At 52.1% G+C, this 69,620-nt stretch overlaps 4 long non-coding RNA genes across 9 annotated transcripts; all 4 read left to right on the top strand.

Annotated features, from left to right (window-relative positions):
- The first annotated feature begins 18,224 nt into the window (after positions 1–18,224).
- On the top strand, positions 18,225–18,684 carry LOC136006155 (uncharacterized). Its single transcript, XR_010608994.1, has 3 exons — positions 18,225–18,312; positions 18,399–18,452; positions 18,564–18,684. It is a non-coding gene; the product is annotated as an uncharacterized LOC136006155 (long non-coding RNA).
- Positions 18,685–19,921: 1,237 nt separating this feature from the next.
- Positions 19,922–21,537, top strand: LOC136006154 (uncharacterized). Of its 2 annotated transcripts, none has more exons than XR_010608992.1 (5): positions 19,922–20,003; positions 20,129–20,316; positions 20,388–20,484; positions 20,572–20,695; positions 21,475–21,537. It is a non-coding gene; the product is annotated as an uncharacterized LOC136006154 (long non-coding RNA). The 2 variants fall into 2 exon arrangements; XR_010608993.1 differs by having other exon boundaries at positions 20,129–20,303.
- A 1,599-nt stretch (positions 21,538–23,136) lies between these two features.
- On the top strand, positions 23,137–32,217 carry LOC136006152 (uncharacterized). Its single transcript, XR_010608986.1, has 7 exons — positions 23,137–23,319; positions 29,149–29,249; positions 29,358–29,489; positions 30,281–30,378; positions 30,483–30,590; positions 31,263–31,323; positions 31,451–32,217. It is a non-coding gene; the product is annotated as an uncharacterized LOC136006152 (long non-coding RNA).
- A 4,857-nt stretch (positions 32,218–37,074) lies between these two features.
- LOC136006153 (uncharacterized) lies at positions 37,075–50,244 on the top strand. Of its 5 annotated transcripts, none has more exons than XR_010608991.1 (7): positions 37,075–37,106; positions 44,749–45,925; positions 48,099–48,199; positions 48,308–48,440; positions 49,210–49,307; positions 49,412–49,519; positions 50,192–50,244. It is a non-coding gene; the product is annotated as an uncharacterized LOC136006153 (long non-coding RNA). The 5 variants fall into 5 exon arrangements; XR_010608989.1 differs by lacking the exon at positions 37,075–37,106 and adding an exon at positions 42,410–43,081; XR_010608990.1 differs by lacking the exon at positions 37,075–37,106 and adding an exon at positions 42,410–43,070.
- Positions 50,245–69,620: the final 19,376 nt, after the last annotated feature.

Consider the following 69,620-nt stretch of genomic DNA (forward strand, 5'->3'; position numbering starts at 1 on the left):
TTAGACCACTTGGGCCCACTTCAGACCAGTCCAGCCCAGTTTAGCCCACTTCAGCACAGTTTAGCCTTGTCCAGCCCAGCAGAGCCCAGCCCACCCTCGCTTGCTACAGGCAAAACGGCTCGTTTGCTACACAGCATGGCTTGGCACTACTTTGGCCCAATTCAGACCAGTCCAGCCCACTTTAGCTCAGTCCAGTGCAATTAAGCCCACCCAAGAACAGTTTAGCCCAGTCCAGCACATTTTGGCCACTTCAGACCTCTCCAGACCACTTTAGCCCAGCACAGCCCAGTTTAGCCCAGTGCACACCAGTCCAGCCCAGCTTATCTCACTTCAGACACTTTACCCCACTTCAGTCCAGGCCACATTAGCCCTGTCCAGCCCATTCCAGCTCACCCCAGCCCCTTCAGCCCACTTCAGCCCAGCGCAGCCAGCTTTAGCAAAGTCCGTTCCACTTTAGCCCAGCCCAGCCCACTTTAGCCCACTTCAGACCAGTTTTGCCCTGGCCAGACCAACTTAGCTCAGCCCAGCCCAGTTCAGACCTGTCCCAACCAATTTAGCACAGTTCAGCAGGGTTTAGCCCAATTCAGACCATCCAGCACACCTTAGCCCTCTTGAGCCCACTTCAGACCAGCCCAGCACACTTTAGACCACTTCAGCCTAGTTTATCCCAATTCACATCTATCCAGAACACTTTGTCACAGTTAAGCCCAATTCAGACCAGTCCAGCCCACTTTAGCCCAACGCAGCCCAGCCCACTACAGTTTAGCCCACTTTAGCCCTTCCCAGACCAACGTAGCGTACTTTAGGCCAGCTCAGTCCAGCCCACTTTAGCCCAGTCCATCTTATCCCTGCCCAATTTAACCCAGTTCAGCCCACTTTACGGCCCAGCCCACTGCAGCTCAGCGCAGACAAGCTGAGCCCAATTAGGCCCACTTTAGCACAATTCAGCCCGGTTTAGCACAGCCCAGCCCAGCCAAGACATGATCAGCCACTTCAAGCCACTTTACCTCAGTTCAGCCCAGCCCAGCAAAATTTACTCCAATTCGGCCCAGTCCAGTCACTTTCACACAAGCTCAGATCTGTCTAACCCAGTGAAGCCCCCTTCAGCCCACTTCAGCCACTCCAGCACAGTTCAGCCCAGCTTGGCCCACTTCAGGAGAGTTTAGACCACTTGGGCCCACTTCAGACCAGTCCAGCCCAGTTTAGCCCACTTCAGCACAGTTTAGCCTTGTCCAGCCCAGCAGAGCCCAGCCCACCCTCGCTTGCTACAGGCAAAACGGCTCGTTTGCTACACAGCATGGCTTGGCACTACTTTGGCCCAATTCAGAGCAGTCCAGCCCACTTTAGCTCAGTCCAGTGCAATTAAGCCCACCCAAGAACAATTTAGCCCAGTCCAGCACATTTTGGCCACTTCAGACCTCTCCAGACCACTTTAGCCCAGCACAGCCCAGTTTAGCCCAGTGCACACCAGTCCAGCCCAGCTTATCTCACTTCAGACACTTTACCCCACTTCAGTCCAGGCCACATTAGCCCTGTCCAGCCCATTCCAGCTCACCCCAGCCCCTTCAGCCCACTTCAGCCCAGCGCAGCCAGCTTTAGCAAAGTCCGTTCCACTTTAGCCCAGCCCAGCCCACTTTAGCCCACTTCAGACCAGTTTTGCCCTGGCCAGACCAACTTAGCTCAGCCCAGCCCAGTTCAGACCTGTCCCAGCCAATTTAGCACAGTTCAGCAGGGTTTAGCCCAATTCAGACCATCCAGCACACCTTAGATCTCTTGAGCCCACTTCAGACCAGCCCAGCACACTTTAGACCACTTCAGCCTAGTTTATCCCAATTCACATCTATCCAGAACACTTTGTCACAGTTAAGCCCAATTCAGACCAGTCCAGCCCACTTTAGCCCAACGCAGCCCAGCCCACTACAGTTTAGCCCACTTTAGCCCTTCCCAGACCAACGTAGCGTACTTTAGGCCAGCTCAGTCCAGCCCACTTTAGCCCAGTCCATCTTATCCCTGCCCAATTTAACCCAGTTCAGCCCACTTTACAGCCCAGCCCACTGCAGCTCAGCGCAGACAAGCTGAGCCCAATTAGGCCCACTTTAGCACAATTCAGCCCGGTTTAGCACAGCCCAGCCCAGCCAAGACATGATCAGCCACTTCAAGCCACTTTACCTCAGTTCAGCCCAGCCCAGCAAAATTGACTCCAATTCGGCCCATTCCAGTCACTTTCACACAAGCTCAGATCTGTCTAACCCAGTGAAGCCCCCTTCAGCCCACTTCAGCCACTCCAGCACAGTTCAGCCCAGCTTGGCCCACTTCAGGAGAGTTTAGACCACTTGGGCCCACTTCAGACCAGTCCAGCCCAGTTTAGCCCACTTCAGCACAGTTTAGCCTTGTCCAGCCCAGCAGAGCCCAGCCCACCCTCGCTTGCTACAGGCAAAACGGCTCGTTTGCTACACAGCATGGCTTGGCACTACTTTGGCCCAATTCAGACCAGTCCAGCCCACTTTAGCTCAGTCCAGTGCAATTAAGCCCACCCAAGAACAGTTTAGCCCAGTCCAGCACATTTTGGCCACTTCAGACCTCTCCAGACCACTTTAGCCCAGCACAGCCCAGTTTAGCCCAGTGCACACCAGTCCAGCCCAGCTTATCTCACTTCAGACACTTTACCCCACTTCAGTCCAGGCCACATTAGCCCTGTCCAGCCCATTCCAGCTCACCCCAGCCCCTTCAGCCCACTTCAGCCCAGCGCAGCCAGCTTTAGCAAAGTCCGTTCCACTTTAGCCCAGCCCAGCCCACTTTAGCCCACTTCAGACCAGTTTTGCCCTGGCCAGACCAACTTAGCTCAGCCCAGCCCAGTTCAGACCTGTCCCAACCAATTTAGCATAGTTCAGCAGGGTTTAGCCCAATTCAGACCATCCAGCACACCTTAGCCCTCTTGAGCCCACTTCAGACCAGCCCAGCACACTTTAGACCACTTCAGCCTAGTTTATCCCAATTCACATCTATCCAGAACACTTCGTCACAGTTAAGCCCAATTCAGACCAGTCCAGCCCACTTTAGCCCAACGCAGCCCAGCCCACTACAGTTTAGCCCACTTTAGCCCTTCCCAGACCAACGTAGCGTACTTTAGGCCAGCTCAGTCCAGCCCACTTTAGCCCAGTCCATCTTATCCCTGCCCAATTTAACCCAGTTCAGCCCACTTTACGGCCCAGCCCACTGCAGCTCAGCGCAGACAAGCTGAGCCCAATTAGGCCCACTTTAGCACAATTCAGCCCGGTTTAGCACAGCCCAGCCCAGCCAAGACATGATCAGCCACTTCAAGCCACTTTACCTCAGTTCAGCCCAGTTCAGCCCAGCCCAGCAAAATTTACTCCAATTCGGCCCAGTCCAGTCACTTTCACACAAGCTCAGATCTGTCTAACCCAGTGAAGCCCCCTTCAGCCCACTTCAGCCACTCCAGCACAGTTCAGCCCAGCTTGGCCCACTTCAGGAGAGTTTAGACCACTTGGGCCCACTTCAGACCAGTCCAGCCCAGTTTAGCCCACTTCAGCACAGTTTAGCCTTGTCCAGCCCAGCAGAGCCCAGCCCACCCTCGCTTGCTACAGGCAAAACGGCTCGTTTGCTACACAGCATGGCTTGGCACTACTTTGGCCCAATTCAGACCAGTCCAGCCCACTTTAGCTCAGTCCAGTGCAATTAAGCCCACCCAAGAACAGTTTAGCCCAGTCCAGCACATTTTGGCCACTTCAGACCTCTCCAGACCACTTTAGCCCAGCACAGCCCAGTTTAGCCCAGTGCACACCAGTCCAGCCCAGCTTATCTCACTTCAGACACTTTACCCCACTTCAGTCCAGGCCACATTAGCCCTGTCCAGCCCATTCCAGCTCACCCCAGCCCCTTCAGCCCACTTCAGCCCAGCGCAGCCAGCTTTAGCAAAGTCCGTTCCACTTTAGCCCAGCCCAGCCCACTTTAGCCCACTTCAGACCAGTTTTGCCCTGGCCAGACCAACTTAGCTCAGCCCAGCCCAGTTCAGACCTGTCCCAACCAATTTAGCACAGTTCAGCAGGGTTTAGCCCAATTCAGACCATCCAGCACACCTTAGCCCTCTTGAGCCCACTTCAGACCAGCCCAGCACACTTTAGACCACTTCAGCCTAGTTTATCCCAATTCACATCTATCCAGAACACTTTGTCACAGTTAAGCCCAATTCAGACCAGTCCAGCCCACTTTAGCCCAACGCAGCCCAGCCCACTACAGTTTAGCCCACTTTAGCCCTTCCCAGACCAACGTAGCGTACTTTAGGCCAGCTCAGTCCAGCCCACTTTAGCCCAGTCCATCTTATCCCTGCCCAATTTAACCCAGTTCAGCCCACTTTACAGCCCAGCCCACTGCAGCTCAGCGCAGACAAGCTGAGCCCAATTAGGCCCACTTTAGCACAATTCAGCCCGGTTTAGCACAGCCCAGCCCAGCCAAGACATGATCAGCCACTTCAAGCCACTTTACCTCAGTTCAGCCCAGCCCAGCAAAATTGACTCCAATTCGGCCCAGTCCAGTCACTTTCACACAAGCTCAGATCTGTCTAACCCAGTGAAGCCCCCTTCAGCCCACTTCAGCCACTCCAGCACAGTTCAGCCCAGCTTGGCCCACTTCAGGAGAGTTTAGACCACTTGGGCCCACTTCAGACCAGTCCAGCCCAGTTTAGCCCACTTCAGCACAGTTTAGCCTTGTCCAGCCCAGCAGAGCCCAGCCCACCCTCGCTTGCTACAGGCAAAACGGCTCGTTTGCTACACAGCATGGCTTGGCACTACTTTGGCCCAATTCAGACCAGTCCAGCCCACTTTAGCTCAGTCCAGTGCAATTAAGCCCACCCAAGAACAGTTTAGCCCAGTCCAGCACATTTTGGCCACTTCAGACCTCTCCAGACCACTTTAGCCCAGCACAGCCCAGTTTAGCCCAGTGCACACCAGTCCAGCCCAGCTTATCTCACTTCAGACACTTTACCCCACTTCAGTCCAGGCCACATTAGCCCTGTCCAGCCCATTCCAGCTCACCCCAGCCCCTTCAGCCCACTTCAGCCCAGCGCAGCCAGCTTTAGCAAAGTCCGTTCCACTTTAGCCCAGCCCAGCCCACTTTAGCCCACTTCAGACCAGTTTTGCCCTGGCCAGACCAACTTAGCTCAGCCCAGCCCAGTTCAGACCTGTCCCAGCCAATTTAGCACAGTTCAGCAGGGTTTAGCCCAATTCAGACCATCCAGCACACCTTAGACCTCTTGAGCCCACTTCAGACCAGCCCAGCACACTTTAGACCACTTCAGCCTAGTTTATCCCAATTCACATCTATCCAGAACACTTTGTCACAGTTAAGCCCAATTCAGACCAGTCCAGCCCACTTTAGCCCAACGCAGCCCAGCCCACTACAGTTTAGCCCACTTTAGCCCTTCCCAGACCAACGTAGCGTACTTTAGGCCAGCTCAGTCCAGCCCACTTTAGCCCAGTCCATCTTATCCCTGCCCAATTTAACCCAGTTCAGCCCACTTTACAGCCCAGCCCACTGCAGCTCAGCGCAGACAAGCTGAGCCCAATTAGGCCCACTTTAGCACAATTCAGCCCGGTTTAGCACAGCCCAGCCCAGCCAAGACATGATCAGCCACTTCAAGCCACTTTACCTCAGTTCAGCCCAGCCCAGCAAAATTGACTCCAATTCGGCCCATTCCAGTCACTTTCACACAAGCTCAGATCTGTCTAACCCAGTGAAGCCCCCTTCAGCCCACTTCAGCCACTCCAGCACAGTTCAGCCCAGCTTGGCCCACTTCAGGAGAGTTTAGACCACTTGGGCCCACTTCAGACCAGTCCAGCCCAGTTTAGCCCACTTCAGCACAGTTTAGCCTTGTCCAGCCCAGCAGAGCCCAGCCCACCCTCGCTTGCTACAGGCAAAACGGCTCGTTTGCTACACAGCATGGCTTGGCACTACTTTGGCCCAATTCAGACCAGTCCAGCCCACTTTAGCTCAGTCCAGTGCAATTAAGCCCACCCAAGAACAGTTTAGCCCAGTCCAGCACATTTTGGCCACATCAGACCTCTCCAGACCACTTTAGCCCAGCACAGCCCAGTTTAGCCCAGTGCACACCAGTCCAGCCCAGCTTATCTCACTTCAGACACTTTACCCCACTTCAGTCCAGGCCACATTAGCCCTGTCCAGCCCATTCCAGCTCACCCCAGCCCCTTCAGCCCACTTCAGCCCAGCGCAGCCAGCTTTAGCAAAGTCCGTTCCACTTTAGCCCAGCCCAGCCCACTTTAGAACACTTCAGACCAGTTTTGCCCTGGCCAGACCAACTTAGCTCAGCCCAGCCCAGTTCAGACCTGTCCCAACCAATTTAGCACAGTTCAGCAGGGTTTAGCCCAATTCAGACCATCCAGCACACCTTAGCCCTCTTGAGCCCACTTCAGACCAGCCCAGCACACTTTAGACCACTTCAGCCTAGTTTATCCCAATTCACATCTATCCAGAACACTTTGTCACAGTTAAGCCCAATTCAGACCAGTCCAGCCCACTTTAGCCCAACGCAGCCCAGCCCACTACAGTTTAGCCCACTTTAGCCCTTCCCAGACCAACGTAGCGTACTTTAGGCCAGCTCAGTCCAGCCCACTTTAGCCCAGTCCATCTTATCCCTGCCCAATTTAACCCAGTTCAGCCCACTTTACAGCCCAGCCCACTGCAGCTCAGCGCAGACAAGCTGAGCCCAATTAGGCCCACTTTAGCACAATTCAGCCCGGTTTAGCACAGCCCAGCCTAGCCAAGACATGATCAGCCACTTCAAGCCACTTTACCTCAGTTCAGCCCAGCCCAGCAAAATTGACTCCAATTCGGCCCAGTCCAGTCACTTTCACACAAGCTCAGATCTGTCTAACCCAGTGAAGCCCCCTTCAGCCCACTTCAGCCACTCCAGCACAGTTCAGCCCAGCTTGGCCCACTTCAGGAGAGTTTAGACCACTTTGGCCCACTTCAGACCAGTCCAGCCCAGTTTAGCCCACTTCAGCACAGTTTAGCCTTGTCCAGCCCAGCAGAGCCCAGCCCACCCTCGCTTGCTACAGGCAAAACGGCTCGTTTGCTACACAGCATGGCTTGGCACTACTTTGGCCCAATTCAGACCAGTCCAGCCCACTTTAGCTCAGTCCAGTGCAATTAAGCCCACCCAAGAACAGTTTAGCCCAGTCCAGCACATTTTGGCCACTTCAGACCTCTCCAGACCACTTTAGCCCAGCACAGCCCAGTTTAGCCCAGTGCACACCAGTCCAGCCCAGCTTATCTCACTTCAGACACTTTACCCCACTTCAGTCCAGGCCACATTAGCCCTGTCCAGCCCATTCCAGCTCACCCCAGCCCCTTCAGCCCACTTCAGCCCAGCGCAGCCAGCTTTAGCAAAGTCCGTTCCACTTTAGCCCAGCCCAGCCCACTTTAGCCCACTTCAGACCAGTTTTGCCCTGGCCAGACCAACTTAGCTCAGCCCAGCCCAGTTCAGACCTGTCCCAACCAATTTAGCACAGTTCAGCAGGGTTTAGCCCAATTCAGACCATCCAGCACACCTTAGCCCTCTTGAGCCCACTTCAGACCAGCCCAGCACACTTTAGACCACTTCAGCCTAGTTTATCCCAATTCACATCTATCCAGAACACTTTGTCACAGTTAAGCCCAATTCAGACCAGCCCAGCACACTTTAGACCACTTCAGCCTAGTTTATCCCAATTCATATCTATCCAGAACACTTCGTCACAGTTAAGCCCAATTCAGACCAGTCCAGCCCACTTTAGCCCAACGCAGCCCAGCCCACTACAGTTTAGCCCATTTTAGCCCTTCCCAGACCAACGTAGCGTACTTTAGGCCAGCTCAGTCCAGCCCACTTTAGCCCAGTCCATCTTATCCCTGCCCAATTTAACCCAGTTCAGCCCACTTTACGGCCCAGCCCACTGCAGCTCAGCGCAGACAAGCTGAGCCCAATTAGGCCCACTTTAGCACAATTCAGCCCGGTTTAGCACAGCCCAGCCCAGCCAAGACATGATCAGCCACTTCAAGCCACTTTACCTCAGTTCAGCCCAGTTCAGCCCAGCCCAGCAAAATTTACTCCAATTCGGCCCAGTCCAGTCACTTTCACACAAGCTCAGATCTGTCTAACCCAGTGAAGCCCCCTTCAGCCCACTTCAGCCACTCCAGCACAGTTCAGCCCAGCTTGGCCCACTTCAGGAGAGTTTAGACCACTTGGGCCCACTTCAGACCAGTCCAGCCCAGTTTAGCCCACTTCAGCACAGTTTAGCCTTGTCCAGCCCAGCAGAGCCCAGCCCACCCTCGCTTGCTACAGGCAAAACGGCTCGTTTGCTACACAGCATGGCTTGGCACTACTTTGGCCCAATTCAGAGCAGTCCAGCCCACTTTAGCTCAGTCCAGTGCAATTAAGCCCACCCAAGAACAATTTAGCCCAGTCCAGCACATTTTGGCCACTTCAGACCTCTCCAGACCACTTTAGCCCAGCACAGCCCAGTTTAGCCCAGTGCACACCAGTCCAGCCCAGCTTATCTCACTTCAGACACTTTACCCCACTTCAGTCCAGGCCACATTAGCCCTGTCCAGCCCATTCCAGCTCACCCCAGCCCCTTCAGCCCACTTCAGCCCAGCGCAGCCAGCTTTAGCAAAGTCCGTTCCACTTTAGCCCAGCCCAGCCCACTTTAGCCCACTTCAGACCAGTTTTGCCCTGGCCAGACCAACTTAGCTCAGCCCAGCCCAGTTCAGACCTGTCCCAGCCAATTTAGCACAGTTCAGCAGGGTTTAGCCCAATTCAGACCATCCAGCACACCTTAGATCTCTTGAGCCCACTTCAGACCAGCCCAGCACACTTTAGACCACTTCAGCCTAGTTTATCCCAATTCACATCTATCCAGAACACTTTGTCACAGTTAAGCCCAATTCAGACCAGTCCAGCCCACTTTAGCCCAACGCAGCCCAGCCCACTACAGTTTAGCCCACTTTAGCCCTTCCCAGACCAACGTAGCGTACTTTAGGCCAGCTCAGTCCAGCCCACTTTAGCCCAGTCCATCTTATCCCTGCCCAATTTAACCCAGTTCAGCCCACTTTACAGCCCAGCCCACTGCAGCTCAGCGCAGACAAGCTGAGCCCAATTAGGCCCACTTTAGCACAATTCAGCCCGGTTTAGCACAGCCCAGCCCAGCCAAGACATGATCAGCCACTTCAAGCCACTTTACCTCAGTTCAGCCCAGCCCAGCAAAATTGACTCCAATTCGGCCCATTCCAGTCACTTTCACACAAGCTCAGATCTGTCTAACCCAGTGAAGCCCCCTTCAGCCCACTTCAGCCACTCCAGCACAGTTCAGCCCAGCTTGGCCCACTTCAGGAGAGTTTAGACCACTTGGGCCCACTTCAGACCAGTCCAGCCCAGTTTAGCCCACTTCAGCACAGTTTAGCCTTGTCCAGCCCAGCAGAGCCCAGCCCACCCTCGCTTGCTACAGGCAAAACGGCTCGTTTGCTACACAGCATGGCTTGGCACTACTTTGGCCCAATTCAGACCAGTCCAGCCCACTTTAGCTCAGTCCAGTGCAATTAAGCCCACCCAAGAACAGTTTAGCCCAGTCCAGCACATTTTGGCCACTTCAGACCTCTCCAGACCACTTTAGCCCAGCACAGCCCAGTTTAGCCCAGTGCACACCAGTCCAGCCCAGCTTATCTCACTTCAGACACTTTACCCCACTTCAGTCCAGGCCACATTAGCCCTGTCCAGCCCATTCCAGCTCACCCCAGCCCCTTCAGCCCACTTCAGCCCAGCGCAGCCAGCTTTAGCAAAGTCCGTTCCACTTTAGCCCAGCCCAGCCCACTTTAGCCCACTTCAGACCAGTTTTGCCCTGGCCAGACCAACTTAGCTCAGCCCAGCCCAGTTCAGACCTGTCCCAGCCAATTTAGCACAGTTCAGCAGGGTTTAGCCCAATTCAGACCATCCAGCACACCTTAGACCTCTTGAGCCCACTTCAGACCAGCCCAGCACACTTTAGACCACTTCAGCCTAGTTTATCCCAATTCACATCTATCCAGAACACTTTGTCACAGTTAAGCCCAATTCAGACCACTCCAGCCCACTTTAGCCCAACGCAGCCCAGCCCACTACAGTTTAGCCCACTTTAGCCCTTCCCAGACCAACGTAGCGTACTTTAGGCCAGCTCAGTCCAGCCCACTTTAGCCCAGTCCATCTTATCCCTGCCCAATTTAACCCAGTTCAGCCCACTTTACAGCCCAGCCCACTGCAGCTCAGCGCAGACAAGCTGAGCCCAATTAGGCCCACTTTAGCACAATTCAGCCCGGTTTAGCACAGCCCAGCCCAGCCAAGACATGATCAGCCACTTCAAGCCACTTTACCTCAGTTCAGCCCAGTTCAGCCCAGCCCAGCAAAATTTACTCCAATTCGGCCCAGTCCAGTCACTTTCACACAAGCTCAGATCTGTCTAACCCAGTGAAGCCCCCTTCAGCCCACTTCAGCCACTCCAGCACAGTTCAGCCCAGCTTGGCCCACTTCAGGAGAGTTTAGACCACTTGGGCCCACTTCAGACCAGTCCAGCCCAGTTTAGCCCACTTCAGCACAGTTTAGCCTTGTCCAGCCCAGCAGAGCCCAGCCCACCCTCGCTTGCTACAGGCAAAACGGCTCGTTTGCTACACAGCATGGCTTGGCACTACTTTGGCCCAATTCAGAGCAGTCCAGCCCACTTTAGCTCAGTCCAGTGCAATTAAGCCCACCCAAGAACAATTTAGCCCAGTCCAGCACATTTTGGCCACTTCAGACCTCTCCAGACCACTTTAGCCCAGCACAGCCCAGTTTAGCCCAGTGCACACCAGTCCAGCCCAGCTTATCTCACTTCAGACACTTTACCCCACTTCAGTCCAGGCCACATTAGCCCTGTCCAGCCCATTCCAGCTCACCCCAGCCCCTTCAGCCCACTTCAGCCCAGCGCAGCCAGCTTTAGCAAAGTCCGTTCCACTTTAGCCCAGCCCAGCCCACTTTAGCCCACTTCAGACCAGTTTTGCCCTGGCCAGACCAACTTAGCTCAGCCCAGCCCAGTTCAGACCTGTCCCAACCAATTTAGCACAGTTCAGCAGGGTTTAGCCCAATTCAGACCATCCAGCACACCTTAGACCTCTTGAGCCCACTTCAGACCAGCCCAGCACACTTTAGACCACTTCAGCCTAGTTTATCCCAATTCACATCTATCCAGAACACTTTGTCACAGTTAAGCCCAATTCAGACCAGTCCAGCCCACTTTAGCCCAACGCAGCCCAGCCCACTACAGTTTAGCCCACTTTAGCCCTTCCCAGACCAACGTAGCGTACTTTAGGCCAGCTCAGTCCAGCCCACTTTAGCCCAGTCCATCTTATCCCTGCCCAATTTAACCCAGTTCAGCCCACTTTACAGCCCAGCCCACTGCAGCTCAGCGCAGACAAGCTGAGCCCAATTAGGCCCACTTTAGCACAATTCAGCCCGGTTTAGCACAGCCCAGACCAGCCAAGACATGATCAGCCACTTCAAGCCACTTTACCTCAGTTCAGCCCAGCCCAGCAAAATTGACTCCAATTCGGCCCATTCCAGTCACTTTCACACAAGCTCAGATCTGTCTAACCCAGTGAAGCCCCCTTCAGCCCACTTCAGCCACTCCAGCACAGTTCAGCCCAGCTTGGCCCACTTCAGGAGAGTTTAGACCACTTGGGCCCACTTCAGACCAGTCCAGCCCAGTTTAGCCCACTTCAGCACAGTTTAGCCTTGTCCAGCCCAGCAGAGCCCAGCCCACCCTTGCTTGCTACAGGCAAAACGGCTCGTTTGCTACACAGCATGGCTTGGCACTACTTTGGCCCAATTCAGACCAGTCCAGCCCACTTTAGCTCAGTCCAGTGCAATTAAGCCCACCCAAGAACAGTTTAGCCCAGTCCAGCACATTTTGGCCACTTCAGACCTCTCCAGACCACTTTAGCCCAGCACAGCCCAGTTTAGCCCAGTGCACACCAGTCCAGCCCAGCTTATCTCACTTCAGACACTTTACCCCACTTCAGTCCAGGCCACATTAGCCCTGTCCAGCCCATTCCAGCTCACCCCAGCCCCTTCAGCCCACTTCAGCCCAGCGCAGCCAGCTTTAGCAAAGTCCGTTCCACTTTAGCCCAGCCCAGCCCACTTTAGCCCACTTCAGACCAGTTTTGCCCTGGCCAGACCAACTTAGCTCAGCCCAGCCCAGTTCAGACCTGTCCCAGCCAATTTAGCACAGTTCAGCAGGGTTTAGCCCAATTCAGACCATCCAGCACACCTTAGCCCTCTTGAGCCCACTTCAGACCAGCCCAGCACACTTTAGACCACTTCAGCCTAGTTTATCCCAATTCACATCTATCCAGAACACTTTGTCACAGTTAAGCCCAATTCAGACCACTCCAGCCCACTTTAGCCCAACGCAGCCCAGCCCACTACAGTTTAGCCCACTTTAGCCCTTCCCAGACCAACGTAGCGTACTTTAGGCCAGCTCAGTCCAGCCCACTTTAGCCCAGTCCATCTTATCCCTGCCCAATTTAACCCAGTTCAGCCCACTTTACAGCCCAGCCCACTGCAGCTCAGCGCAGACAAGCTGAGCCCAATTAGGCCCACTTTAGCACAATTCAGCCCGGTTTAGCACAGCCCAGCCCAGCCAAGACATGATCAGCCACTTCAAGCCACTTTACCTCAGTTCAGCCCAGTTCAGCCCAGCCCAGCAAAATTTACTCCAATTCGGCCCAGTCCAGTCACTTTCACACAAGCTCAGATCTGTCTAACCCAGTGAAGCCCCCTTCAGCCCACTTCAGCCACTCCAGCACAGTTCAGCCCAGCTTGGCCCACTTCAGGAGAGTTTAGACCACTTGGGCCCACTTCAGACCAGTCCAGCCCAGTTTAGCCCACTTCAGCACAGTTTAGCCTTGTCCAGCCCAGCAGAGCCCAGCCCACCCTCGCTTGCTACAGGCAAAACGGCTCGTTTGCTACACAGCATGGCTTGGCACTACTTTGGCCCAATTCAGACCAGTCCAGCCCACTTTAGCTCAGTCCAGTGCAATTAAGCCCACCCAAGAACAATTTAGCCCAGTCCAGCACATTTTGGCCACTTCAGACCTCTCCAGACCACTTTAGCCCAGCACAGCCCAGTTTAGCCCAGTGCACACCAGTCCAGCCCAGCTTATCTCACTTCAGACACTTTACCCCACTTCAGTCCAGGCCACATTAGCCCTGTCCAGCCCATTCCAGCTCACCCCAGCCCCTTCAGCCCACTTCAGCCCAGCGCAGCCAGCTTTAGCAAAGTCCGTTCCACTTTAGCCCAGCCCAGCCCACTTTAGCCCACTTCAGACCAGTTTTGCCCTGGCCAGACCAACTTAGCTCAGCCCAGCCCAGTTCAGACCTGTCCCAGCCAATTTAGCACAGTTCAGCAGGGTTTAGCCCAATTCAGACCATCCAGCACACCTTAGCCCTCTTGAGCCCACTTCAGACCAGCCCAGCACACTTTAGACCACTTCAGCCTAGTTTATCCCAATTCACATCTATCCAGAACACTTTGTCACAGTTAAGCCCAATTCAGACCAGTCCAGCCCACTTTAGCCCAACGCAGCCCAGCCCACTACAGTTTAGCCCACTTTAGCCCTTCCCAGACCAACGTAGCGTACTTTAGGCCAGCTCAGTCCAGCCCACTTTAGCCCAGTCCATCTTATCCCTGCCCAATTTAACCCAGTTCAGCCCACTTTACAGCCCAGCCCACTGCAGCTCAGCGCAGACAAGCTGAGCCCAATTAGGCCCACTTTAGCACAATTCAGCCCCGTTTAGCACAGCCCAGACCAGCCAAGACATGATCAGCCACTTCAAGCCACTTTACCTCAGTTCAGCCCAGTTCAGCCCAGCCCAGCAAAATTGACTCCAATTCGGCCCAGTCCAGTCACTTTCACACAAGCTCAGATCTAACCCAGTGAAGCCCCCTTCAGCCCACTTCAGCCACTCCAGCACAGTTCAGCCCAGCTTGGCCCACTTCAGGAGAGTTTAGACCACTTTGGCCCACTTCAGACCAGTCCAGCCCAGTTTAGCCCACTTCAGCACAGTTTAGCCTTGTCCAGCCCAGCAGAGCCCAGCCCACCCTCGCTTGCTACAGGCAAAATGGCTCGTTTGCTACACAGCATGGCTTGGCACTACTTTGGCCCAATTCAGACCAGTCCAGCCCACTTTAGCTCAGTCCAGTGCAATTAAGCCCACCCAAGAACAGTTTAGCCCAGTCCAGCACATTTTGGCTTTCACTAGAGCTAACCATTTGTCTCCAGGCACCCTCAACTGTGTCCTCAGACATTCTGGCTCAAATACTACATTGGAATGCTACATCTCAAACCCCTTCCTGCCATTCTGACATTGTACCCCACGCCCTCGCCTCCTACAGGAGGTCCTCTACTTACCTTGCGTAGTGCCATTCGTGTCGAGGCCGCCTCTCGGCTCAGAACTCCCACAGCAGATGCCAGTCATGTTGCTGCCCTTGCCAAGTTCCTCTTCATCTTCTGACAGAAGCAAAAAAAGGGCAACACGTTGTGCTGGCCGTCATCTCCAGCACCCCAGGCATCCAGCCCAGGCTGGTCCTTACCAATGGTCTGCCTCTTCCCAAGCTGCTCAACACTGTGCTTGCCTGTCCCAAAGCGATTCCCGAGTCTGATGCAGGGCCTCTTCTCCCCTGCGTGCCCTAGGAGTTCAACAGAAGCCAATTGCCATGGTTCTTGCGTAAGCGACCGACTCCACAATCCTTCTGCTTATCCCTCTGACTCACCTCAAGCACTCATCCGACTCCCAACATAGAAGACGAGACCTGCAATACCAAACAAATACTAAATCTTTTTGCCATGTTCTTATAAACATGAGGACATCACACTCAAAATGAATCCTTTTACCTTTTCATAGCTGGAACTGGAAGCTGGGTCAAACCCTTAGAAGGCTTCTGCTGATGTGACTGACAAAAAAGCTGTCCTCTGCCTTATGTTTGTAAGTAAGGAACATGAATGCCTGACCAGCTTTTAACCAGCCAACACAAGCACTCAGTATATAAAGGACTAAGTTCCAAGAACAAGCTTAACATTTTCAGTTCTAGCAGTGAGTTGGAAGCACCAAAACAGCTCACAAGCTAATGCACTCATTAAAACAGTCAAGCTGTACTACCCTGCCCACTATAAGATGGTGCTAAAGAAAAGTCCCATTTAATTTTTCTTATCCCCATGGTGTACTTCAAATCTCTTTCTACTATCCTGATGCTGTTTCCCCCGTCTGTTCTGTGGAAAACTTTTCTTTTTGCTTAGTTTTTATAGTGTCATAAGTCTCAAACTAAAGTTGTTGCTCAGATCTCCCACACTAGACACATGGGTGTTTACTGCACCCACCCAATTTATTTTTATCATTTGCAGTAACAGGAGTAAAAGGAAAAAAACAAAAAAATTGCCACACAACATTCTGCAGACTAAGACAAGGAAATTCCCTGAAATATTTATTATATGCAGACTGTAATTAACAAGCACTCTGTAATTTAGAGTTTTAAAATAAGAAATATACAAGCTGAAAAGCATTCTTTTATCTTTCCCTGCCAAAAGTCATCAGTTATTTAACAGTCACTACATCCCAAAAGAACATTAATATTATGTTTTGGTATTCTTAAGACCCAAGTGTCCAACTTAGTTTCTGAAAGAGCACAAACCCAAAGGCACTCTTGAAGTAACTCTTAAACATATAAATGTAATGTTTGTTCAGTAACCACTGTTATAACTATTTTATGAGAAATAAAAGACAAGTAATAAGAACATAAACTGTAAACAAATTTTTCTTTAAGTTCTGTGGCTAAGAGCAATAAAAACACTTACCTGAACACCACCACTAACAACAGCATCTTAAGTAAAACCACAGCACAAAAAAAAACATTAATACAAGAAGATGCAAAACCAAAAGTGGCTTAAAAAATTTAGCTCAGAAAAAATCGTTTCAAAGAACTCAAAAAACAAAAGCAATACACACATCATTAAAACCACAAAACACCCCAAAGACCTCACCTTGAATAGCATCAAATCCAAAAGAGAAACCTTACTGTGAAGCTGTGCCTTATATACCCCAGGCCCTACCCACAACCCCCCCCAGTGCCCTGGCTCAGGTGTGGGGCAAACCAGCTGCTGGGATAAAAACAGCCTGACAAGGTGCACCTGGTTTTTGTTGTTTTGGGTTTGGTTTCTTGGTGCTCTCTGATTTTAACTTCTTGGGTTTCTTTTTGGGGCTTAGATTTCTATTCAAAATTCTCAGATTCCATAGCTTCACTTTTATGAAGTTAGGCTCAAAACTATACTTGGTTTCAGACTGGGTGGGGGTTTTCTGTCTCACATTCTAGGGCTTAGTCTCAAAGAGGTTTTCTTCCACACAGACTGGCTCAGGCTCATATACTTAAACAGCACAGACACTCTAGTTCAGATTTAGGCTCAATTTGGCATTGACTGGCTCGCCCAACCACACGAGTCTCACATCGAGACTAACACAGGCTTCCTGGTTCAGACTCGCTCTCACATTCTAACTAAACAAAGACATTCAGGTGATTTAGCCAAGGTGAGCAAAGCTTAGACCACCCAAGCAGCAATTTATTTTAGGGTCTTGTCATTTTTATAAAGCTGTAATTACTTTTTGTTGGTGGTGTATTCCAGGGGGTGTACACGTTAGAATAAAGGGATGGAAAAGCTCTGAGGGCTAGTGGATGAGTAGTAAAGTGACAGGAGAGAGAGATGGGACTTCCTGAGGGAAGGGTGCAGCTTCTGTATCTCTGTCAGTGTGTGCATGTTCCCTTTTCTTTTCTAGGTGCTGCAGATAACTCGAGGGAGGTGAAGCTGCAAACTCAGGAGGGCTGTGAGAAGATCGGGGGTTGTGTGTGTTGGGGGTGCTTAATTGTTGAGGAGAGCATGGCAAAGGGGTTCAGTATTTGTGCTCCGTGTTGCAGGGCTGCCCTCTACCTTTGGAGTCGGATGAGTGCTTGAAGTGAGTCAGACAGGTAAGGAGAAGGATAGTGGGGTCGGTCCCTTTTTGCAAGCAGGGTGATCATTTGTCTCTATTGTACTCCTAGGACCTGGAGGTGAGTAGAGGCTCAGTGTCCGACTCCACTGTGGGTTTGGAACAGGCAAGCACAATGTTGATGAGCTTTGAAGGAGGAAGAGGGCTGTTACAGAGCAGGCCAGCACTGGTGGGTGGGGTGCTGGTGATGATGGTGGCCAGCACAGTGTGTTCCTGTTTGCTCGTTTGTTTGCTGCAGGTGATAAAGAGAAACTTGGCAGCTGTGGCAAGATCACAGGACTCTGATGTGGGTGTTCTGAGCATCAAGGCCCGCTTGAAACCCATGGCACTATGGAAGCTAAGTAGAGGGACTGCTGCTTGGGGCTGGAGGGTGGGGGACAAGGTCCGGATGGCAGGAAGGGGTTTGAAATGTAGCATGGGGCTGAGGGAAAGGCAGGGGGTTACTCTGTAGCATAAGCTTACATGGGTAGGGCAGCTACAGCTTGACTGTGTTAGGGAGGGAGGGTGTCACCCCCAGCCCTTCCCTCAGTGACCTGGGTCAGGGGTGAGGCAAACCCCCAGCTGGGATAAAAGCACCCTGACGATCCACAGCTGGGTCTTGTTTCATCTGGTTCTGGTTCATTGCCTGCTCCCCGGCTTTAATTTTCTGGCTTTCATTGGCTTAGACTCATATTCAAGACTGGCAGACAGTGCAGGCTCCCTCTCACACAGACTGGCTCAGACTCATACTCACGTTTAAGCTGCACAGACGTTCTCTGGCGCTGACTTCTCCTCACACTCGCTTAGGCTCAGTCTGACACTGACTGGCTCATGCATCCACACAAATGTCAAGTTGATTCTAACACAGAATTCCTGGTTCTGACTACCTGGCTAAGATTCCCTGGCTCAAACTCATCCTTACACTCGAGCTGAAAAATAACATTCAGATGACTCAGTCAAGGTGAGCCATGCTTGGAACACCCCAGTAGCAACTTATTTCAGGGTCGGCCAAAGCTTCTGTTTTTCTCTCCATGAGTGCCTGTTTCCATTTCTTTTTTAGGTGCCACACTTAAATCAAGAGAGGTGAAGCTGCCAGCTGAGGAGGGCTGTCAGAAGGTTGTCTGCGTGAGTGGTAAGAGCTGAGAATAACATGGCAAAGGGTTCAGTAGTAGTGTTGGTTATTGCAGGTCTTGCGTTCTACTTCTGGAGTCAGATGAGTATTTGAGGTGAGTCGGAGAGGTAACAATAATGGTTGTGGGGGTTGGTCATTTTCTACAAGCACCATGGTCATTTCTTTCTATTGTGCTCCTAGGTCCTAGAGTGCATGAGAAGCCCAGCATTGTATTCTGCAATAGATTGGGAGTAGGTGAGCATAATGTAAAGGCGAAGTAGAGTTACAGAAAAGGCTGGCATAGATGGCTGGGATGCTGGAGATGACGGCCAGCACAACGTGTTGCCCTTTGTTTGTTTCTGTCAGATGATGAAGAGGAACTTGGCAAGGGCAGCAACATGGCTGTCATCTGCTGTGGGAGTTCCGAGCAGTAAGGCCGCCTCGAGACGCATGGCACTACGCACGCTAAGTAGAGGGCCTCCTGTAGGAGGTGAAGGCGTGGGGGACAATGTCAGAGTAGCAGGAAGGGGTTTGAGATGTAGCATTCCAATGTAGTATTTGAACCAGAATGTCTGAGGACACAGTAGAGGGTGCCTGGAGGTAAATGGTCAGAGTCTGGGGTGTTGTGTCGGGGACAATAGGAAATAATGGTCCGTGGTGAAACACACCAAGATGGGCAAGTACTGTTTGTTCTCTTTGGCTCCCTCGTGTGGTGTACTGCTTGGGCTTTTCCCGAAAAGTCCGGCTTTGGTGCCTACCCGGGAAGTTGTGCTTTAGAACTGCCTGGAAAAGTCCTGACCCTTGCAGACCTTCCCAGATATTGTTGGCCACTTCTTGCGACGCGGGCTGGCCCCCTGCGTGGCAAAGAGCGTGCCTGCTTGTGAGTATGGAAGCCCGAGCCTCATGCCGTGTGAGGGAGGCAGAAGCTCATCCCACCCAGGCGACCGTTGCCTGCGCGGGGACGCCCGCTAAGGTTGAGCCTGCCACCTCGCACGGCCGTGATGATTGTCGGAGCTGGTTTGCTGATGGTCTTGGCAGGGTCCTTGGGGTTGGTAAGATAGGCAGCCATGAGAAGTATCCTTGACTATCTCTGCAGTTTCCCATGTTAATAAAGTAGTTGGGAGTTCTCTGGTTTTCTCTGTAGCTGGAGTTCTTGAGCTCTGGAAGGGAGGGGGTGGGTTTTTATAAGCACAGTGTAGCTGTGTAGTCCTGATGATCTGTGTGAATGGACAGAAGAGCTCTGGGAATAAGCTGGTAATGAATGAGTTGGGGGCAGAGAGTCTGCTTGGGAGTGTGCATGATAGTATATATCTGGAGTTAGTGTGTGAGCCAGAGGGTGTGAGGGCCTGTGCTGAGAGTGTCTCAATGCCAGTGTGTGACTGCATGTCAACCTAAGTGTCGGTGCGACTGTGGCCTGAGGCTTAGAGGCAGAGTAAGCTTTTGCTTGGTGTTGCGGTGACTAATGCCAGGTTGTTCTTGCAGATGACGAGATGGGTAGTGGTATGTGAGAGGCTGGTGTGGGAGGGTTGAGCGGAGTTATGGTACCAGGTAGGTAAATTTGTGGTGTCGGAAGCAAGTTCCTGTTGATTCTCCTGGCGGGCTTTTGATTTGCTGCGCATATTTAATTTGAAGGTGCGGATCAAGGAGCGCAGCGGTGCTCTGTGCCCCGAAGCTGACTTGGACTGGGTGAGCTGTGCTTAGCAGAGTGAAGTAGCAACTTATGGCATGTCTTGTAGTTTTTGTGAAATCAAAACCAGCTCTTAAGGCTGTGTTCTGCAGGGAGAGCCCGGGCTCAAAGGAGAGAAGGTAAGACGTGCTAAGGCCAGCGGGACAAGCAGCAGAGTGACTGGAGAGGGGGAAGGGACTTGCTGAGGGAAGGGTGCATCTTTGAATCCTCTCTCAGCGTTTGTCTGTTTCCCTTTGTATTTCAGGTGCTGCAGGAAACCCAGGGGAGGTGAAGGTGCCAGCTGAGGAGGGCTGTGAGGAGTTAAGGGGTCTGTGTGTGTGTTAGCTTAGAGTTGAGAAGAATGTGGTAAAGGGGTTCAGTATTTGTGTTTGGTATTGCAGGTGTTGCCCTCTACGTTTGGAGTCGGATGAGTGCTTGAGGTGGGTCAGGAAGGTAAGCAGAAGGATTGTGGATTCAGTCACTTTTGCAAGAACCACGGTCATTGGGTTCTGTTGCCCTCCTAGGGCACAGAGGAGAGGAGAAGGCCCGGCGTCAGAGTCTGGAATCGCTTCGTGAGAGGCGAGCACGGTGTTGAGAAGCTTGAGAGGAGGCAGATGGTTGGTAAGGAAGAGGCTGGGCTGGATGGCTGGGATGCTGGAGATGACGGCCAGCACAACGTGTTGCCCTTTGTTTGTTTGTTTCTGTCAGATGAAGAAGAGGAACTTGGCAAGGGCAGCAATATGGCTGTCATCTGCTGTGGGAGTTCCGAGCAGTGAGGCCGCCTCGAGACGCATGGCACTACGCACGCTAAGTAGAGGGCCTCCTGTAGGAGGTGAGGGCGTGGGGGACAATGTCAGAGTGGCAGGAAGAGGTTTGAGATGTAGCATTCCAATGTAGTATTTGAGCCAGAATGTCTGAGGACACAGTAGAGGGTGCCTGGAGGTAAATGGTCAGCTCTAGTGAAGGTAGTGCCTCAGAGTTAAAAGACAGGATGCAAAAGTGCCATTTGTGGGGCTTAAGTGTGGGGTGTTGTGTCGGGGGCAATAGGTAATGGTCCGTGGTGAAACACACAAAGGTAGGAAAGTAGTGTTTGTTCTCTTTGGCTCCCTCTTGTGGTGTACTGCTTTGGCTTTTCCCAAAAAGTCCAGCTTTGGTGCCTACCCAGGAAGTTGTGCTTTAGAACTGCCTGGAAAAGTCCTGACTCTTGCAGACCTTCCTAGACATTGTCGGCCACTTCTTGCGGCGTGGGCTGGCCCCCTGCGTGGCAAAGAGCGTGCCTGCTTGCGAGTATGGAAGCCCGAGCCTCATGCCGTGTGAGGGAGGCAGAAGCTCATCCCACCCAGGCGACCGTTGCCTGCGCGGGGACGCCCGCTAAGGTTGAGCCTGCCAGCTCACACGGCCATGATGATTCTCAGAGCTGGTTTGTGTATGGTCCTCACAGGGTCCTTGGGGTTCGTAAGTCTGTTCTCATGGGTTCAGCAGTAGCAGTCTTTTTTTCTCTTTCTTAGTAGCTGGTGCAGCAGTGTGTTTTGACTTCCAGCCTGGGAACAGAGCTGATAACACAAATGTTTTAGTCTGACCAAGGACTTTCTGATCCTCATGCTCTGCCAGGGAGGAGGGAAAGCCGGGAGGAAGCAGAGAACAGGACACCTGACCCAAGCTAGCCAAAGAGGTATTCCGTACCACAGCACATCATGCCCAGGATCTTACTGTGAGTTACCTGGAAGGGCTAGAGACTGCAGGGTTGGATGAGGTATGGGTTAGTGCTCAGTTTGGCTGGGGGGCAGGCGAGTTATCAGTCGACTGGTGGTGAGGTGTTGTATTCTCTTCCCTTGTTATTTCCCTTATTATTATCATTATTGGTGGTAGCAGTAGTGACTTGTGTTCTACCTTAATTAATAACTCTTCTTAACTCAACTTGTGGGATTTGCATTCTTTTCGATTCTCCTCTCTGTCCCCCCAGGAGTAGGGGGAGGGCAAGAAGGGGGGGGAGTGAGAGAGCAATTGCGTGATTTATGGCTGACCTTGTATAAACCACCACGGTTGTTTTACTATTAATCTTGTCAGATCTGTCGTTATCTCAACCCTTCGAGCTCCACGTTGGGTGCCAAAAAGAACCCATGACAGTAAGATAAGCAACCATGAGAAGTATCCTTCACTATCTCTATAGTATCCCATGTTAATAAACTAGTTGAGAGTTCTCTGTCTCTGGTTTTCTTTTAGCTGGAGCTCTTGCGCTCTGGAACGTAGGTGGTGGGTTTCTATAATCAGTGTAGCTGTCTACTCCTCGTGATCTGTGTGAATGGACAGAAGAGCTCTGGGAATAAGCTTGTAATTAATGAGTCAGGGCCAGAGAGTCTGCTTGTGAGTGGGTGTGATAGTATATCAAGAGTCAGTGTCTGAGCCAGAGTGTCTGAGTGTCTCCAGGCTGCTTTCGTATCTCTGTTATCTTGGCATCCTGTTTCATTGGTTAGGACATAGTCTGTGCATTTTCATGCTCTTGGGTCTTGAATTTTGGGTCGTGCTCATGGGTCTTCATGCTTTTTGCATGTCCATCATGTCAGGTTTTGTGGTTGTTTTTGGAAACACATGGTCATGTTGAACTTTGTTCTCAGGCTCCTGAGGAGACCTGTTGTGTTGCTCTTGCGGCTGTGCAGGTGATCTGGGTGGATGTAGTGCTCCATCTGGGAGGTAGTCTACCTCTTCAGATTTTTCTCTCTTTTTTTGGTTTCTCAGAGTCTGTAGTGTTCTTTGTGTGTGTGTGTTTGTTTGCCTTGCAGTTGCTCTGCTCATGGTCAGTAGTTGGGCCAGGTGGAGCATCTGTAGTGCAAGTCTGTGTGTACTACGATTAGAGGCAAAGCTTGTGCGTTTTCTTGGGATGGAGGTTACAGGTTCTGGGCTTATCAATAGTCTTTGGAGATAAAAGGTTGTGTGGTTATTAACTGAGTTGCTTTTTAGCAACTCGGTGGTAATTTTTCAGTTGTTTTTTCAGATATCTGTTATGAATCAGTTGTCAACGTGATGAAAGTAGTCTTGCATCAAGGAGCTGTGGCAGAGATGCACAGCAATCGGTAGAGACTCGTACAGACCCCACAGCGATCACATAACGACCACACCATGATGGGCTGGGGGGGGCGGTGTGGCGCCCGGGTGTCTCGCTGCTGCCATCTTGTGTCCAGAGTTCGGTACTGCAGCCCGGGCTCCGCGCATGAGCCGTGGTGCTCCCTTTGTCCCCGCTGCTGTCCCCGGAAGTGGCCCGTGTCACGTGGTGGCCGCCGCGGTTGCGGGTTGATGTGCGGGCATGTCCGCGGGGTGCTCGTGGCCGCAGCCCGGTGTTGGCGCGCCGGCTCCGGTCCCTCCGCGCGCCGTTTCGGTGCCGCATGCGCAGCGCCCGGGAGCAGCATGGCGGCGGGCAGGGTCCGGGTCCGGGTCCCGGCAGCGGCGGCAGCAGCTGAGGTCCGAGCGCGCCGGGGTTATCGGGGAGGCGAGCGGGCCCGGCGGCCCGCCCGTCCGTCCGTGCCTTGGGCGGGCGCAGAGGGGCGGCTCCTGCCCGCTGGCTGCCCGCGCGGGAAGCCTCACAGCGCCAGGGGCTCGGTACTGGGGGGAGTAAAGACCCGGGGCGGGGGTTACCCGGAGGTCCTTAATTCACACTGTGCCTTCACTGGCAGGGGAAGGGGCGGAGGTGGAAATACCCGATTAGGAAACAGCCAAGGAATTCCCTGTTTCTTTCCTCTGATCTAAACGTGCGGGTGGCTTGGAAATGAGACTGTTCACTGGAGCTTGAAGGTGCTGAGAGATCTGGAGCCTGAAATTCTCTCTTCATGAAATGAGTCAGGTCTGCGGCAGCAGGGGCAGGGCTCATTGCCCTCCTTTTGTTCTGCAAATAGACCTTGCCGCGTTGTGCCCTAGGGGACCCCAGCCAGCTCATCGCAGCCTTTCCCTTGAGACTGTCAGTGAGGACTGCAGTTGCTGCTGCTGCTCCCCTGGTTTCCCCCACTTTGGACACCGGCCTTGCTGCAGTAGCCATCAGGTTTCTTCATAAATGCTTGGTATTCTGGATGCAGAGACAGCGTTGTGAGGGAGCTGATCCAGATCTCTATCTGTCTTGGGGGAGGTGCTTGTAGCAGGAGACGCATCGAGCTACCAGACTGGGTGGCTTTAGGGCTGCTCTGTTTATGCTGAATGATTTAAAGTCTCAACCTGTTGAGAACAGACAAAATCTTTATCTGCTCTGCTGCTGATTTGCCCTGGCCGTCGAGCTGAAGGCCTTAGATGTGGCAGCAGTTGGTCTAAGGGTTGCTCATGGAATTTTCTTCTGTCTAAAAATTATGCCGTCTGAAGATGAAACGGAGTTTGTCTCGTTAAACCTTTACAAACGCCCTTTGAATCCTAGTGCTTTTAATGTATGAGACAGCTGTGGATGGCCCAGTACGCAGCCTGTGTCCATTACCCTACAGGACAGAATATGTCTGACCTGGCTGGTCTCTGCGTGCGGCTGAAAATGAGCGTAGTGTCACAGGAGGTTACTTGAGGATGAATTGAAAATGTTCCAGGACTTGTTTCTGGGGAAGTCTCCTGTTAATAGACTGTCCTGGTGCTGTGTGGACAGGCTTCTGGCAGTGTGTTGTCTGTGCAGGTGTCCAGCAGGCCCCTTCCTCTTCTTTCTTATGTCCTTTATGTTTCCATTTCAGAACTCTCTGGCAGGCACGTGGTTCCCCAACTTATTGTTTAATTGCAGCAGCAGTTTGCAGCGGCTTAGTTTCATGGGTTGTACGAAGATAGTCAAGTGGTTCTGCAAGCCAGGTGTTATCAGTCCTCGCAAGGTCTGTATGTATCAGGAGGTGATGGAATACTTCCATGTGGTTGTGGTATTGTGGCAAGTATCCTTTAGGACTTAAGTACTCCACAGCAGTAGAGGAGAGTGTCTCAAACCAGTTCTTAAGGCTCTTGAGTTATGTGCTGAATTATGTATTGCTTAATTTTGGGCACAGAAAGTAAGTGATTACATCAATTAGATGCTGTAGTTGGGAGAACTAGTGCCTAGGTTTAAACAGTTAAGTGAGAAGGGCTTAAATGGCAGTCAAATTTAGTAAGAATCCAGTTGTGCTGGTACTTGGCACCAGATGTAGCAACCTGAACTATCTAATCACGGTGTGCTTAGTCTGCATTCACTTGCACTGATCTTGCTTTTTTATAGGTGCGGTGCTATATCTGAACAGTCTCGCAGTAACGCATGTTTGGGTTTCGCTTACCTGATGTGCTGATGGTCTCTGTGGGTCCCTATGGGGCTCTATGGGCCCCTTAAGCTCTGTCCCACATCTATGCCCCATAGAACTGCGCCACAGCCTTGTGTCAGGAGCTCCAGTGCCAAATGGGCCCCATGGAGCCCCCCTGAAGTGCTGCGCTTTGGGGTCGGGGAGGACTTCACTATGGGGTGGATGAAGGAGGTGGGAAATGGCGGTCAAGGGGGCTTAAGAGTGTTTATGGCGCGCTATGGGGTGTCTGTGGAGCGCTATGGGGCATCTATGGAGCGCTGTGGGGCTCTATTGGGTGTCGATGGGGGGTGCAGGCAGGGATTTGCAGTGTGGCCTGCAGGGGGCGGTAAAGGGCCGCGGGGGGGCGGTCAGCCAAGGACACACCACCCCCCCTCCCGGGCTAATGGGGTCCAGTGGGGATATGGGTGTCTGTGCGGGGCTATGGAGGGTTTATGGGGGGTTCTATGGGGTCTCTGTGGTTCCCTATGGGGTCTCTGGTTCCCTATGGGGTCTCTGTGGTTCCCTATGTAGTCTCTGTGGGGCTCTATGTGTCTCTGTGGGGCTCTATGGGTCCCTCTGGGGTCTCTATGGGGCAGCCCCCCATCCCCCTCTTTCTGCCCCACAGCTCCAGACCCAGCTGGAGCACTCGGAGCCCCCCAGCCTCCTGCCCCACATGCTAGGGGGGTTGTTGGGGGGCTCCTGCTCCTGGCGCTGCTCTCTGTGGGGCTCTACAAGGTGCGCTATGGGGCGGGCTTAGGGTGCAAGACCTATCTATGGGGTTCTGTGGGATCTCTATAGTCTCTCCGGGGCCTCTATGGGGCTCTCTGGGGCTCTCTCGGGCCCTATGGGGCTCTATGCAATGCCCGTTCTCCCCACCAGGCGTCACCCTCACGGCCGTCTCCTAGCAACACCCAATCCCCTCTCTCCTCCCTTCTCTCACGTCGCGTCTTTGCGTCACTTCTGAATCACGGTAATTCTCTCGTGCCATATTTCTGTTCCACCAGCAATGCCGAGAACACGTGGCACTGTGCCCCTGTACCTGCTGACGTTGTGACTGCTCTGGGGTTGCAGTACCCTGAACTGCTGTCTTGGGCAAGCGCATTTCCCCTTCCCACTTCCCAGGTTGTCTTAAAGTAGCTTCAGAAGTGTTTGTGCATTGTCTGTCTGTGCATTACAAACCAGCCTTTGAGATTAATTCCTTGTCATTAGAGTATGCTCGGCATAGAGCTTGGTTTAAACGCTTCTCTTGCGTTTCCAGGGACGGATTTTGCCTTTCTTAGGCTGCTTGTTGGTGGAAGCTTATAAATTAGTTACTGACTTAGTACGCCCAGCTCATTGATCCCCAACCACTGTCATTTTCATGTCATGGTCTTTGTTAGTACTTCAGTTTTCCGAGTCCCCCAGCTCCTGGGTTGTGAAAGTTTCACCACTGTACAGAAAGCGCTTTGCATCATCCTCAGATGTTGTCCACACATTCCTGGTGTCTGTATCGAGGCAATCACTAGCAGTATTGACCATGAGCAGGCAAAATGAAGCCCGAAGGGAGCTGAGCTCATAACATCTCTTTGGTGCGATGCTTCCCATCTGCAGCTTGGCACTGTGGTCGCCAGACAAGGGCAGCTGTGTCTCCCGTGGGCCTGGTGAGGCTTCAAGGGAGGGACATACCATGTTACCGGGCGCAAAACAGCTGGTTGTGATGGTCACGTTCACCAGGATATGTCAGAGCAACTCGGCACCAGCTACCAGGAGGCAAAGCTGTGAAGAAGTGTTACCTGCAGAGACCTTGTGCGGCTCCTGGTGCGGCTCCTGGGTCTCTGTGTGACTCCTGGACAGCACTGGGTCAGGTTCCTTGTGCTTTTCTTTTCTCCACCTCGGCTCCATACCAGCTACCCTCTAGGCTCTTGCAGCTCCTTATGGCTCCTTTCTTCCATCCAGTTGCAGGTTTTATCCCCTCTGTGTCGGGCCAGTGATGCTCACTTGGTGGTGTCCCCTGCCCCAGCAGTTCTCGGCCTGTCTCAGCCCTGTGAGTGGGCTGTTTCCTCCCTTCCTTGCTGGCAGCTCTCCGTCGGGGTAGTCTGGGGACACTGCTGGGAACCGGCGCCTGTATGAAGAGCAGGGGCTCTGTTTGGTGGTCTTTGCCCCCGACCCTGTTTGGTCTGACTTATTAAAAGCCTCATTGCTGGTGTGAGTTTTCATGTGCCAGTTCCTTTAAAATTCTGGACTTTCTGAGTTCTTCATTCTTACTGAAAGCTGTGATAAAGCAATAGGGTGGTTTTCAGGCCTTACCTGGACAAGTTTGCTGTTTTTAGCAGCAGCAGCAGCAGTACTAGGTGATCTCACTTCTTTGCTTGTAATTTGTAGGTAACTTTTCATGTCTAAGGGAGGAATTTGCTGAGACCTGTTTGATCTTTGTACTTCTTAATTTCTAAGATTTAACTGTGTTTTGTACAGTTGTTTTTCCTTCCTTTGTAAGCTCTGCCTGGTGTCCTGCTTGAGGTTGTTTCTCTGTCAAAGAAAGCCCTTCTCGTGAGGTTTTCCTGTGCTCCTGGTACAGTTAGCTAATAGACAGGTTTGATGGGCTTCCTGCCTCCTTTTTCTGTCGGGCAATATTTCTGCCTTGTCTGCCTTGCAGGTCTGTCTGTACTAGAGCCGTCTTCCTACTCCCACAGTATCAACACAGTGAAATAATGCATCATGCCAGCCCCTGCCTTTTCTGCTTAGAAGGGCCCAAACTGCTGCATTTGATGGCTGCTCACACAGAAGCAAGAATCCGGATTGCTTTCCTTGCGTGTTCTTTTGCATCTTATTTGCGTCCCCCCTGCTCCCCACAGCCTGAGTTTTTACTGCAGCATCAATTTCCTCATTTAAAGTTTAAGCCATTGCCAGCATCTTTTCCTTTCAAGGGACAGAGGGGTTCTGTCTTGCTGAAGCATTAGCAGAATGCAGTGGTCCGGCCCTGCTTGTTGGAGCTCTGCTGGACTGTGGCTGCCGCTCCCTCCTATTGCGAGCGAGGCTCCTGTGCAAGGAAATCGGAAAGATGCATGGATCGCAGTGTCGCTGTCCTCCCGGTTTGCTATTGCAGTGCTGTGTGATGGCTGCTAGTTTGTCGTGGGCCAGGTTGCATGGTTTCTTGTGGCAAAGGCGCTGTTCCATTTACTGGGAGCGCTCACGGAGCTGAGGTTTTGTTCTGACTGAAGACGGGTGTTGGAAACCCACCGTTAACAAACATTATAGCTTGGCATGTAAAGCAGATAATCACGTTTGTCCCAGGTAGCGTCTGCATCTTCAGGTAATCGGGAAGTTGCTTGCTCGTTTTTGGGTTACAGTGTAAGTAGCCTGTTGTAAGGCAGCTTTTATATCGTGCTAGCTGAGTCTCTCTGCGCAATCTCTGGTATAAGTTTAGCATTAGTCATAGAGGTCTCTGTATAATGGCGATGAATGAATGTTTATTTCTAGGTATAATACCATGACATAGCTTTATTATCACTTGCTAAAAATGCTTCCTTTTTTGTCTTCCTAGCAGTCAGCGCAAACAACAAAAACCATGACTTCACGATGACTGGGATTGCGACGTCAACAGATTTCTAGTTGACAATGAGAAAAAGAAACACTTAATTTTTTTATGTAGAACACGAACAGTGGGAGGCCTCAGTTTGCGTCCTACAAGAGAAAAACACTCACTCCACACAGCTCTAAATGCAGCAAGCTTGGCTCTGTGTAGGAATGCCAACTATAAATGGTTGAGCACATTTACACTGGTTTTGGCATCGACAGGGAGTAAAGGGTTGTCTGTGTGGTGCTTAGCTGCTGGCTGGGCTGAAACCATGGAAGCTGTTTAGTTTATTTAGTAGAGCGCCTCGCCTGTGGTCCTTCCTGGAGTAGAACACTCTACACTTGGGGAAGGAGAAATTGCTCTGAAATTCTTAGGTTACGAAACAGTAGCAAATGGTATCTAAACAGCAGGTTTTATTTGCCATCCTAGAGGGCCTATCCAGGAGGCCACAGGCACGAACGCATTACTGGTTTTCAGTATTTCAGAGTAGACAACTTCAGTGGAGCTCACTGGAAATCGGGCAGGGTGCCCCATGTCAACAGGCAGAAACCAGGAGCGTGACAGGGGTTGCAGAACAAGTAAGTTGTTTGCTTTCTGGGTTAACGGTAGGAGAACGGGTTGATACGGCTCAACCTTCGTCTCTCTTCAAAGTAGGGAACATTTTCATGGTAATCTGTTTGCAACAGGCATTCATTATAACCAGTGAGATGCAGAAGCCCAGAAGGGGATCCTACAGGAGAGAGCGTTTTTGAAGGCCCTCTGTGCTGTTTCTGAAAGCAGAAGGTGTCTTCCTTGCTGAACACCTCTCGCCTGGACACGTAAGTGATGCCCGTTGTGAGCGTTGACAGCACACCATAAAGGCGAACGGGCTAACGGGGACCCTAAGCCTTTTGCTTTCCAAGGGTAGTTAATAGCAGTGTACTTGCTGACAGCTGCAAGGGCGACAAGGCTCACGCAGCCGCCTTAAGCAGCGGATTATTTTTCAGTTCAGGCACAGTTTGTGTCTGGTTTCTTTCGCTCTCTTTGAAAACGTACTTTAAAAGGCAGAATGAGGACCTTCATTCAGTGTGAGGGAAGGGACCTGGACTGAGCAGAGGGAGGAGAAGAAGAAGAAAACAGGGCGGGAAGCATGGTGTACAGCGTGGCATTTTCTGCATCAGCTGCCCTCAAACCTGCCACATGTGTGGCAACAGCCATGGTTTTCCCTCTCAAAGGGACGGGTAGCTGTCAGCAAAGATGTAGTATGTATGCTGCAAAGATGTAGTATGTATGCTGCACAGGTAGGAGGCTAGACTTGGGCAGGGCAGTACTTCACGGGGGTGTTAGTGCAACCATGGGCGCTGCTGGCCAGGCCCTGGGCAGCGAGCTGACCTGGCAGGGAAGCACAGCCAGAAAGAGTGAGTGGACACACTGGCTCTGGGGTCGAAGAGCTCTGGGTGAGGGCCACAGCGCTTAGGTGAGGGGCTTTTCCTCGCTGTTTCCAAACAGCATAAAGAAATCTGGAAACTGCCTGCTCTGCCCTTGCTGCTGTTGTTCACAGCTCTCAAATACAGTGACCTAAGGCACAGCACTTTCTTCTTTTCTTATCTTGAAACCTGTGTTCTTTCAGGCTCATCTGTCACCGCATCCCCTGAAAGCGGTAATGTCACCACCCTAACAACGGAACTGCTTCAGAAGACCCTGGGAGTGGATGCAAGGGCTCATTTGGTCATAAAAGGGGTGTTTTTTGAATCACTTGTTTCCCGTGTTAGAATGGGTTTAGCTTCCGATTCCCAGCTCCTGTTAGGAAATAACGCGCTGTGATCTTCCAGGTAAAGTGCCCAGAGAATACGCTGGAGTAAGCACAGAAACTGCAAGAGATGACGACCTCCTGCATGGATGTCTGCATCGCAGGGGCTGCGCTGCCACGCAGAAACCAGGTACCTGATGCCTCCCTCCCGCCCCAGCAGGACCCTGAGCAGCAGTTCACAGAAAGCAAGAGAGAATGAACCCCTGGTGGTATTACCTGTAGGTTTAGGGCCACAGAGTCGGCAGCAGGTGTCAGCAGAGGCAGGACGTGTGGGGGCCATGCAGCCCGGCATCCCGGCCGGGAGGAGCAGGGCCAGCCTGTGGGGCTGCAGGATGGGCACAGGCTACGTGTACAGGGCTGGTGCCCAGCGCCACCAGCTCGCTGGTACATAAGGGTTTCTCTGGCACCTCCTCCTCCTGCGTAGCAGATTTTATCCCCGTTTGGTCTTCAGTGTCGATCTGCTGGCTAAATAAATGGTGGCAGAACTTTCCACTCGGCACTTCCCAAACCGGTGTTTGGTGGCGAGCAGTGGTGCTCAGCAGCTGTGCTGAAACCTAAGCTAAGCGAGGTGGAAGATGTGATAGCTGGTATTAGACGCACCAGCCTGTCAGCCTCGTCAGTGTTGGTGCTGTGGTGGACTCACATCAGCAGTTTCTTGAGCTGAAGAAAAACCCGGTTCTTGTTGTTCGGTAAATAAAAGAACCCTTCTGTTTCAGAGCAGCGTGCTCTCGCGTGGACACTGTGCGTGCCGGAACAGACCCTTTCGGGAGCTCCAGAAGATTTTTTAACCTCTTTCTTTCAGCTGCAAGACCAGAAAGAAAAGAGAAGTTTCTGCTAATGGGAAGCAACAGAGGAGAGCGGAGGTATGTCTGGTAATTGTAGCAGATGCTCCTCGGACGTTGCCAAGAGAGGAAATGCATTTACCCTCTGCTTTCACCAATTGGTCTGTAGTTTGCCTGTAGTTATCCTCCCCGCTTCTGCATTTTATAGAATCCTGGAATGGTTCATGTTGGAAGGGACCTTAAAGCTCATCCAGTTCCAACCCCTGCCCACGGGCGGGCAGGGACACCTCACACTAGAGCAGCTTGCTCCAAGCCCCTGTGTCCTGCCTGGCCTAGAACACTGCCAGGGACGGAGCAGGCACAGCTTCTCTGGGCACCCCGTGCCAGCGCCTCAGCACCCTCACAGGGAAGAACTTCTGCCTGAGAGCCCGTCTCAGTCTCCCCTCTGGCAGGTTCAAGCCATTCCCCCTTGGCCTGTCCCTACACGCCCTTGTCCAAAGCCCCTCTCCAGGTTTCTTGTGGCCCCTGTAGGCACTGGAGCTGCTCTAAGGTTTCCCCCCCTTAAGGAACCTGTTATTCTCCAGGCCGAACAAGCCCATCTCTCTCAGCCTGGCTGCGGAGCAGAGGTGCTCCAGCCCTCTCAGCATCTCCATGGTTTCCTCTGGCTCACTTGCGCGGCTCCACGTCCCTCTGGAGTTGGGGCCCAAGATCTGGATGCAGGACTTTGTTTCCTCTTACATTGGCATAAATGCAGAGTGTCCCTTCAACAGCTGGACAGATCTAGATCCTCCTATAGGAGCACCTGGGGCCGGTAAATCGGAGCAAAACCACGTCCTCTGCTTGAACAAGGACGGAATTATTTTGTTCAACTTGCTTGCGTGCTTAATTCAAGAAGTTTTTTTCCCTTCCAGTCAAATACATTCATGTAATTGAAAGCATTGTCACAGGAAATCTCAGCTTGATTTGCTTTCCTGATTTGAGACCATTGCATTGCTTTTTGCCTAAGCAGCAATCGGTTTGCTTGCAGGCTGTTTTGCAGCAGCTCTGCGGGGAATTACCACTGTTTTTCTCATCATCCTGTTGGATGTTGTAACAATGCAGCTCCCCAGTTTCCTCTTGACGTTCGGGTACTGCCAGCAGAGTTTACAGCTCTTGGTATTGTCTTTGTTGAATTAGTACCCATGCAGTCTTTCCAACCCGATGGGAGTCCACCAGAGTACTCCCAGTGTGTTGTCCTTGTTTACGGTGTCTTCCGTCTAGGTGATGTGCGCGACAACTTGACAAAGCGTTGCTATCCTGACCCGCTTGTGTGGGCGGAGACTCGTGGGGCAGTTTCAGGGCTCAGAGTTGATTTTCCTGAGGGGGATCCCAGCTCTGCAGCAGAGGAGCTGCACTGCTGAGGAGAAGGCAAGGGCCGGAGGGAGGGAGAGCCGGGCACTGCAGGTCAGTCCCATTATTTTTCTGTAATGAGGGTGGTAAAGCACCGGCACAGGTTGCCCGGTGAGGTGGTGGATGCACCGTCCCTGGAGACATCCGAGGCCAGGCTGGATGTGGTTCTGAGCCCCCCGATGTAGTTGGAGATGTCCCTGCTCGTTGCAGGGGAGGGGTTGGACGAGGTGACCTTTAAAGGTTCCTTCCAGCCAAAACCGTTCTGTGATCCTATGGTTAGAACCCCAGGGCATGCAGGTGTTTCCCTGCAGCTGCTGAGGGTCTCTTTAAAACCCCAAAGCCACAGCTACCCTTCTTTCTTACGGAGGGGCTTCCCCTCCTCACGCTTTTTGGTGTGTCTGGTGCGATTGTGCCCTTGCTAAAGCTCGTCTTTAGTACCTTGAGCTAAAGTGCTTTGCTGACATGACGTTCGGTTCATCTGGAGGAACATAGTGTAATGCAGCCAGGGAGGGGAAACTGGCTTGTTTGAAATACTGAGGTCTGCTCAGCATGTGGTTCTCATTAAATGTTTGCTACCACAGGTACTGGTACCAGCGGGAGTAACACCCAGCTCTGGGCAAATTCGCTTGCATTTCAGCCTGTTTGAACTGGTCACTTACCAGCATAGCGAGTGTCACGTCCTGAAAGCAAGGCTCCTCTGGTGCAGCTGATGGACCCCTGAGCCCAGCAGGAGGCCTAAGGCTGCTTTGCCATCTGCCTATAAGAACAATGGCACTTGAAGCGCAGCAGGGTGTAGAGCTTTCGTGTGCGTAACCCCAAATGTATCTACCTTTCCTAGCCTGCCAGGCACGCAGCATTAGTGCGGGTTTCTAGTTCCCTAAAGGGTATTATCTGCCAAACATTTTACAGTGACAGGACTTCCGCTGTACCACAGCTGACGGGGGGCTCACAGACCAGAGCACACACAGCCTAGTCCACAGATTCGCTTTCCCGGCAGCCCCGGGCACCACTCGCAGGGACAGAGATGTGTATTTAGCCCCCGATTTCAAGGAGGTGCCGTAACAGTGCGGTGCCTGCAGGCAGACAGCACATTTCCAAGGGACCCCTCTCTACTGCTGCCTTTGCCGCAGCCTGGTGATCACAGAGCCCCGCAGGTGATGCGGGCAGCCCGGCGCGCAGTGTGCTCACGAACCCAGCCGTATAGGGACAAGGTCCTCGGGTGCCGCAGTGAAGCACGGCAAAGTGGCACGGGAGGAGGAGGTAAGGCCACTGGGGATGTGAATGGAAAACTCTTGTTATTGCTACTCGGTGCACACGCAGCAAGCGCTCTGCCTCTGCGTTCCGTGCACGCAGCAGCATCCCCTCCTGTTCGGGGGCTGGTGCCAGAGCTTATCTGCTCCGTTGGTGGCATTCGTGTCACCACGCAGCTAGACATTGATGGGTGGCTATAACAGGTCGCTGCTCAGCTGCTCGCCTTAGAGAAAGGATTCCCTTTGTGCAGCTGCCTCTCACAGCTGGATGACTCCTGCAAAGGTTTGGAGCTCCACGACAGACAAGACTATTTATATTTAAAGATTCCTGCTTTTAATGAAGTCAGTTGTCCTGAAAAAATAAAGACCTTACCAAGCCAGGAGCACATTGCTTTTGTCTTCTCGAATACTCTCTTACAGTCTCTTCCCTTCCCGTCTGTCTTCCCTTCCCGTCTCTTGTACTCTTTTCTCTCCTGTTTTCCTCTATTCTCTTAGTCTCTTCCATTTTCTTATAGTCTCTTCCCTTCCCTTCTGGTTCTGTTTTCTCAGATTCTTTTATATTCTCTTTCCATCTATTCTCCTAGTCTTTTCTAATCTCTATTCTCTTCTCCTCCCTTCTCTTGTATCCTTTCGCATTTTCTTCTATTCCCTTCTCTTTACTCTCTTCTCTTGTCCTGTATTCTCTTAGTCTCTTCCTCTCCCTTATATTCTCTTCTCTTTTATTCCCTTCTCTTTTCTTTTAAATTCTCTCCTCTTATGTTCTCTTCCCTTATCTTAGATTCTCTTATAGTCTCTTCTCAGATATTCCTTTCTCTTCTATTCCCTTCTCTTTTGCTCTCTTAAGAGTCTCTTCCCTCTTTTATATTCTCTTCCCTTTTTTTGTAGTCCTACATTTTCTTATTTTCTCCTCTATTGTCTTACAGTGTATAGTGTTTTCACTTATTCCTGTCTCTCTTCTATATTTGCTTACATATTGTTCTCTTAGATTCCCTTCTGTTTTATTTGCTGGTATACTCTTACAGTCTCTTCATTTCCTTTTCTTAGATTCTCTAAATTTCTCTTCCCTTTTCCTGTGTGCTCTTCAGTTTTTCTCTCTTGGCTTCTCTTAGATTCTCTACTCTTGTAATCTTAGATTCTCTTCTTTTCAATGATACTCTCTCCCCCTATATTCTCTTCTTAAATGCTCTTCAGCTCTCTAATCTTAGGTTCTGTTAGATCTCTTACGTTCCCTGGTATTCTTTTCCCCTGGATGCTCTTCTCTAGTAATCTCTTAGGTCCTCTTCCCTTCTATTCTCTTCCCTGTATTCAACTGTATTCTTACCTTCTCTTCCATTAGATTGTCTCAGAACCTCTGCTCTTGTAATCACTCTCATTCCGAAGGAGGGAGGGAGGGAAGGAAGGAAAAAAGGAAGGAGGGAAGCAAGGAGAGAGGGAAGGAGGGAGGGAAAGAAGGAGCCATTTGCGGCCATTTCCATCCCATTTTTTCCCTGTTCTCACCAGTTTAAGCCATTTTTTGGCTATTTCTCACCCATCTTAAACTTTTTTTTCCCATTTCTAAACCATTTTTGGCCATCTCTAACCCAAATTTGGCCACTTCTAACCCATTTTATGCCATTTTTTGCCACTTCTAACCAATTTCTGACCATTTCTAACCTGTTTTGAGCCATTTTTTGTAATTTCTAACCCATTTTAAGATATTTTGGCTTTTTTTTAACACATTTTTCCCATTTCTAGCCCATTTTAATGTTGGCTTTGGGTGTATTTCTGAAGTGGTTTTGGCCATTTCCAACCCATTTTTGCCAAATTCTGACCCATTTTAACGCTTTTATGCCCACTTCTAAACCGTTTTGAGCTTTTATTTGCAATTTCTAAACTGTTTTCACTGTTTCTAACCCAGTTTTGGCCACTTCTAACCTGTTTAATGCCATTTTTTTCAATTTCTGCCTCTTATTGGCCCGTTTCTGATTCCGTTTAAACCACTTTTTTCTTTTTCTAACGCATTTTTGCCCATTTGTCACCAGTTTTAAGCCAGTTTTGACCATTTCTTACCCATTTTTTGCCACTTCTAACATCATTTATGCCATTTTTAGCCCTTTGTAGCCCTTTTGTGTCCGATTCTATCCTCTTTTAAGCCATTTGGCCCTTTCTAAACCATTTTTCTTCATTTCTAACCAATTTTTTGCCACTTCAAACACATTATTTCCCATTTCTTACCCATTTTAAGCCATTTTTTTTCTGTTTCTAACCCGTTTTCCCCCATTTCTAACCTGTTTTAATCCGTTTATGTCTATTTCTAAACTGGGCACGGTTTGCTGCTGCCATCATGTGGCCAAAACGCGGTACTGCAGGTGTTGGAGGGGGGGGCAAGTGAGTGGCTCAGTGCGGCGCTAGCTGCTGCCATCCTGTGGCCAAAACGCAGTACTGCAGGTGTCGAAGGCGGGGGGGGGGTGGCGGTGAGTGGCCCCGTTAAGCATTGCCACCCCCAGGCTCCCATTGGCTGAGGCTCCTGTCAGTCACTCTCAGTTCCGCCCCGTTTCCTCTCTGCCCCCCCACGGCGCCCATTGGCTGAGGCCCCTGTCAGTAACTCTCAGTCCCGCCCCGTTTCCTCTCTGCCCCCCCACGGCGCCCATTGGCTGAGGCGCCTGTCAGTCACTCTCAGTCCCGCCCCGTTTCCGCTCCGCCCCCCCCACGGTACATTGGACCCCCCCCGAATGGAATAAACCCCCATCACTGCAGCCGCCTGCTGGTGTTATTTGGGATGGAGGGACCCCAAACATTTGTGGGGGGGCTTTGGGGGTTCCCAAACGCTTGGGACCTGTTTTGGGGGGGGGGGGGGGGGAGGGTCCAGAATTCGTCCCACTCCGGACCCGAACCCGCGTCTTAGCGGTTGCCACGTGACTAGAGACGCGCTAAAAGGGGGTATATCCCATAATCCTCCTCACTAAAGGAGGGATATATCCCATGAGCCTTTGCGACAGGGGAGTATATCCCATAATCCTCTGCGATAAGCAGGACATATAGTCCCTTTACCGCAGAGGATCATGGGATATACCCCCTAGTGCGGAGGTTCATGGGATATATTCCCCTAGCGGAGAGGATTATGGGATCTATTCCCACTTTTAGCGCGGAGCATTATGGGATTTATCCCCCTTCAGCGGGGACTAAAAACGGGAGTGTGGGGGTGGGTGGTGTTGTCTGGGGTGCGGTGATTCGAGAGAGGAGCAGGTGAGTAGAGGATTGGGGGGGAATCCTCTGAAGAAAAGGGTAACAGCTGATTTGGGGCTGATTCCCCCACAAAGACCTTCCCATGAAGGGCTGTGCTTGCGGAGCCGGAGCCGCTGTGGTGGCCCCAAAGTACTCCAACCCCCTTCGTTCTGGGTCTGCAAGGGTTGGGGCGGGGGGGATGCCGGGAGGGGAAATCCCCGCAAAAATCGGTCCAGCGGGGGTATGGGGGAGGCGCCGTGTGGCGCCCGGCGCTCTCGCTGCTGCCATCCTGTGTCCGGAGTTCGGTACTGCAGCCCCGCCTCCGCGAATGAGCCGCCGCGGTCGTCCCCGCTGCTGCCCCCGGAAGTGGCCGGGGTCACGTGGTGGCTGCTGGCTTCCGGTGAACAATGGCTGCGGGGGACCCGCGTTGGGGTGCGGGTGGGCTCGAGGGGTGCTCGTGGCCGCAGCCTGGCGTTCGCGCGCCGGCCCCGGTCCCTCCGCGCGCCGTTCCGGTGCCGCATGCGCAGCTGCCGGGAGCAGCATGGCGGCGGGCAGGGCCCGGGTCCGGGTCCCGGCAGCGGCGGCAGCAGGTGAGATCCGAGCCCACTGGGAGGCCGGGGTTATCGGGGAGGCGGGCCCGCTCGGGTGGGCGCGGAGGGGCGTCTCCTGCCCTCTGGCCGCCCAGCGCGGAAAGCTTCACAGCGCCCAGTGCGGCAGGGTTGCGGCTGCTGGGGATGAGCCGGGTGAGGAGCCCCCGGCGCGCTTGATTCTGCCTTCGTCTCCGTTGATGAATCTCAGGCGCCTCGGAGGCTCCTGACCCGGCATCCTGCGCCCTGCCACTGTGCTTGTCTCTCCCCTTTTGCCCTGGTTTCAGCTGCAGCAGAGTTAATTCTCTTCCTAGGATCTGGTGCAGGGCTGAGTTTTGCCTTTCCTCTGAGAATAACGCTGGTAACGCACTGACGTTTCAGTGGTTGCTCGGTTCCTCGTGCTCTGCCAGTGAGGAGGGGCACAAGAAGCCGGGAGGGAGCAGAGGCAGGACGCCGGACCTGGGCTAGCCAAAGGCGTATTCCATACGTACCACAGCACGTCGTGCTCGGTACTGGGGGGAAGTAAATAAACGGGGGGGGAGGGGGGCGGGTTACCCAGAGGGCCCTTAATTCACACCGTACCTTCATTGGTAGGGAAAGGGGGGAAGATGGAAATAGCCATTTAGAAAGTAGCCAAGGAATCCCCTGTTTATTTCCTCGGATCTAAGCTTGCAGTTAGTTTGGAAATGAGGCTGTTCACTGTAGCATTAAGATGCTGAAAGATCTGGAGACTGAAATTCTCTCTCCATGAAATGAGTGAGGTCTGCAGCAGCAGCAGCAGGGGCAGGGCTCATTGTGCTCCTTTTGTTCTACAAATAGACTGTGTTGTGCCCTGGGGGACCCCAGCCAGCTCATCACAGCCTTTCTGTTGACTTCAGTTGCTGCTGCTGCTCTTCTGGTTTCCCCCACTTTGGACACCAGCCTTGCTGCAGTAAAGTCATCAGGTTTCTTCATAAATGCTTAGTATTCCAGATGCAGAGACAGCGTTGTGAGGGTGCCGATCCAGATCTCAATCTGTGTTGCAGGGTGCTTGTAGCAGGAGACACATCGAGCTAGCAGACTGGGCGGCTTTAGGGCTTCTCTGTTTATGCTGAATGATTTAAAGTCTCAACCTGTTGAGAACAGGCAGAATCTTTATGTGCTCTGCTGTTGATTTGCCCTGGCCGTCGAGCTGAAGGCCTTAGATGTGGCAGCAGTTGGTCTAAGGGCTGCTCACGGAATTTTCTTCCATCTAAAAATTATGCCATCTGAAGACGAAACGGAGTTTGTCTCGTTAAAGCTTTACAAACGCCCTTTGAATCCTAGTGCTTTTAATGTATGAGACAGCTGTGGATGGCCCAGTGCGCAGCCTGTGCATCCAGCACCCTACAGGACAGAATATGTCTGACCTGGCTGGTCTCTGCGTGCGGCTGAAAATGAGCGTAGTGTCACAGGAGGTTACTTGAGGATGAATTGAAAATGTTCCAGGACTAGTTTCTGGGAAAGTCTCTTGTTTCTAGACTGTCCTGGTGCTCTGTGGACAGGCTTCTGGCCATGCGTTGCCTGTGCAGGTGTCCAGCAGGCCCCTTCCTTTTCTTTCTTTACTTATGTCCTTTTAGGTTTCGATTTCAGAACTCTCTGGCAGACATTTGGTACCCCAGCTTACTGTTTAACTACAACAGCAGTTTGCAGTGGCTTAATTTCATAGGTTGTATAAAGATAGCATTCTTTTTAACTGCAGAGCGTGTCTGTCTGTCCTGGGTTCAGCAGTAGCAGTCATTTTTTGCTGCTTCTTAGTAGCTGGTGCAGCGCTGTGTTTTTGACTTTTGGCCTGGGCACAGCACTGATAACACCTATGTCTTTAGTTACTGCTCAGATGTTTAGTCTGCAAGGACTTTCTGAGCCTCATGCTTTGCCAGGGAGGAGGGGAAGCCAGGAGGAAGCAGAGACAGGACACCTGACCCAAACCAACCAAAGAAGTATTCCATACCACAGCAAGTCATGCCCAGGATGTACCTGAGAGTTACCCAGAAGGGCTAGTTCACTGCATGGTTGGACAAGGTATCGGTAGGTGTTTGGTCAGGCTGGATGAGGTGAGTTTTCGATTGGCGAGTGGTGAGGTGTTGTATGCTCTTCCCTTGTTATTTCCTTTATCATTATTGGTGGTGGTAGCAGTAGTGATCTGTGTTATACCTTAGTTACTAAACTGTTCTTATCTCAACCCGTGAGAGATATATTCTTTCGATTCTCCTTCCCGTCCCTCTGGGAGCAGGGGGAAGAAAAGGGAGGAAGTGAGAGAGAGACTGCATGGCTGATTTATGGCTGACTGGGTTTAAACCACGACACTGTCGCCCAAAGATGGCGTTGTCTTTAAGCACAGAGTGTGCATGTTGAAGTTATGGTATTTCAAACCCTTCTTTTCTTGCAGCTTTGTGTCTCAGAGAGCCCAGGCAGGTTTGTGACTTACGCTGACGTTCAGGCTTCCTACAGATACAAACCCAATCACAGAATCACAGAATCACAGAATCCCAAGGGTTGGAAGGGACCTAAAAATATCATCTAGTCCAACCCCCCTGCAAGAGCAGGGTAACCTACAGTACATCACACAGGAACTTGTCCAGGCGGGCCTTGAATATCTCCAGTGTAGGAGACTCCACAACCCCCCTGGGCAACCTGTTCCAGTGCTCTGTCACTCTTACAGTAAAGAAGTTCTTCCTGATGTTAACGTGGAACTTCCTATGTTCCAGTTTACACCCATTGCCCCTTGTCCTATCACTGGATATCACTGAAAAAAGCCTAGCTCCATCATCCTGACACCTACCCTTTACATATTTGTAAACATTGATGAGGTCACCCCTCAGTCTCCTCTTCTCCAAGCTAAAGAGACCCAGCTCCCTCAGCCTCTCCTCATAAGGGAGATGTTCCACTCCCTTAATCATCTTTGTGGCTCTGTGCTGGACTCCTTCAAGCAATTCCCTGTCCTTCTTGAACAGAGGGGCCCAGAACTGGACGCAATATTCCAGATGCGGCCTCACCAAGGCTGAGTAGAGGGGGAGGAGAACCTCTCTTGACCTACTAACCACTCCCTTTCTAATGCACCCTAAGATGCCATTTGCCTTCTTGGCCACAAGAGCACATTGCTGGCTCATGGTCATCCTCCTATCCACCAGGACCCCCAGGTCCCTTTCCCGTTCACTACTTTCCAGCAGGTCACCCCCCAACCTGTACTGGTACATGGGGTTGTTCTTCCCCAGATGCAAGACTCTACACTTGCCCTTGTTAAATTTCATCAAGTTTCTCCCCGCCCAACTCTCCAGCCTGTCCAGGTCTCGCTGAATGGCAGCACAGTCCTCTGGTGTGTCAGCCACTCCTCCCAGTTTTGTGTCATCAGCAAACTTGCTGAGGGTGCACTCAGTTCCCTCATCCAGGTCATTGATGAAAATATTAAACAGCACCGGTCCCAGCACCGACCCCTGAGGAACTCCACTAGTCACAGACCTCCAGCTAGATTCTGCGCCATTGACCGCAACTCTCTGCCTTCTTCCTTTCAACCAGTTCTCGATCCACCTCACTACTTGATCGTCAAGCCCACACTTCCTTAGCTTATCTATGAGGATGCTGTGGGAGACAGTATCAAATGCCTTACTGAAATCAAGAAAAACTACATCTACCGCTCTACCATCATCCCTCCACCTAGTCACTTCCTCATAGAAGGCTATAAGGTTGGTCATACATGACTTCCCCCTCATAAAACCATGTTGGCTGTTCTTAATGACCCCCTCATCCTTGATATGCCTAGTGATGGAGTCAAGAATAAGTTGTTCCATCACCTTTCCAGGGATGGAGGTAAGGCTGACCGGTCTATAATTACCCGGGTCCTCCTTCTTGCCCTTCTTATAGATTGGTGTGACCTTTGCCATCCGCCAATCCTCAGGCACCTCGCCCGTTTCCCACGACTTACCAAAGATGATGGAAAGTGGCCTAGCAATGACCTCCGCCAGCTCCCTCAGCACCCGTGGGTGCATTCCATCCGGACCCATCGATTTACAGATGTCCAGATTGCATAGCTGATCCCTAACCCAATCCTCATCTACCAAAGCAAACTCCTCCTTTGTCCTGACTCCTTCTGGGGCTATAGAAATCCGGGGCCCTCGGGGAGAGTCTGCAGGAGTAAAGACAGAGGCAAAGAAGGCATTCAGCACCTCTGCCTTCTTTATATCCTCTGTCTCCAGGGTACCCACTTCGTTCAGCAGTGGGCCTATATTGCCTCTTGTTTTAGTTTTATTTGCTATGTATTTGAAGAAGCCCTTTCTATTGTCTTTAACCCGACTAGCAAGATTGAGTTCCAAGGAGGCCTTAGCTGTCCTAATTGCCTCCCTACATCCTCTAACAACTGTCCTATATTCCTCCCAAGCGGCCAGCCCCTCCTTCCATAATCCATAGATTCTCCTTTTCCACTTGAGTTTGCCCAGCAGCTCCTTGTTTAACCACGCCGGTCTCCTAGATCCCTTACTTGACTTCCTACTCATTGGGACGCTCCGATCCTGAGCTTGGAAGAAGCGGTCCTTGAATGCTAACCAACTATCTTGAGCCCCTTTACCGCCTAGTACACTTTCCCATGAGACTTCCCTTAGCAGTTGACTGAAGAGGCCAAAGTTGGCCCTTCGGAAATCCAGAACTGTGGCTTTGCTAGGTAATCAGTGGAGTTACTTCAAGCAGTTCTGCAAGCCTTACGTTAACAGTCCTCACAAGGTCCGTACGTATCAGGAGGTGATGGAGTACTTCCGTGTGGTTGTGGTAGTGTGGCAAGTATCCTTTAGTACTTAAGTTCTCCACAGTGGTAGAGCAGAGCGTGTCAAACCGGTTCTTAAGGCTCCTGAGTTATGTGCTTAATGAGTTATGTGCTGAGTTACGTATTGCTTAATTTTGGGCACGGAAAGTAAGTGATTACATCAATTGGATGCTGTAGCTGGGAGAGCTAGTGCCTAGGTTTAAACATGGTTAAGCGAGAAGGGCTTAAATGGCAGCGAAATTTAGTAAGAATCCATCTGTGCTGGTACTTGGCACCAGATGTAGCAACCTGAACTATCTAATCACGGTGTGCTTAGTCTGCATTCACTTGCACTGATCTTGCTTTTCTATAGGTGTGATGTTATAGCTGACTAGTCTTGCAGTAATGCGTGTTTGGGTTTCGCTTACTTGACGTGCTGAGGGCAAAACACTTCACTTGTCAAGGTTTAAAACAACCCCAGCCTTGTCTTTGCACTCTTCAGAAACACTCACTTGATCTTGATTGTTTTTTAACAGGCATGTGGCATTGTTACAACCATATTAAAGGAATACCCGGGTCTGACCTCACTGTTTCTCGTACTGGATTCCAGAGAGACTTCAGGGTGTACCTGCAGCTCAGGCAAACATGGTTAGCGTTTAGTGAGTGCCCTTTAAACTTGGTATCTGTTAATAGATATTCAGGAGATTCAGTCACGATCTTGTTACAGTTTCTGCCTTGGTAAATCTTCTCTGCGTATGGCACTCATAGAAGTAAGCAAAATTCTCTTTATACTTTTTCTGCAAGGCTACTAGTGTATGTGTAAGGGGACATAATGCAGTCGCAGTAGTGATGAGAGTGAAAAACGCTTGTGTTCCTGGAAATCTGCTTGCTCTGTGTTCAGCCTTCACAATGGGGAAGCGGAAGGCGATAACTAAGTCCTGATGAAGATAAGGAGAGGCTTTTTTCTCTCTGTCTGTGTATGCCCCCTCCTTGAGGGCCCCAGAACTGAGATGAAAAACTCTGCGCATCTTTTGTAGACCTGTTTACATTCAGGTCACTGAATTTTCTTGAATGCTGACCTGAGGCTGTGGAATGAACCACGACAAATGTCATCACTTGTGGTTTTCACAAGAGCTTCACTGCTTTCTCTTAAAAGGGCAGCATATTTAAAACAATCCCACTGGCACAAGACAGCCTGCAGCGTGTCATCTCTGACTATCTGGGTCTGGATTCTGAGACTGTGTCAGATCTGTGGTACCTGAAGCTAATTCCCCTGTCCCTGTGCAAACTTCCAGACATCCCACAGCCGAGGGAAACTGTCCCTTTGTCTTCCACCGCCTCCCCAAAACTTCTTGGTTTCAGCTGGAGGAGCTGGAGGGCCTGCTGTCTCTAACCGTCCACCACTGCCGGGCTGGTTTAAATGTTGTCTAACCTCTGAGGCACCCGGAATTAATGAGTATGTCTCAGGGTCAGAGGAGGTGTGCTTCAGGCATTTAAGACTCTGCCTTCTGGAAGTGGAGTCCAGAGAATTCTTTTACTTCCTATTGCAGCGGTAGGATTTGAACTGACACCAATAGAAATCAGACAGAAGCTGACTCTTTAAACAAGATCTGGGTTATGAATCAAACGCTGTGCACAACTAAGAGAGGAAATGTTCTGGGACACTGTGCTCTCAGCTCTTTAACCTTAGAGCAAGTTTGTGTGATTCTAGCAGCACAAGTGGAAGGTGAAAATAGATGGAGAAACTTCAGTCAGCTTCAGTGTAATCATCAAGTCATTTCTGTACTGTTTTACTTAATAAATATAGCACATACACTCACTAGACTAGGATTTGTTGGTGGAAAAGTGCTCATTTTTTGCCTTTGAATACTTAGTTTGTTCATTTTTTGTAGTTTCCCCTCATATCCTTCTGCTGATTGTGTTTTTTTTTTTTTTATACAAGAAAAATACTTTCAAATATACTGTGTTCATTTAAGGCGGGGGGGGGGGGGGCACGGCGGGGGGCGGGATTGAAAGCAGATTACTCCCTGCCTAACTGAGGTCAGGTTTGTTCCCTGATCTCAGCAGTGGCTACAGCTGGTTCAAAGTCAGGAGTTCTCCCATAAATCATTGCTCTCTATAAAGGGAAACCCGGCAACAGAAAGTAGCAAGAAAATGTGTTTGGGGAGCAAAAAAAGGGTTTGAAAAATAATGTTATTTTCTTCAGATGCTTTTTTTGCTGTTATCTGTAGGCAAGAGTAAGCTTCCCTGAAGCAGTCCTTTCTGGGTTATTGTCTGGAAGTCGAGGTAGGGGAGGTTGTATCTTATTTCATGTTAAATATTTCAGGGCCTGGCTAAAGAGCGTTCTGAATTCCACTGCTAATTCTGAAATTACGAAATATCCATTCCCCTGGAGCTTTGTCTAGCGAAAGGAGGTAGGTCATTGTACCTAACGTTGTATCGTAGAATCATAGGGAAGCATTTGGCTAACCGATGTCTCAATGTATTTTAAAACATTATTCTGCCAAAATCACAAGTGCTGTATAAAGAAAAGGGTAGAGATATTATCCAGCTGCAGTTGACGCAGGTGACAGACCTGGAGGTTACTGCTCATTGTTGACTGTTCTAGTTGGTTATTTTATCTATCATGGAAAATAATCTAGTAAACCTATACAAGCAGGATACCTGCTTAACAGTAAAAGTAACGATGTATTTTTACTATTAAAAGAGAATCACTTAAGACAAACACTGTGAGATTCTGCTCTGTCACACTGAAATTTAATGAGGAGAGCTTGCCCCGGTGTGCTCATTTGTGCATTGCAAGAAAATTAACAGTGGTCAGAGCACTAGTTTTTTAAGTATTACTTAAAGAGCCTCCCTTGCAAGTGTTGTCCCTTCATCTGGTGTTTCTAGCATTTGAGCAGCACCTTCAATGCAGCCTCAGGCCTAGACAACATGAGGGAGTGTTGAGAGGCACAAGAGCCCCTACACAAATGTGGGTGGGAGCCAGGTTTAGAGCTGGGGTGACTGTGCAGAGAAAGGTGCAGCAGCAGAGGCTGCATTGGTGCTGGCAGCATGTGAATCCACGCATTAACCCAGCTTGCTGCAGTGGTTTTGGCTGAGGAGAGCAGCCAGGGTAAAATGCTACCTTCACAGTCTTTATCTGCAGTACCACCAATGTTCTGGTATCTCAGCCTGTATAGCCCAAATGATTGACAGTAACAGGAAAGTGCAGTTTCTGTGAAGCTCTTCTCGAGGTCCAGCAGCTTGCCAGGCCTTCCCAAAACTACTTGATTTTTTTTTTTTTCTGTGTGCAGGATGTTTCTCATCACAGCCCAGAGCTTTTCCAGGAGTCAAACACATCAGTTTCCCTCTCTTCTCCCAACAAAGGGGAAGTTTGTGGCCGGTTGTGATGATAGCACATGGAGAGGTGTTTCCCTGAAACAGGATGAAATGGCTGCATCCTTCCAGGAGGCTGTCTCCAAAAGGAGAATTGCCCTGTGCGCTGGAGAGCTGCCCCTACAGTGAGTGCCCATCCCCAGAGAGGGATGGGGAGCGGGGGACTTGACACCTGCCTGCCTATCACCAGGGATGGAAAAATGTCGTGGTATGGTTTGGGTTGGAAGGGACCTTAAAGCTCATCCAGTTCCAACCCCCTGCCTTGGGCAGGGACACCTTCCACTAGAGCAGGTTGCTCCAAGCCCCTCTGTCCAACCTGGCCTTGAACACTGCCAGGGATGGGGCAGCCACAGCTTCTCTGGCTGCCAGTGCTTCAGCACCCTCCCAGGGAAGAATTTCTTCCTAATGTCTAATCTCAGTATCCCCTTGGCCGGTTTAAAGCCAATTCCCCTTGTCCTGTCCCTGCAGGCCCTTGTCCAAAGCCCCACTCCAGGTTTCTTGTAGCCCCTTTAGGCACTGGAGCTGCTCTAAGGTCTCCCCTTAAGGAGCCTTCTCTTCTCCAGGCTGACCTAATCCAGCTTTCTCAGCCTGGCTCCATAGCAGAGCTGCTCCAGCCCTCGCAGCCTCGCCATGACTGTGAGAATTGTTCTTATGAGCCCTCTGCAGCTGAATGGGAATTCCACTGAAAAAAAGATATTTCTTGTTTAAATAACTCCCTGCTTCCTATCCCGCCCCCATGGAAGTGACCAGAGTAAGAACATGAATACTAGTTATTTCAGTGGAGCTGAAGGCATTTCAAAAGTACCGGAACTGACACCCGTGGTTAGTTTGCCTCGCTTGTGTTTCTTTCCTCCTTCCCTTTCATTTAACCCTAGTTTGTGTTTCCTTCCTCCTCCATCCCCCTTGTGTGGCTTTGAGTTGAGTTGAGGTCTGGTTTCACTCTAGTGGTTGGGCACTTTCTGTGCAGCCCTGAAGTCGAGCAGAGCTGGGGCCTTTTGAGGTTCCAGAGCTGTCTCAACAACAGGGGAAAATGCTTGTGCCTCTGTTTTGGGCCAGCCTCGGATCCTGCAGTTAGGAGTTATGTGAGCTGTTACAACTGGGTGATAATGGCAAAGGGATGCCTAAACCCAGCTCTTATCCCTTCCCCTTATAGTGGTGCTCAGGAGAAGGCAGCCAGCCAGCATCCTTGCTGCTCAGAATGCTTTTGGAGATGTGCCTCAAAAGGACAGCTGTCCTCTTCTTCGTTCCTGAGCTGTCTCTGCCTCATTTCTCATTAGTGATCAGAGCAATCTTGTAGCTGCTACTGAATGATGTCCTTGGTGGTAGCATTTAGCGGTCTGCAGCAAGAACCAGAGTCAGGGGTCTGCACGCTGCCTTTCAAGGGTTGTGAAAGCTGGTTTGCGTCTCAGAAGCGTTACAGCTTCTGCCACAGTTCCAGGCTCACCAGTGCCATGGCAGGAAGTGTGATCAGCAGCCATGTGAAATAAAGAGGTGAGGTGTGGCCGGTTCTAGTGAGTGATTTGATTACCCTGGCTCTAAGGTCAGTATTGCTGTTTGCCCTCCTGTTTTGGAGGAGTTAATGCAGGAGTATATTCCAGGTGCAGTCGTTCATGGACAGAAAAGACCTGGGAGGTCTGAGATGTCTTAGGTTTTTCCCTGCAAGGGAAACATGGCTCCATGGGTGCAGGTTCCTGGGGCTTGAAAGCATCCTGAGCAAGCAAACCATAGGACAGTGCTGCAGCATCAATGTGCATCTGCAGCTCTTGGCTAGCTTTGAAAACAATGCTGCTGCAGGAATCACGCCAGGAGACCTCTTCGGAGGTGAGGGAATGTGCTACAGCCAACACCTGCAGCAGCTCTGTGATTTGGACACAAGGAGGAAGTTAAGAGCCCAGAAGATAACAAGAATCGACCGCAACAGGCAGCAGGGAGAACTAGCAAAGGCTGGAACAAGCCTTAAGTGTACAAAACATGTCTAATGGGGCCAGTATGAAAATGAGCCTTTGAAAGTACACCAGCTCCAGCCCTCTCTGTTTCTCCCCCACAGCTGGGGAGAGGCAGTGCCTTGCAGAGCTCAAATAACCAGGTCAGCAAATAGCCAGGAGAAATTATGTGCTCGCTTGCTGCCCTTGGAAAGAGTAAATGTTCCTGCTCACCAGCGGTGGTGTGTTGTGCAGGCACCATGAGCCCTTCTAAGCAGTGCTCCCGAACAAATGGTATCTCAACAGCAGGTTTTATTTGCCATCCTAGGAGGCCTATCCAGGAGGCCACAGACGCAAACGCATTACTGTTTTTCAGTATTTCAGAGTAGACGACTTCAGTGGAGCTCACTGGAAATCGGGCAGGGTGCCCCATGTCAACAGGCAGAAACCAGGAGCGTGACAGGGGTTGCAGAACAAGTAAGTAGTTTGCTTTCTGGGTTAACGGTAGGAGAACGGGTTGATATGGCTCAAGCTTCGTCTCTCTTCAAAGTAGGGAACATTTTCATGGTAATCTGTTTGCAACAGGCATTCATTATAACCAGTGAGATGCAGAAGCCCAGAAGGGGATCCTGCAGGAGAGAGCGTTTTTGAAGGCCCTCTGTGCTGTTTCTGAAAGCAGAAGGTGTCTTCCTTGCTGAACACCTCTCGCCTAGGACACGTAAGTGATGCCCGTCGTGAGCGTTGACAGCACACCATAAAGGCGAACGGGCTAACGGGGACCCTAAGCCTTTTGCTTTCCAAGGGTAGTTAATAGCAGTGTACTTGCTGACAGCTGCAAGGGCGACAAGGCTCACGCAGCCGCCTTAAGCAGTGGGCGATTTTTCAGTTCAGGCACAGTTTGTGTCTGGTTTCTTTCGCTCTCTTTGAAAACGTACTTTAAAAGGCAGAATGAGGACCTTCATTCAGTGTGAGGGAAGGGACCTGGACTGAGCAGAGGGAGGAAAAGAAGAAGAAAACAGGGCGGGAAGCATGGTGTACAGCGTGGCATTTTCTGCATCAGCTGCCCTCAAACCTGCCACATGTGTGGCAACAGCCGTGGTTTTCCCTCTCAAAGGGATGGGTAGCTGTCAGCAAAGATGTAGTATGTATGCTGCACAGGTAGGAGGCTAGACTTGGGCAGGGCAGTACTTCCCGGGGGTGTTAATGCAACCGTGGGCGCTGCTGGCCAGGCCCTGGGCAGCGAGCTGACCTGGCAGGGAAGCACAGCCAGAAAGAGTGAGCGGACACACTGCCTCTGGGGTCGAAGAGCTCTGGGTGAGGGCCACAGCGCTTAGGTGAGGGGCTTTTCCTCGCTGTTTCCAAACAGCATAAAGAAATCTGGAAACTGCCTGCTCTGCCCTTGCTGCTGTTGTTCACAGCTCTCAAATACAGTGACCTAAGGCACAGCACTTTGTTCTTTTCTTTTCTTGAAACCTGTGTTCTTTCAGGCTCATCTGTCACCGCATCCCTTGAGAGCGGTAATGTCACCACCCTAACCACGGAACTGCTTCGGGAGACCCTGGGAGTGGATGCAAGGGCTCATTTGGTCATAGAAGGGGTGTTTTTTGAATCACTTGTTTCTCGTGTTAGAATGGGTTTAGCTTCCGATTCCCAGCTCCTGTTAGGAAATGATGCGCTGTGATCTTCCAGGTAAAGTGCCCAGAGAATACGCTGGAGTAAGCACAGAAACTGCAAGAGATGACGACCTCCTGCATGGATGTCTGCATCGCAGGGGCTGCGCTGCCACGCAGAAACCAGGTACCTGATGGCTCCCTCCCGCCCCAGCAGGACCCTGAGCAGCAGTTCACAGAGGGCAAGAGAGAATGAACCCCAAGTGGTATTACCTGTAGGTTTAGGGCCACAGAGTCGGCAGCAGGTGTCAGCAGAGGCAGGACGTGTGGGAGCCATGCAGCCCAGCATCCCGGCCGGGAGGAGCAGGGCCAGCCTGTGGGGCTGCAGGATGGGCACAGGCTACGTGTACAGGGCTGGTGCCCAGCGCCACCAGCTCGCTGGTACTTAAGGGTTTCTCTGGCACCTCCTCTTCCTGCGTAGCAGATTTTATCCCCGTTTGGTCTTCAGTGTCGATCTGCTGGCTAAATAAATGGCGGCAGAACTTTCCACTCGGCCCTTCCCAAACCGGTGTTTGGTGGCGAGCAGTGGTGCTCAGCAGCTGTGCTGAAACCTAAGCTAAGCGAGGTGGAAGATGTGATAGCTGGTATTAGACGCACCAGCCTGTCAGCCTCGTCAGTGTTGGTGCTGTGGTGGACTCACGTCAGCGGTTTCTTGAGCTGAAGAAAAACCCGGTTCTTGTTGTTCTGTAAATAAAAGAACCCTTCTGTTTCAGAGCAGCGTGCTCTCGCGTGGACACTGTGCGTGCCGGAACAGACCCTTTCGGGAGCTCCAGAAGATTTTTTTACCTCTTTCTTTCAGCTGCAAGACCAGAAAGAAAAGAGAAGTTTCTGCTAATGGGAAGCAACAGAGGGGAGCGGAGGTATGTCTGGTAATTGTAGCAGATGCTCCTCGGACGTTGCCAAGAGAGGAAATGCATTTACCCTCTGCTTTCACCAATTGGTCTGTGGTTTGCCTGTAGTTATCCTTCCCGCTTCTGCATTTTATAGAATCCTGGAATGGTTCATGTTGGAAGGGACCTTAAAGCTCATCCAGTTCCAACCCCTGCCCACGGGCGGGCAGGGACACCTCACACTAGAGCAGCTTGCTCCAAGCCCCTGTGTCCTACCTGGCCTAGAACACTGCCGGGGACGGGGCAGCCACAGCTTCTCTGGGCACCCCGTGCCAGCGCCTCAGCACCCTCACAGGGAAGAACTTCTGCCTGAGAGCCCGTCTCAGTCTCCCCTCTGGCAGGTTCAAGCCATTCCCCCTTGGCCTGTCCCTACACGCCCTTGTCCAAAGCCCCTCTCCAGGTTTCTTGTGGCCCCTGTAGGCACTGGAGCTGCTCTAAGGTTTCCCCCCCTAAGGAACCTGTTATTCTCCAGGCCGAACAAGCCCATCTCTCTCAGCCTGGCTGCGGAGCAGAGGTGCTCCAGCCCTCTCAGCATCTCCATGGTTTCCTCTGGCTCACTTGCGCGGCTCCACGTCCCTCTGGAGTTGGGGCCCAAGATCTGGATGCAGGACTTTGTTTCCTCTTACATTGGCATAAATGCAGAGTGTCCCTTCAACAGCTGGACAGATCTAGATCCTCCTATAGGAACACCTGGGGCCGGTAAATCGGAGCAAAACCACGTCCTCTGCTTGAACAAGGACAGAATTATTTTGTTCAACTTGCTTGCGTGCTTAATTCAAGAAGTTTTTTTCCCTTCCAGTCAAGTACATTCATGTAATTGAAAGCATTGTCACAGGAAATCTCAGCTTGATTTGCTTTCCTGGTTTGAGACCATTGCATTGCTTTTTGCCTAAGCAGCAATCGGTTTGCTTGCAGGCTGTTTTGCAGCAGCTCTGCGGGGAATTACCACTGTTTTTCTCATCATCCTGTTGGATGTTGTAACAATGCAGCTCCCCAGTTTCCTCTTGACGTTCGGGTACTGCCAGCAGAGTTTGCAGCTCTTGGTATTGTCTTTGTTGAATTAGTACCCATGCATTCTTTCCAACCCGATGGGAGTCCACCAGAGTACTCCCAGTGTGTTGTCCTTGTTTACGGTGTCTTCCGTCTAGGTGATGTGCGCGACAACTTGACAAAGCGTTGCTATCCTGACCCGCTTGTGTGGGCGGAGACTCGTGGGGCAGTTTCAGGGCTCAGAGTTGATTTTCCTGAGGGGGATCCCAGCTCTGCAGCAGAGGAGCTGCACTGCTGAGGAGAAGGCAAGGGCCGGAGGGAGGGAGAGCCGGGCACTGCAGGTCAGTCCCATTATTTTTCTGTAATGAGGGTGGTAAAGCACCGGCACAGGTTGCCCAGAGAGGTGGTGGATGCATTGTCCCTGGAGACATCGGAGGCCAGGCTGGATGTGGTTCTGAGCCCCCCGATGTAGTTGGAGATGTCCCTGCTCGTTGCAGGGGAGGGGTTGGACAAGGTGACCTTTAAAGGTTCCTTCCAGCCAAAACCGTTCTGTGATCCTATGGTTAGAACCCCAGGGCATGCAGGTGTTTCCCTGCAGCTGCTGAGGGTCTCTTTAAAACCCCAAAGCCACAGCTACCCTTCTTTCTTACGGAGGGGCTTCTCCTCCTCACGCTCTTTGGTGTGTCTGGTGCGATTGTGCCCTTGCTGAAGCTCGTCTTTGGTACCTTGAGCTAAAGTGCTTTGCTGACATGAGGTTCAGTTCATCTGGAGGAACATAGTGTAATGCAGCCAGGGAGGGGAAACTGGCTTGTTTGAAATACTGAGGTCTGCTCAGCGTGTGGTTCTCATTAAATGTTTGCTACCACAGGTACCGGTACCAGCGGGAGTAACACCCAGCTCTGGGCAAATTGGCTTGCATTTCAGCCTATTTGAACTGGTCACTTACCAGCATAGCAAGTGTCATGTCCTGAAAGCAAGGCTCCTCCGGTGCAGCTGATGGACCCCTGAGCCCAGCAGGAGGCCTGAGGCTGCTTTGCCATCTGCCTATAGGAACAATGGCACTTGAACCGCAGCAGGGTGTAGAGCTTTCGTGTGCGTAACCCCAAATGTATCTACCTTTCCTAGCCTGCCAGGCACGCAGCATCAGTGCGGGTTTCTAGTTCCCTAAAGGGTATTATCTGCCAAACATTTTACAGTGACAGGACTTCCGCTGTACCACAGCTGACGGGGGGCTCACAGACCAGAACACACGCAGCCTAGTCCACAGATTCGCTTCCCCGGCAGCCCCGGGCGCCACTCGCAGGGACAGAGATGTGTATTTAGCCCCCTATTTCAAGGAGGTGCCGTAACAGCGCGGTGCCTGCAGGCAGACAGCACATTTCCAAGGGACCCCTCTCTACTGCTGCCTTTGCCGCAGCCTGGTGATCACAGAGCCCCACAAGTGATGCGGGCTGCCCGACGCGCAGTGTGCTCACGAACCCAGCCGTATAGGGACAAGGTCCTCGGGTGCCGCAGTGAAGCACGGCAAAGTGGCACGGGAGGAAGAGGTAAGGCCACTGGGGATGTGAATGGAAAACTCTTGTTATTGCTACTCAGTGCACACGCAGCAAGCGCTCTGCCTCTGCGTTCCGTGCACGCAGCAGCGTCCCCTCCTGTTCGGGGGCTGGTGCCAGAGCTTATCTGCTCCGTTGGTGGCATTCGTGTCGCCGCGCAGCTAGACATTGATGGGTGGCTATAACAGGTCGCTGCTCAGCTGCTCGCCTTAGAGAAAGGATTCCCTTTGTGCAGCTGCCTCTCACAGCTGGATGACTGCTGCAAAGGTTTGGAGCTCCACGACAGACAAGGCTATTTATATTTAAAGATTCCTGCTTTTAATGAAGTCAGATAGTTGTCCTGAAAAAATAAAGACCTTATCAAGCCAGGAGCACATTGCTTTTGTCTTCTCTAATACTCTCTTACAGTCCCTTCCCTTCCCTTCTGTCTTCCCTTCCCTTCCCGTCTCTTGTACTCTTTTCTCTCCTGTTCTCCTCTATTCTCTTAGTCTGTTCCATTTTCTTGTAGTCTCTTCCCTTCCCTTCTGGTTCTGTTTTCTCAGATTCTTTTATATTCTCTTTCCATCTATTCTCCTAGTCTTTTCTAATCTCTATTCTCTTCTCCTCCCTTCTCTTGTATCCTTTCGCATTTTCTTCTATTCCCTTCTCTTTACTCTCTTCTCTTGTCCTGTATTCTCTTAGTCTCTTCCTCTCCCTTATGTTCTCTTCTCTTTTATTCCCTTCTCTTTTCTTTTAAATTCTCTCCTCTTATGTTCTCTTCCCTTATCTTAGATTCTCTTATAGTCTCTTCTCAGATATTCCTTTCTCTTTGTCCTGGGTTGAGCAGCCACAGTCATTTTTCTCCTTCTTAGGAGCTAGTACAGTGCTGTGTTTTGATCTTTTGGCCTTGGAACAGTGGTGATAATGCCGATGTTTTCAGTTGCTGCTCAAATGTTTGGTCTGGCCAAGGACTTTCTGAGCCTCATGCTCTGCCAGGGAGGAGGGGAGGCCGGGAGGAAGCAGAGACAGGACACCTGACCCAAACTAGCCAAAGAGGTATTCCATACCACAGCACGTCATGCCCAGGATGTAACTTAGAGGGACCCGGAAGGGGTAGGGGGACTGCAGGGTTGGAGAAGGTATCGGTCGGTGCTCGGCTGGGGGGAGTGGGGCGAGTTATTGGTCGGCTGGTGTTAAGGTGGTGTATTCTTTCCTCTTGTTATTTCCTTTATCATTATTATTATTGGTGGTAGCAGTAGTGATCTATGTTATACCTTAGTTACTAAACTGTTCTTATCTCAACCCGTGGGAGTTGCATTCTTTTTGATTCTCCTCTCCGTCCCTCCAGGAGGCAGGGGGAGGGCAAGAAGGGGGGAGTGAGTGGACGAGGTTTGTGGTTGGGTTCAAACCACGACAGTTTCTTTTTGGCGCCCAACGTGGGGCACGAAGGGTTGAGATAACGACGGAGATGATCAGATTAATAGTCGTCACAGTGCTGATTTATTGGCTCTCAAAGTTGTTTCTCTTGCTCTCAGCGCTTCAGAATGTGGTACATTACATAGAGCCGGTATTCCCTGTGTTCGTGTTTATCAAGTGTGGGGCTTGGGCTAAGGTTTTTGTTTCACTGTACTTTATGGCAATGGCTTGTAATACGGGTGGGCTCCGGCAGCAGGGAGAGATGGACGTGGCCGTGGACTTGTACCGGGCCGTCCCTCTGCTCTTCACCGCCCTGGCCCTTGTCCTCGCCTCCGTCTTCGTGAAGCTGCGGGGAGCCGAGGGGGAGCGGTCCCGGGAGCCGGCGGCGGCCGAAGCGGCCCGGGAGAGCGGCCCCGGGGACCAGGCGGCGGCGGGAGCGGGGCCCGAGCCCGGGAGGAAGGCGGCTGCTGAGCAGCGGGAGGAGGCGGCCGAGGAGCAGAGCCCCGCGGAGGAGCCGAGCCCCGCGGAGGAGCCGAGCCCCGCGGAGGAGCCGAGCCTCGTGGCGGCCGAGAGCGTCCCTCGGAAGCCGCCCGCCGAGCCGCAGGAGGATGCAGGAGCCCGGGCAGCATTTCCCAGCAAGGCGGAGGAGGAAGAGCTGCACCCAGGGAAAGAGAAGCCGGTGGTGAGAGAGCCGGCAGGCACGGCAGCTGCACCAGCCCCAGGGACAAGCACAGCAGCATCGTTTGAGAGTTCTGAAGGGTCTGAATGGCCTGTGGGTACCCTTGGGACCTGCCTGCTGATTGTGATGGGGATCAGCGTGTTGGCACACACACAGAGCGTGTTCTACCCACGGCCATTTTGTCTGATCTCAGAAGTTAAGCAGAGTCGGGTTTGCTTCTTGACTGGGGTTAGACAACAATATGGGAGGACCAAGAGATCTTCCCCAAGGCTGGACAGCCATGAGTGGCAGGGTGTGTGGGACAGTATGAGCGAGTACCTGGTCCACTGGGCCCCTCCAGTGCTTTGGAAGCATTGGAGATGGAAGGCAGCTGTATGGAGTCCCCAGCAACAAGCTGCAGAAACTGCTGAAGGGGACAGTGAATTATTTTGAGCCTGGCGGGCCCATGGCACTTCAGGCCATCAGGGCAGAGATGCGACACAGAGACGGACTCATGATCGAGGGGTGGACTTAGCAATGGACACTATTGCCCAGGTTATTCACGAGTGTGAACACTGCACACAGCCTCTCCTGCTCTGAGAGACTGTTACAAGAGATGGCGCCTGACATCATGGACCAGATGGACTCAGCAGCTTTATAGGTCCATGCACTAAGAAATGATCTTTTTCTCTGTGTATATGTAGATGTATATATATATGTAAGAGTGATGGCATATTGAAGATGTAGGATCTGAGCATGACGTGAATGGTATGGAATAAGGGGTGGATAATGTCCTGGGTTGAGCAGCCGCAGTCATTTTTCTCCTTCTTAGGAGCTAGTACAGTGCTGTGTTTTGATCTTTTGGCCTTGGAACAGTGGTGATAATGCCGATGTTTTCAGTTGCTGCTCAAATGTTTGGTCTGGCCAAGGACTTTCTGAGCCTCATGCTCTGCCAGGGAGGAGGGGAGGCCGGGAGGAAGCAGAGACAGGACACCTGACCCAAACTAGCCAAAGAGGTATTCCATACCACAGCACGTCATGCCCAGGATGTAACTTAGAGGGAAAGAAAGGGGGGGAGTGAGTGGACGAGGCTTGTGGTTCGGTTTAAACCACGACACTCTTCTATTCCCTTCTCTTTTGCTCTCTTAAGAGTCTCTTCCCTCTTTTATATTCTCTTCCCTTTTTTTGTAGTCCTACATTTTCTTATTTTCTCCTCTATTGTCTTACAGTGTATAGTGTTTTCACTTATTCCTGTCTCTCTTCTATATTTGCTTACATATTGTTCTCTTAGATTCCCTTCTGTTTTATTTGCTGGTATACTCTTACAGTCTCTTCATTTCCTTTTCTTAGATTCTCTAAATTTCTCTTCCCTTTTCCTGTATGCTCTTCAATTTTTCTCTCTTGGCTTCTCTTAGATTCTCTTCTCTACTCTTGTAATCTTAGATTCTCTTCTCTTCAATGATACTCTCTCCCCCTATATTCTCTTTTTAGATGCTCTTCAGCTCTCTAATCTTAGATTCTGTTAGATCTCTTACGTTCCCTGGTATTCTTTTCCCCTGGATGCTCTTCTCTAGTAGTCTCTTAGGTCCTCTTCCCTTCTATTCTCTTCCCCGTATTCAACTGTGTTCTTACCTTCTCTTCCATTAGATTGTCTCAGAACCTCTGCTCTTGTATTCACTCTCATTCCGAAGGAAGGAGGGAGGGAGGGAGGGAAGGAAAAAAGGAAGGAGAGAGGGAAGGAGGGAGAGGAAAGAAGGAGGGAGGGAAAGAAGGAGCCATTTACGGCCATTTCTATCCCATTTTTGCCCTGTTCTCACACATTTTATGCCATTTTTTGCCACTTCTAACTGATTTCTGACCATTTCTAACCCGTTTTGAGCCATTTTTTGTAATTTCTAACCCATTTTAAGACATTTTGGCTTTTTTTTTAAACACATTTTTCCCATTTCTAGCCCATTTTAATGTTGGTTTGGGGGGGGGGTGTTTGTATTTCTGAAGTGGTTTTGGCCATTTCCAACCCATTTTTGCCAAATTCTGACCCATTTTAACGCTTTTATGCCCACTTCTAAGCCGTTTTGAGCTTTTATTTGCAATTTCTAAACTGTTTTCACCGTTTCTAACCCAGTTTTGGCCACTTCTAACCTGTTAAATGCCATTATTTTCAATTTCTGCCTCTTTTTGACTCTGTTTAAACCACTTTTTTCTTTTTCTAACGCATTTTTGCCCATTTGTCACCAGTTTTAAGCCAGTTTTGACCATTTCTTACCCATTTTTTGCCACTTCTAACATCATTTATGCCATTTTTAGCCCTTTGTAGCCCTTTAGTGTCCGATTCTATCCTCTTTTAAGCCGTTTGGCCCTTTCTAAACCATTTTTCTTCATTTCTAACCAATTTTTTGCCACTTCAAACATATTATTTCCCATTTCTTACCCATTTTAAGCCATTTGTTTTCTGTTTCTAACCCGTTTTCCCCCATTTCTAGCCTGTTTTAAGCCATTTATGTCTATTTCTAAACTGTACACGAGTCGCTGCTGCCATCCTGTGGCCAAAACTCGGTACTGCAGGTGTTGGACACGGGGGGGGCGGCCGTGAGTGGCCCCGTTAAGCCTTGTCACACCCAGGCTCCCATTGGCTGAGGCTCCTGTCAGTCACTCTCAGTCCCGCCCCGTTTCCTCTCTGCCCCACCACGGCGCCCATTGGCTGAGGCTCCTGTCAGTCAATCTCAGTCCCGCCCCATTTCCTCTCTGCCCCCCCACGGCGCCCATTGGCTGAGAATCCTGTCAGTCACTCTCAGTCCCGCCCCGTTTCCGCTCCGCCCCCACACGGTACATTGGACCCCCCCCGAATGGAATAAACCCCCATCACTGCAGCCGCCTGCTGGTGTTATTTGGGATGGAGGGACCCCAAACATTTGTGGGGGGGCTTTGGGGGTTCCCAAACGCTTGGGACCTGTTTTGGGGGGGGGGGGGAGGGTCCAGAATTCGTCCCACTCCGGACCCGAACCCACGTATTAGCGGTTGCCACGTGATTAGAGACGCGCTAAAGGGGGGTATATCCCATAATCCTCCTCACTAAAGGAGGGATATATCCCATGAGCCTTTGCGACAGGGAGTATATCCCATAATCCTCTGCGGTAAGCAGGACATATAGTCCCTTTACCGCAGAGGATCATGGGATATACCCCCTAGTGCGGAGGTTCATGGGATATATTCCCCTAGCGGAGAGGATTATGGGATCTATTCCCACTTTTAGCGCGGAGCATTATGGGATTTATCCCCCTTCAGCGGGGACTAAAAACGGGAGTGTGGGGGGTGGGTGGTGTTGTCTGGGGTGCGGTGATTCGAGAGAGGAGCAGGTGAGTAGAGGATTGGGGGGGAATCCTCTGAAGAAAGGGGGTAACAGCTGATTTGGGGCTGATTCCCCCACAAAGACCTTCCCATGAAGGGCTGTGCTTGCGGAGCCGGAGCCGCTGTGGTGGCCCCAAAGTACTCCAACCCCCTTCGTTCTGGGTCTGCAAGGGTTGGGGCGGGGGGGAAGCCGGGAGGGGAAATCCCCGCAAAAATCGGTCCAGCGGGGGTATGGGGGAGGCGCCGTGTGGCGCCCGGCGCTCTCGCTGCTGCCATCCTGTGTCCGGAGTTCGGTACTGCAGCCCCGCCTCCGCGAATGAGCCACCGCGGTCGTCCCCGCTGCTGCCCCCGGAAGTGGCCGGGGTCACGTGGTGGCTGCTGGCTTCCGGTGAACAATGGCTGCGGGGGACCCGCGTTGGGGTGCGGGTGGGCTCGAGGGGTGCTCGTGGCCGCAGCCCGGCGTTCGCGCGTCGGCCCCGGTCCCCCCGCGCGCCGTTTCGGTGCCGCATGCGCAGCTGCCGGGAGCAGCATGGCGGCGGGCAGGGCCCGGGTCCGGGTCCCGGCAGCGGCGGCAGCAGCTGAGATCCGAGCCCACTGGGAGGCCGGGGTTATCGGGGAGGCGGGCCCGCTCGGGTGGGCGCAGAGGGGCGTCTCCTGCCCTCTGGCCGCCCGGCGCGGAAAGCTTCACAGCGCCCAGTGCGGCAGGGTTGCGGCTGCTGGGGATGAGCCGGGTGAGGAGCCCCCGGCGCGCTTGATTCTGCCTTTGTCTCCGTTGATGAATCTCAGGCGCCTCGGAGGCTCCTGACCCGGCATCCTGCGCCCTGCCGCTGTGCTTGTCTCTCCCCTTTTGCCCTGGTTTCAGCTGCAGCAGAGTTAATTCTCTTCCTAGGATCTGGTGCAGAGCTGAGTTTTGCCTTTCCTCTGAGAATAACGCTGGTAACGCACTGACGTTTCAGTGGTTGCTCGGTTCCTCGTGCTCTGCCAGTGAGGAGGGGCACAAGAAGCCGGGAGGGAGCAGAGGCAGGACGCCGGACCTGGGCTAGCCAAAGGCGTATTCCATACGTACCGAGCACGTCGTGCTCGGTACTGGGGGGAAGTAAATAAACGGGGGGGGAGGAGGGCGGGTTACCCAGAGGGCCCTTAATTCACACCGTACCTTCATTGGTAGGGAAAGGGGGGAAGATGGAAATAGCCATTTAGAAAGTAGCCAAGGAATCCCCTGTTTATTTCCTCGGATCTAAGCTTGCAGTTAGTTTGGAAATGAGGCTGTTCACTGTAGCATTAAGATGCTGAAAGATCTGGAGACTGAAATTCTCTCTCCATGAAATGAGTGAGGTCTGCAGCAGCAGCAGCAGGGGCAGGGCTCATTGTGCTCCTTTTGTTCTACAAATAGACTGTGTTGTGCCCTGGGGGACCCCAGACAGCTCATCACAGCCTTTCTGTTGACTTCAGTTGCTGCTGCTGCTCTTCTGGTTTCCCCCACTTTGGACACCAGCCTTGCTGCAGTAAAGTCATCAGGTTTCTTCATAAATGCTTAGTATTCCAGATGCAGAGACAGCGTTGTGAGGGAGCCGATCCAGATCTCAATCTGTTTTGCAGGGTGCTTGTAGCAGGAGACGCATCGAGCTAGCAGACTGGGCGGCTTTAGGGCTTCTCTGTTTATGCTGAATGATTTAAAGTCTCAACCTGTTGAGAGCAGGCAGAATCTTTATGTGCTCTGCTGCTGATTTGCCCTGGCCGTCGAGCTGAAGGCCTTAGATGTGGCAGCAGTTGGTCTAAGGGCTGCTCACGGAATTTTCTTCCATCTAAAAATTATGCCGTATGAAGATGAAACGGAGTTTGTCTCGTTAAAGCTTTACAAACGCCCTTTGAATCCTAGTGCTTTTAATATATGAGACAGCTGTGGATGGCCCAGTGCGCAGCCTGTGCATCCAGCACCCTACAGGACAGAATATGTCTGACCTGGCTGGTCTCTGCGTGTGGCTGAAAATGAGCGTAGTGTCACAGGAGGCTACTTGAGGATGAATTGAAAATGTTCCAGGACTAGTTTCTGGGAAAGTCTCTTGTTTCTAGACTGTCCTGGTGCTCTGTGGACAGGCTTCTGGCCATGCGTTGCCTGTGCAGGTGTCCAGCAGGCCCCTTCCTTTTCTTTCTTTACTTATGTCCTTTTAGGTTTCGATTTCAGAACTCTCTGGCAGACATTTGGTACCCCAGCTTACTGTTTAACTACAACAGCAGTTTGCAGTGGCTTAATTTCATAGGTTGTATAAAGATAGCATTCTTTTTAACTGCAGAGCGTGTCTGTCTGTCCTGGGTTCAGCAGTAGCAGTCATTTTTTGCTGCTTCTTAGTAGCTGGTGCAGCGCTGTGTTTTTGACTTTTGGCCTGGGCACAGCACTGATAACACCGATGTCTTTAGTTACTGCTCAGATGTTTAGTCTGAGCAAGGACTTTCTGAGCCTCATGCTTTGCCAGGGAGGAGGGGAAGCCAGGAGGAAGCAGAGACAGGACACCTGACCCAAACCAACCAAAGAAGTATTCCATACCACAGCAAGTCATGCCCAGGATGTACCTGAGAGTTACCCAGAAGGGCTAGTTCACTGCGTGGTTGGACAAGGTATCGGTAGGTGTTTGGTCAGGCTGGATGAGGTGAGTTTTCGATTGGCGAGTGGTGAGGTGTTGTATGCTCTTCCCTTGTTATTTCCTTTATCATTATTGGTGGTGGTAGCAGTAGTGATCTGTGTTATACCTTAGTTACTAAACTGTTCTTGTCTCAACCCGTGAGAGTTATATTCTTTCGATTCTCCTTCCCGTCCCTCTGGGAGCAGGGGGAAGAAAAGGGAGGAAGTGAGAGAGAGACTGCATGGCTGATTTATGGCTGACTGGGTTTAAACCACGATACTGTCGCCCAAAGATGGCGTTGTCTTTAAGCACAGAGTGTGCATGTTGAAGTTATGGTATTTCAAACCCTTCTTTTCTTGCAGCTTTGTGTCTCAGAGAGCCCAGGCAGGTTTGTGACCTACGCTGACGTTCAGGCTTCCTACAGATACAAACCCAATCAGTGGAGTTACTTCAAGCAGTTCTGCAAGCCTTACGTTAACAGTCCTCACAAGGTCCGTACGTATCAGGAGGTGATGGAGTACTTCCGTGTGGTTGTGGTACTGTGGCAAGTATCCTTTAGTACTTAAGTTCTCCACCGTGGTAGAGCAGAGTGTGTCAAACCGGTTCTTAAGGCTCCTCAGTTATGTGCTTAATGAGTTATGTGCTGAGTTACGTATTGCTTAATTTTGGGCACGGAAAGTAAGTGATTACATCAATTAGATGCTGTAGCTGGGAGAGCTAGTGCCTAGGTTTAAACATGGTTAAGCGAGAAGGGCTTAAATGGCAGCGAAATTTAGTAAGAATCCATCTGTGCTGGTACTTGGCACCAGATGTAGCAACCTGAACTATCTAATCACGGTGTGCTTAGTCTGCATTCACTTGCACTGATCTTGCTTTTCTATAGATGTGATGTTATAGCTGACTAGTCTTGCAGTAATGCGTGTTTGGGTTTCGCTTACTTGACGTGCTGAGGGCAAAACACTTCATTTGTCAAGGTTTAAAACAACCCCAGCCTTGTCTTTGCACTCTTCAGAAACAGTCACTTGATCTTGGTTGTTTTTTAACAGGCATGTGGCATTGTTACAACCATATTAAAGGAATACCCGGATCTGACCTCACTGTTTCTCGTACTGGGTCCCAGAGAGACTTCAGGGTGTACCTGCAGCTCAGGCAAACATGGTTAGCGTTTAGTGAGTGCCCTTTAAACTTGGTATCCGTTAATAGATATTCAGGAGATTCAGTCACGATCTTGTTACAGTTTCTGCCATGGTAAATCTTCTCTGCATATGGCAGTCATAGAAGTAGGCAAAATTCTCTTTATACTTTTTCTGCAAGGCTACTAGTGTGTGTGTAAGGGGACATAATGCAGTCGCAGTAGTGATGAGAGTGAAAAACGCTTGTGTTCCTGGAAATCTACTTGCTCTGTGTTCAGCCTTCACAATGGGGAAGCAGAAGGCGATAACTAAGTCCTGATGAAGATAAGGAGAGGCATTTTTCTCTCTGTCTGTGTAAGCCCCCTCCTTGAGGGCCCCAGAACTGAGACGAAAAACTCTGTGCATCTTTTGTAGACCTGTAGCCATTTATGTCTATTTCTAAACTGGGCACGGGTCGCTGCTGCCATCCTGTGGCCAAAACGCGGTACTGCAGGTGTTGGTGATGGGGGGGCAAGTGAGTGGCTCAGTGCAGCGCTAGCTGCTGCCATCCTGTGGCCAAAACGCGGTACTGCAGGTGTTGGAGACGGGGGGGGGTGGTGGTGAGTGGCCTCGTTAAGCGTTGCCACCACCAGGCTCCCATTGGCTGAGGCGCCTGTCAGTCACTCTCAGTCCTGCCCCGTTTCCGCTCTGCCCCCCCCACGGGTCCCATTGGCTGAATTGCCTGTCAGTCACTCTAAGACCCGCCCCATTTCCGCCCCGCCCCCCGGCGGCTCCCATTGGCTGAGGCGCCTGTCAGTCACTCTCAGTCCCGCCCTGTTTCCGCTCCGCCCCCCGGCTTCCATTGGCTGTGTCTCCTGTCAGTCTCTTTCAGTCCCGTCCCGTTTCCGCTCTGCCCCACCGCGGCTCCCATTGGCTGAGGAGCTTGTCAGTCACTCTCAGTCCCGCCCCGTTTCCGCTCTGCCCCCCCACGGCTCCCATTAGCTGCGGCGCCTGTCAGTCACTCAGGAAAGCTTCGGCTCCGCTCGGGTTCCTGCGCGAGGCCCCGCCCCCCGTGGGCGGCCGCTACCGCCCTCGGCTGTTTTCGGAAAGCTTCGGCTCCGTTCGGGTCCCTCCGCGAGTCCCCCCCCCCACGGCGACCGCTGCCGCCCTCGGCTCCCTTCGGAAAGCTTCGGCTCCGCTCGGGTCCCTGCGGGAGGCCCCGCTCCCTTCTGGAAAGTTTCGGCTCCGCTGGTGTCCGAGTGGCTCCGAGGTTGTCCCAGAGGAGCCGACACCTAACAGTGCCCGCTTGTCACCCTCCATTTCCTCCCATTACCCTCCATAACTGGGAACGGCTCGGCTCGGCACGGCACGGCTCGGCTCGGCACGGCTCGGCACGGCACAGCTCGGCTCGGCACGGCACGGCTCGGCTCGGCACGGCTCGGCTCGGCTCGGCACGGCACGGCTCGGCACGGCACGGCACGGCTCGGCACGGCACGGCTCGGCACGGCTCGGCACGGCTCGGCTCGGCACGGCTCGGCTCGGCACGGCACGGCTCGGCACGGCTCGGCTCGGCACGGCTCGGTTCGGCTCGGCACGGCTCGGTTCGGTTCGGCTCGGCTCGGACGGCTCGGCTTGGCTCGGCTCGGCACGGCTCCACCCTTGCCCTCTATTAACTCCCTATTACCTCCCCATTGCCTCCCCTTACCTCCCGCTCTCCCCTAAGGCCCCCCCTTTGCCCTACATGGGATTCTGTGGGGGGATTTGAGGGTCTGGAGTCCCACTATGGGGATCTATGGGGGGATTTGGGGGTCTGGAGTCCCTGCATGGGGGTCTGAGGGGGGATTAGGGGGCATATGGCAGTCTGGAGTCACTACATGGGGTTCTGTGCTGGTTTGGAGACCCTTCATGGGAGTCTGTGGGGGGATATGGTGTGTCTATTGGGGGATTAAGGGGGACATGGGCGGCTGGAGTTCCTACATGGGTGCCTATTGTGGTCTGGGGACCCTTCATGGGGTTCTGTGGGGGAATATGGGGGGATTTGTGGTCCTGAATTCTCCATGGGGTTCTGTGGGAGAATGCGGGGGGATTTGGGCATCTGGAGTCCCTACATGGGGGTCTGAGGGGGGATTAGGGTGCATACGGCCGTCGGGAGTCACTACTTGGGGTTCTGTGGTGGTTTGGAGACCCTTTCTGGGGGTCTGTTGGGTGATTAAGGGGGACATGGGCGTCTGGAGTCCCTAGATGGGGGCCTATAGTGCTCTAGAGACCCTTCATGGAGTTCTGTGGGGGAATATGGGAGGATATGGGGGGATTTGGAGTCCCTACATGGGGGTCTATGGGGGAATATGAGGGGAATTTTAGGGTCTCGAGTCCTATTATGGAGGTCTCTGGGGGACTATGGGAGTCTGGAGTGCCAACATGGCATTCTGTGGGGGGATATGGGGGGAGACAGGGTGTCTATGGGGCGATATGGATGGCTGGACTCCGTAAATGGCATTCTATGAGGTCTATGGGGGGGATATGAGGTGTTTAGAGGGGGATATGGGGGGAGTTGAGGGTCTGGAGACCCATAATGGGGTCTGTCGGCATCTATGGGGGGATTAGGGAGATACGGGGGTCGATGGTGGGTCGGAGAAAACTCCAGGAACAAACTCGCCAACAAAGGGTTCAAGGTTCAAGCAGGTATTCTTTATTGCGGCACCGGCAGACACGGGGGAAAGCTCCTCCGAACCTGTGTCTCCGTATTGCTAAACAAGCCGTCCTTCTGTAGTCACTGAGCATACATATTCATTACGTACAGACATGCATATCATAGAATCATACAATAGTTACGGTTGGATAGAACCTTCAGATCATCCGGGTCCAAACCCCTGCCGTGGGCAGGGACACCTCACACTAAACCATCCCACCCAAGGCCTCATCCAGCCTGGCCTTGAACACTGCCAGGGATGGAGCATTCACAACCTCCCTGGGCAACCAATTCCAGTGCCTCACCACCCTCACAGGAGAGAATTTCCTCCTTAGATCCAATCTGAACTTCCCCTGTTTCAGTTTGAACCCGTTACCCCTTGTCCTGTCAAGGGACAAGGGGGGGGTCTATGGGGGTCTATAGGGGTCTATGGGGGCCTGTGGGTGGTCTATAGTGGGTTTATGGGGGTCTGTTGGGGGTCTATGGGGCATCTGTTGGGGGTCTATAGGGGGTTTATGGGGGTCTGGGGGGGTCTATGGGGCTCGGGGGGGGTCTATAGGGGATTTATGGGGGTCTATGGGGGTCTATAGGCTATGGGGGTCTGGGGGGAGTCTATAGTGGGTTTGTGGGGGTCTATTGTGGGTCTATGGAGCACCTGTTGGGGGTCTATAGGGGGTTTATGGGGGTCTGGGGGGATCTGTGGGGGGTCTATAGGGGTTTATGGGGGTCTATAGGAGTCTGGGGGGGTCTATAGTGGGTTTATGGGGTTCTATTGGGGGTCTATGGGGCATCTGTTGGGGTCTATGGGGGGTTTATGGTGGTCTGGGGGGTCTATTGGGGTTTATGGGTGTCTATGGGGGGTCTATAGGGGATTTATGGGGGTCTGGGGGGGTCAATAGGGGATTTATGGGCATCTATGGGGGGTCTATAGGGGGTTTATGGGGGTCTGGGGGGTCTATAGGGTGTCTATGGGGGTTTATGGGCGTCTGGTGGGGTCCTATAGTTGGTTTGTGGGGGTCTATTGTGGGTCTATGGGGCATCTGTTGGGGTTTATGGGGGTCTGGGGGGGTCTATGGGGGTCTATAGGCTGTCTATGGCACTTTATGGGGGGCTATGGGGGTCTGGGGGGGGTCTATAGTGGGTTTATGGGGGTCTATTGGGGGTCTATGGGGCATCTGTTTGGGTCTATGGGGTGTTTATGGGGGTCTGTGGGGGGTCTATGGGGGTCTGTGGGGGGTCTATAGGGGATTTATGGGTGTCCATGGGGGGTCTATAGGGGGTTTATGGGGGTCTGTAGGAGTCTATGGGGGTCTGGGGAGGGTCTGTAGTGGGTTTATGGGGGTCTATTGGGGGTCTATGGGGCATCTGTTGGGGTCGATGGGGGGTTTATGGGGGTGTGGGGGGTCTATAGGGGGTTTATGGGGGTCTGGGGGGTCTATGGGCATCTATTGAGGGTCTATAGGGGTCTATGGGGGTCTATAGGGGGTTTATGGGGGCCTATGGGGCATCTATTTGGGGTCTATGGGGGGTTTATGGGGGTCTGGGTGGGTCTATGGGGGTCTATAGGGGGTTTATGGGGGCCTATGGGGCTTCTATTTGGGGTCTATGGGGGGTTTATGGGGGTCTGGGTGGGTCTATGGGCGTCTGGGGGGTTTCTATAGGAGTCTATGGGGCTCTATGGAGCTCTATGGAATGTATAGGGGTTTATATGGCTCTATGGAGTGTCTATAGGGGTTTATGCAGTGCCTATACGGATCTATGGGGTGTCTATAGGGGTCTGTGGGGCTCTATGTGGTGTCTATAAGGGCCTATAGGGGTGTCTATAGGGGGTCTAATGGGGTCTATGGTGCTCTATGGAGTGTATAGGAGTTTATATGGCTCTATGGAGTGCCTATAGGGGTCTATGCACTGCCTATACAGATCTATGGGGTGTCTATAGGTGTGTTTATAGGGATCTATATGGCTCTATGGAGTGTTTATGGGGTCTGTGGGGCTCTATGAGGTATCTATAGGGGTGTCTATAGGGGTCTGTATGGCTCTCGCGTGCATATAGGGGTCTATGGGGTGTCTATAGCCTATATATAGGGGTCTATGGGGTGTCTATAGGCTGTCTATAGGGGTCTATGTGTGTCTATAGCCTGTCTATAGGTGTCTACAGGCTGTCTATAGGGGTCTATGGGGTGTCTATAGCCTGTCCATAGGTGTCTATAGGCTGTTTATAGGGGTCTATGGGGGTCAATAGGAGCCAATGGGGTTCTACCTCAACCACGCAGGGGGCGGGCCAACAGCCCCATTCTCGCCTCCCATTTGTCTCCGCCCACCGCGGGCGGTTTCTGCCGCCCTCGGCTGCCTTCGGAAAGCTTCGGGTCCCTGCGGAGGGGACTTTCCGAAAAGACATTTTGGCTTTTTTTTTTTTTTTAACAGGTTTTTTCCCATTTATAGCCCATTTTAATGTTGTTTTTTGGGGTTTTTTTTTTATTTCTAAAGTGGTTTTGGCCATTTCCAACCCATTTTTGCCAAATTCTGACCCATTTTAACGCTTTTATGCCCACTTCTAAACCGTTTTGAGCTTTTATTTGCAATTTCTAAACTGTTTTCACCGTTTCTAACCCAGTTTTGGCCACTTCTAACCTGTTTAATGCCATTTTTTTCAATTTCTGCCTCTTTTTGGCCCGTTTCTGAGTCCGTTTAAACCACTTTTTTCTTTTTCTAACACATTTTTGCCCATTTGTCACCAGTTTTAAGCCAGTTTTGACCATTTCTAACCCATTTTTTGCCACTTCTAACATCATTTATGCCATTTTTAGCCCTTTGTAACCCTTTTGTGTCCGCTTCTATCCTCTTTTAAGCCATTTGTCCCTTTCTAAACCATTTTTCTTCATTTCTAACCAATTTTTTGCCACTTCAAACACATTATTTCCCATTTCTTACCCATTTTAAGCCATTTTTTTTTCTGTTTCTAACCCGCTTTCCCCCATTTCTAACCTATTTTAAGCCATTTTTGTCTATTTCTAAACTGGGCTGCGGGCGGAAAAATGAGCGTGTGCTGCCACCAGGTGTCCAGACTTCGGTACTGCAGCCGGTGGGAGGGGTGGGGCATGGCGTGGGGCACGGGTCGCTGCTGCCCTCCTGTGGCCAAAGCGCGGTACTGCAGGTGTTGGAGATGGTGGGGGTGGCGGTGAGTGGCCACGTTAAGCATTGCCACCACCACGCTCCCATTGGCTGATGCTCCTGTCAGTCACTCTACGTCCCGCCCCGTTTCCGCTCTGCCCCCCCACGGCTCCCATTGGCTGAGGCGCCTGTCAGTCACTCTCCATCCCACCCCGTTTCCGCTCTGCCCCCCCACGGCTTCCATTGGCTGAGGCGCCTGTCAGTCACTCTCAGACCCGCCCCATTTCCGCCCCGTTTCCACTCCGCCCCCCCACGGCTCCCATTGGCTGTGTCTCCTGTCAGTCACTCTCATTCCCGCCCAGTTTCGCTCTGCCCCCCACGGCTCCCATTGGCTGAGGCTCCTGTCAGTCACTCTCAGTCCCGCCCGGTTTCCGCTCTGCCGCCCCCCCCACGGCTCCCATTGGCTGAGGCTCCTGTCAGTCACTCTCTGTCCCGCCCCGTTTCCGCTCCGCCTCCCCACGGCTCCCATTGGCTGAGGCGCCTGTCAGTCACTCTCAGTCCCGCCCCGTTTCCGCTACGCCCCCCCCCGGTACATTGGATCCCCCCGAATGGAATAAACCCCCATCACTGCAGCCGCCTCCTGGTGTTATTTGGGATGGAGGGACCCCAAACATTTGTGGGGGGGCTTTGGGGGTTCCCAAACGCTTGGGACCTGTTTTGGGGGGGGGAGGGGGGGGAGGGTTGCTGGGTTCGGGGTGGGGTTCCAGAATTCGTCCCACTCCGGACCCGAACCCGCGTATTAGCGGTTGCCACGTGATTAGAGACGCGCTAAAGGGGGGTATATCCCACAATCCTCATCACTAAAGGAGGGATATATCCCATGAGCCTTTGCGACAGGGAGTATATCCCATAATCCTCTGCGGTAAGCAGGACATATAGTCCCTTTACCGCAGAGGATCATGGGATATACCCCCTAGTGCGGAGGTTTATGGGATATATTCCCCTAGCGGAGAGGATTATGGGATCTATTCCCACTTTTAGCGCGGAGCATTATGGGATTTATCCCCCTTCAGCGGGGACTAAAAACGGGAGTGTGGGGGGTGGGTGGTGTTGTTTGGGGTGCGGTGGTTCGAGAGAGGAGCAGGTGAGTAGAGGATTGGGGGGGAATCCTCTGAAGAAAGGGGGTAACAGCTGATTTGGGGCTGATTCCCCCACAAAGACCTTCCCATGAAGGGCTGTGCTTGCGGAGCCGGAGCCGCTGTGGTGGCCCCAAAGTACTCCAACCCCCTTCGTTCTGGGTCTGCAAGGGTTGGGGCGGGGGGGATGCCGGGAGGGGAAATCCCCGCAAAAATCGGTCCAGCGGGGGTATGGGGGAGGCGCCGTGTGGCGCCCGGCGCTCTCGCTGCTGCCATCCTGTGTCCGGAGTTCGGTACTGCAGCCCCGCCTCCGCGAATGAGCCGCCGCGGTCGTCCCCGCTGCTGCCCCCGGAAGTGGCCGGGGTCACGTGGTGGCTGCTGGCTTCCGGTGAACAATGGCTGCGGGGGACCCGCGTTGGGGTGCGGGTGGGCTCGAGGGGTGCTCGTGGCCGCAGCCCGGCGTTCGCGCGCCGGCCCCGGTCCCTCCGCGCGCCGTTTCGGTGCCGCATGCGCAGCTGCCGGGAGCAGCATGGCGGCGGGCAGGGCCCGGGTCCGGGTCCCGGCAGCGGCGGCAGCAGCTGAGATCCGAGCCCACTGGGAGGCCGGGGTTATCGGGGAGGCGGGCCCGCTCGGGTGGGCGCAGAGGGGCGTCTCCTGCCCTCTGGCCGCCCGGCACGGAAAGCTTCACAGCGCCCAGTGCGGCAGGGTTGCGGCTGCTGGGGATG

This window comes from Lathamus discolor (genome assembly GCF_037157495.1).
Source record: "Lathamus discolor isolate bLatDis1 chromosome 2 unlocalized genomic scaffold, bLatDis1.hap1 SUPER_2_unloc_1, whole genome shotgun sequence".
Classification (NCBI taxonomy): domain Eukaryota; kingdom Metazoa; phylum Chordata; class Aves; order Psittaciformes; family Psittacidae; genus Lathamus; species Lathamus discolor.